Source organism: Benincasa hispida, chromosome 5 (assembly GCF_009727055.1).
Source record: "Benincasa hispida cultivar B227 chromosome 5, ASM972705v1, whole genome shotgun sequence".
NCBI lineage: Eukaryota > Viridiplantae > Streptophyta > Magnoliopsida > Cucurbitales > Cucurbitaceae > Benincasa > Benincasa hispida.
Window position 1 is genome coordinate 6,791,284 of NC_052353.1, and position 67,490 is coordinate 6,858,773.

At 35.8% G+C, this 67,490-nt stretch overlaps 3 protein-coding genes and 1 long non-coding RNA gene across 6 annotated transcripts in view; 2 read left to right on the forward strand and 2 right to left on the reverse strand.

The window, feature by feature from the left end:
• LOC120077470 overlaps nt 1-2,487 on the forward strand; it is a 4,639-nt gene extending 2,152 nt beyond the window's left edge. The window contains exons 2-3 of the long non-coding RNA XR_005481754.1: nt 1-61; nt 2,278-2,487. The exon at nt 1-61 is cut by the window's left edge and continues 12 nt beyond it. This is a non-coding gene — a long non-coding RNA (uncharacterized LOC120077470). The remainder of the gene's footprint in view (nt 62-2,277) is intronic.
• LOC120077469 ((-)-kolavenyl diphosphate synthase TPS28, chloroplastic) overlaps nt 1-7,269 on the reverse strand; it is a 7,277-nt gene extending 8 nt beyond the window's left edge. Inside the window, exons 1-14 of one of the 2 annotated variants that reach the window (XM_039031347.1) lie at nt 7,127-7,269; nt 6,487-6,576; nt 6,271-6,359; nt 4,801-5,285; nt 4,289-4,512; nt 4,054-4,174; nt 3,855-3,967; nt 3,555-3,784; nt 3,208-3,323; nt 3,020-3,118; nt 2,685-2,933; nt 1,671-1,800; nt 1,099-1,293; nt 1-857 (exon numbers count right to left, since the gene is read on the reverse strand). The exon at nt 1-857 is cut by the window's left edge and continues 8 nt beyond it. In XM_039031347.1, coding sequence (XP_038887275.1) covers nt 618-857; nt 1,099-1,293; nt 1,671-1,800; nt 2,685-2,933; nt 3,020-3,118; nt 3,208-3,323; nt 3,555-3,784; nt 3,855-3,967; nt 4,054-4,174; nt 4,289-4,512; nt 4,801-5,285; nt 6,271-6,359; nt 6,487-6,576; nt 7,127-7,217 — 2,472 coding nt within the window. In that variant the 5' untranslated portion in view covers nt 7,218-7,269 and the 3' untranslated portion in view covers nt 1-617. The remainder of the gene's footprint in view (nt 858-1,098; nt 1,294-1,670; nt 1,801-2,684; nt 2,934-3,019; nt 3,119-3,207; nt 3,324-3,554; nt 3,785-3,854; nt 3,968-4,053; nt 4,175-4,288; nt 4,513-4,800; nt 5,286-6,270; nt 6,360-6,486; nt 6,577-7,126) is intronic. The other variant, XM_039031348.1, reaches the window with a different exon arrangement.
• Nucleotides 7,270-15,917: 8,648 nt separating this feature from the next.
• Nucleotides 15,918-20,964, reverse strand: LOC120078085 (ribosome-recycling factor, chloroplastic). Of its 2 annotated transcripts, none has more exons than XM_039032296.1 (11): nt 20,748-20,964; nt 20,497-20,647; nt 20,191-20,257; nt 19,993-20,088; nt 19,742-19,839; nt 19,043-19,154; nt 17,355-17,396; nt 17,123-17,179; nt 16,922-16,972; nt 16,529-16,585; nt 15,918-16,275 (listed from the first exon to the last, which is right to left on the reverse strand). In XM_039032296.1, exons 1-11 carry the CDS (start codon nt 20,839-20,841, stop codon nt 16,258-16,260), a joined length of 843 nt encoding a protein of 280 aa, XP_038888224.1. In that variant the 5' UTR covers nt 20,842-20,964; the 3' UTR covers nt 15,918-16,257. The 2 variants fall into 2 exon arrangements, with proteins under 2 accessions (XP_038888224.1, XP_038888223.1); XM_039032295.1 differs by having other exon boundaries at nt 20,191-20,260; nt 20,748-20,963.
• Nucleotides 20,965-41,922: 20,958 nt separating this feature from the next.
• LOC120077518 (mavicyanin-like) lies at nt 41,923-42,880 on the forward strand. The gene is made up of 2 exons (XM_039031429.1): nt 41,923-42,268; nt 42,356-42,880. Exons 1-2 carry the CDS (start codon nt 42,106-42,108, stop codon nt 42,730-42,732), a joined length of 540 nt encoding a protein of 179 aa, XP_038887357.1. The 5' UTR covers nt 41,923-42,105; the 3' UTR covers nt 42,733-42,880.
• Nucleotides 42,881-67,490: the final 24,610 nt, after the last annotated feature.

The following is a 67,490-nucleotide window of genomic DNA, read 5'->3' on the forward strand; positions in this document are numbered from 1 at the left end:
ATCAGAAAACGCACATCGAAGCTCAACCACAAACCTAGTCAACCTAACTGTGTATTGCGAGGTACCAATTCCATTGTACTTAATAGGAGGGAATACCAAGTATTTGTTGATGCTCTTTTCCACATCCGGAAGCCTAATCTTAGGGAATATATGTAAATGTTTATATGTATTTATAGGTTTTGAGAAATTCCACTTATCCCAAACACTTCACGTGTTTGTATGTGACACATTGTCTGCCATTGTTTCATAAGGCAGCCTGTAAACAGGAAAAACTATTACAACAGAAAAATTCGAAACAACTTCCCTTCCAAACATTTCTATGTGGTTTGCAAAATACATCTCCACTATCTTATATTACTGCAACCTACAATCTACCTTATCCCATTAACTACTAGACCAATTGTTTAGAAGCAATTCAAATCGATATCGATTGATCGAGTTGTCTCACATTAAATCGCTGTCAAAGCAGCAATGATTTGGATTTTAAAGATGATGTTTTCTTTTATTGACAGACGAAACATTGACCAAAGTTTTTGTGTTCCATGAGGTGAAAGGATATACAAAAATTGACAATACAACATGGCTGTGGCTGTGCTGTGTGGCTAGGCTAGCTAGGATTAGAAGACTCTTTCAAATAGGACCTTGGCAATGTGGTAGTTGATAGTCCAAGGATCGAAATAGGCTGCATAGTACAAACTTTTTGCTACCGTTAGAAATATGTGCTTGATTTGCGAGTCAATGTCATTGCCATCTAAGGAGTTTTGGATCACCAGCTGCACAAGTTTCCTCATGTCTTCTTCTATCTCTGGGGGCATTTTGTTGTCTGTTTTCTCCTTATAGATACCACCGTTGGTTACCTGATGGAATAAAACAAAGCTCAATTATTATTATTATTTTCTTTTTTTTGGTTGTGCTTTGGCCTACCGTAAAAGAACCTAAGTTTCAGTGTTATACGAGGCCAAGGATTAAGCTGGGCGAAAAAAGGAAGGTCAATGTGTGGCAATGTGATGAATGAATTAAGGGGGAAAAAGGGATGGGGAATATAATCTTTTATTATGTGGGGTTGCAATGGGTTGTGCCTCTGTATAAAACACTCACCTTGTGCTTTTTAAAGTGACCAAGTTGATGGCACACTTTGTTTGTAAGGTAGGAAAGTTTCTGATATTGAGGATTGGACAACAGATCCTCCAAAGTTGAACAGCCCGAGTTGAGAATTATTGTTTGGACCAATAACTCTGCCTCTTCCTTGTGCACATCTCCATCCTCTTGCCACTTAAACAGCCATTTTTTCCACTATATTTTAATCAATGAAAACATTAATAATTAATTTATCAAGTACCAAATACAAAATTAAAATACTCGAAGTTAAACTATCTGCATTCTCTTGGCCCTATGCCAATGGACAGAATTTCTCTCTGTTGATGATTGTGATGGGAATTTCTCCCCTTTGCTTTTGTATCTACTTCATGTCTACTCAGTATGTGTAGTTTGTGATAGGGTATGATGTGATATGTATTTTTCAATTTCGAAAATAGAAAAGAGATATGAAGGAATTGACTACTATTCAAAAAAGTTGTTGAGAGACTTGAATGTAAGTAAAGTGTTGAATGGCATTATGGAGTTAGATGGTGATGTAAACAAAACAAAACAAAAGCAAAACGAAATCTCACAGCTTGATGCAAATGGTGCGTGATGTCGAGACCGTGTGACACCAGTATATCCAAAGAGATATTGGTTAGGGTTCGAAGCAAAATCCCAACTAGTCCTTGTCCTCCCTTTTGCTGCACATTGCTTGATCTCCTGTTAAAACAAATCCCAAAATCAACGACTTTTCAAACACCCATATCTTTATTCTTAGACACATCACTTGACTTCTTTTTTCCACCAATAATTGTCCCACACAAACCCACACCCAACTTCTTCTTCTTCTCCCCATTCATTCTTACAAACACAAAACAATTGAGATTTTCTTCAATCATGTTCATTCATTATCAATAATAACCCATCTTCCTTTTGCTTCTTACTCTCTTTCCAAACTAGATTCCCAGTCTCTCAACTAACCAGTTAATGATTACTAACCAAGACCAATGAGATTTTTCTTTCTTTTTACTTTTTGCAAGGTTTAGAAAATAGAAAAATTAAAGCAATAGAAGACAAACATGTAGGAATGTTATGGAATAAGGTCTAGTAATACTATAATTAAAGGAGTTGGTAGATATGATAAAGGCTAGACGTTTTTATTGCTAATTTATATGCCTGTTTTCTTTTTTATGTCAGATTGGAGCTATACTTGGATCCAGATGTGTGTGTGTGTGTTTTTTTTTTCTTTGGTAATTTCAAGGCAAGGAATTAGGCATTTGTTTTAGAACTGTTCAAGATAGTATATTAATGTGTTGTAGTGTGTTATTTTACAGTGTGACAAAGCATAAAACAAAATCCCCACTATTGTTGTACAAGAATATAGATTGATACACAAGCATCCACAAAGATATTGACACAAATAGAGACATAGGATGCTACAAACTTTCCCACATAATGGTAAGCAAGAAATATATAAAGTATAAGATTTGTGGAAAAAGACAGCAAAATAAATCCCAAAGTCGAAATTATAATAATCAATAATAATTAAAAAAAAATCATTTGAAAAATAATAATTTGTTATTGTTAAAGAAAAAAAGATGTACCATGCATTGTTATCGTAAGATTGAGAGGCATCCAAGGTTGTAAATTGTTGGACAAAGGCTCGTCGTTGGTCGGCATCGGCGTCCTTGAAATGGGCCTCGATGGTGTCGACCAATGCAGCCGTTTTGGTCCATGCAAGCCTCTCATTAGCCCGTTCTGGCTCGAAAATGCTACACACTGCACCAAAATATGAGAACAAAAGGCTCGTTCTTCTCATTCCATAATCTCGAAGCTTGTTCTCTGTGTACCATCTATTCAACAAACCGTAATTAACTATTAATCAATCAATTTCTTAATCATGATGAAATTGATGATAATATTAGTAATGTTAACTTACTTTTGAATATCAACCCACTCAATCTGATGCAATAGTTGGCAGTTGTTGTAGTCCAATTTTGCAAGCTCCAAGTATGTGTCATTGTTTACCTTAAACATCCTAAAATTATAACGATACATCGATTCATTAAGAAGCTCACCTTTTTATATGTAAATTATTAAAATTGGATTCATAAAGTGGGTAGAGACCTGTATAGAGTTTTGCCAATCCAAACATCATTTTTGCCACCATACTGTTCTATGTAAAGACGAGTCTCGACCCGAGGCAAGCTCGCAAACCATGGAACTTCGAGAGCGTAACCAACCTGCAATAAAGGTTTAAAATATCCATTTTGACATCAGTATTAAGATTTAATAAAATATTTCTCCTATTAAGATTTTTTTTTTTTTTTTTTTTTTTTTATATATTTATAATTGTTAAAAATTGTAGTTATATACCTAATTATTAATAGTAAAAGTGGTAGTCATCAACACTACAGTTATCATGTGTATGTAATATAAATAAAAAATAATGAAGTGAGTTAAAAGAGTATGACCTCGCCGGGTAAGTCCTTAGTGATGATCCACTTGTCCAAAAGCTCATTAGCGGCCTGTTTCTGTCTGAGGAATTTGGAGGAAAATTGTTTTGCGTCCTCAAGAATTTTCTCTCCGGGGAACATTACCTGATCGGAAGCCCGGTACAGGTTGAACATTCCGGTCACCGCCTGCGTTGACTGCCCCGCGATGCACACGAACTCTCCATCTTTCTCGAAATGCTTAAACACATCTGTAAATTGTAATTAATTAATTCCTTAATTATTCCAAATCATTAATTACCATATATTTTATAATTTTACCCGCAGAAACATCGTGGCCGTACAATCTGAGGAGTCTGAATCCCATGGCTGTGTCGTCTATATCGTGAAATTGCGTATTTCTTGCCCAACATATTCCTTTATCACTCCAATGTCTTGCAAAAAATAGACGATAATTAATCTCATAAATCAACTGATTAGAGTATTTTAATTGAATTGAATAGAATAGAATGATTAATACCTCCGCACATAATTAACACACTCAACAATTTGTGGGTGAAAGTATCTAGAAATTCCAAGTCGTTGCAGTCTGTCCACAGCCCAAATATGTTCGAACAAGTCCACAGGGTACACATTTGGAACTGAAAAGCAAGCGGGACCCGTACGTGTTAAAGTGTTAAAGATAAGATAATAGATTCAAGACATTAATTAAATTAAAAAAAGAAAGAAAATATTTGATTTAAAATTAAATTTACCTCCACCATTAAAGTGGTTGACAATGGATTGCAAATATTTGAAGCAATTAGGGTGGTCGGTTTGCATGAGTGCAAAGGCAGTGGAGGCAGGAGAACTCAAGAAAGAGCCATCTTGACATTGCAATTTGAGAAGCTTTTCCCAATCCAAACCCTCCATACCTTCCATTCCTTCTAAGCTGTGTAATAGTGTTGTTCGCACTTTATGCATTATTTCTTTTGGTATCCTGTTTTGGACAAACATTTCTTAGTGCCTTCCCATCCCATTTTCTTATTATTTACCATCCACACCCAACCCCACCCCATCCCCTTCAAATCCCTTTTTTTTTTCAATTCTAATTATTACTACACATCAATGTCTTTCTAAAAAAATTTCCTACACTAACCTTTCTATATAATTGCTATATGATTGAAATGAGTAGTAAAAAATATGGGTGTAACTCAAAATGCATTGAAGTATGACTATACTACAAATGTATATTATTTGGAATTATCATTAGTAGTAATTGTAATACCTGGTCAATTTGATGTTCCTTCGATGGTTGATCTCTTGCAAGATGGGGGAGTGAGTGGGTATTTGGAGGTTAAGTTTTTGAGCAAATTGAAGCAATGAAGGGAAAGCAATCTCAAAGCCAATAGGCATGTGCTCGGCATTTTCATGTTGAAGTTTGGAGATGTTTTGGTTAAGGAAATCCATTCCTTTGAGAGACTTTTGGGGATGGAGATTCCAATACTTCAAAGCTACAACACAAGCCAATGTGTTGAGAATACGATCATGAGCTGAGAAAATTTGGCCGTCACCCCAAGACCCATCTGGGAGCTGATTGTTGGCAATCCATTCAAGCGAAGATGGGAACTGAGGAGCATTTTGTTTGCTGGTTGGTATTAGAGCTACCCAAGCTGTGTCATAAGCTGAGATGCTTATGTCACCATCGTCCATTGAACTCAGCATTGACTTTATCCACTTCACTCTTTCTTCTATCTCTTTTGAAATCAACACCTGTCATTTTAGTATTCTTATTTACTATTAGTGTTATATATTGCAAATTTTAATGCATACATTTACGCCATGTTTATTCAAGTGAAAGTGGTTAATTGAAAAAGTGACTCCACTTCAAACTCATCGACAAGCGAAGGACGACCAATTGATTTATGTTTTTGTTAATATACTGCTACAGTATAAGAAGTATGAAGTTGCCACATTTATTGTAATTATTATCATTTAGAGCTAAATGGTACGTGGGAGATTTATAATTCTAAATAAACATAATAAAAAACAATCGATGAACACTAATTTTCATTATGAGTTGATAAACGAGACCTTAGTTCTTAAGTTTTGCGTTTAGTTTCAATTTGGTTTCTCCGATTTTTTACTAAATATTCATTTTTCGTCTCTAGTGTTGATATTTGTCCATTAATTTTTAAAATAATTGTTTTTCATCTCGACGAAATTGAAACAAACTCAAAACTCGGAGATAAATTTGTAACATTTTGAAACTTAGGAATGAAGTTGAAATCACTTAGAAAACTAAATGGGTAAGATTTTAAAATTTGGAGACTAAATGAATACTAGACTCGAGACGTAGTGAGACAAAAAAAAAAATAATAATAATAATTATTGTATTCATTGAAAAGGAAAATGGAAAAAGAAAAAAAGTTTTATGAGTTGAGCCAATCCGATGACATGCAAGGAGAGTTGAAAATATGTATGGAGAGTATAAAATGCGGTGCATGATGGACAAGTAAGCCAACGTTAATTAGGGAGTTTCGGTTATATGCTTTATACGTAACAATACGCCAAAAACATAAATTCCAGATAACTCTGACATTATTATATTACTTCCATTTTTACATGCATGCCATGCCATGCCAACAACAAAAATTACCAAACTAATTTTAATCCCAGGTAAAATGGTAATTTTCTTTTCCTTAATGCGTAAGAGAATTAATTTAGCTTAAAAAAAAGGGAAATTAAAGAAATGTACTTGAGGAGTAGTTTCTGATTGTATGTCATCCTCCACAAATTGATGCCACTTTATAACTGGCACACCACTTTGAAGCACATCGCTGTACTCTGCGGGTTGGTGACAACAATATATATATATGATTATATATATATATATATATATATATATATATGTAATTTTCTTAATAATTAAATGAAAAAAATGGGAAGGAAGAGGGAAAAAATGGTGTATTACCTTGAGTGGGAGGCTTTAGAAATGGCATTGATTTGATGATATTGAATCTTCTGCTTGATTTGTCTTTAACCTTGAATAATGAACACCCACCTACATATACATATATATATATTATATATATATATATATATATATATATATTATATAATATATATATGTATGTATGTATATTATATGTACCATTTAAATGTGTTAGATTTTGTCTATAATTAATAATTAAAATTGGCTTATTTTCCCTCGGTGGCCACACTTTAGTACTTGGAAAATTAAATATATCATTAACATATGTCTTTTTTTTTAGTGTCCCTGCATTTTTTTTCTTTTTCTTAAAAAAAAAAAAGAAAAGTATTCCTGATATTTCTTTTATGGAAATATCAAACATCATACCAACTATTGTTGAAGTAAACTCCCTTTGATTATTCCTTATATTCTTTCGAGGACCATAAGGACCATAGGATACATAATCTCATTATTTGTGTAAAAAAAAGATTGTCTTCATTTTTTTTCTTTTTGAGAAATAAGAAAAAGGGGCAGTGAGTAAAAAAAAATAAAACATAAAAAAAAAAACCCATATGAAAAAAGCTGATAAAATGGGAAGTGAAGAAAAAAGAGAAAAATAATAAGAAGAAGAGGAACATACCAGGTGGAGGGAATGAAACATATTGGGAAGAAGAAGAAGAAGAAGAAGAAGAAGAAAGAAAAGGGGAAGAAGAAAGAGAGAGAGAGGACATGGTTTGGGTTGTGATGTTATGGTTTTTATTTTTTTATTTTTTTTGTGTGTGTGAATGAAATGTTTTAAATATATATACATATATAAATATATAAATTGGGCGTTATAGTAATATTGTGTGTGTTTGTTGTTTGGACATTTATTTTTTTAAAAAAAAAAGGTAAAAAGGAAGGGAAGAGGACAGAAACAACTTCCCATGAGATTCCCGCTCTTAGGAATACAGCATCATCCAAAACCATGGAATTGAGGGCACACCTGTCCTTTTCCACCCTCTCCCTTTTTCTTACCATATATATATATATATATATTATATTTTCCCCCTTCAATTTTGGGTCTCGATTAGGGGTATTCAAAAAACTGATCAACCCAATCCAATTCGTACCATTTAGATTGAGTTATCAACTCATTTGGATTGGGTTGAGTTCAAATAAATGAAAATTTTATAGGTTAGGTTAGTTCATGAGTTTTCCTAATATAACCAAAACCAATCCGAATCTATTATTAACTTTAAAATATATTTTTTTATTACTTATAACACAATTAATTATACATACATTGATTTTAATTTTATTTAATTCTAATATTTTTTTTTAATAATTTATGTTTCAACAATTCTTAAAAGTAGTTTATTTGTACTTTAAAAATAAAATTTTCACTATATAAATTGAAATTGAGTTGTTAATCTTAATTCAGTATATGAAAACAATTAAATTAGATTTTTATATATTTAAGGTTTTCTTTTTTTTAGAAGAAAATTTTAAATAAATGACCTGATTAACCCGAACCAACCCAACCCAAATATTTCATGGTTGGGTTGGGTTGGGTTCATTTTTTAATAAGGGTCATTCGGGTTGGGTCTAAAAAGTCTTTGAACACAACCCAATCCAACTTATAAACACTCCTAGTCTCAATTCTATGTAGTCATGATTAAGTGTAGTTCATACCATACTTAACTCATGAATCTTTTTTTTGTAAGATGGATGCAGTTTAACGATTACATTTTTAGTTTTTTAAGTTTAGAGTTGGATTTCAATTAAGTTTTTAGGGTTTTAAAATATTGCAATTTACTGCCCTCGAATTTTGTTTAAATTTGGTTCTTAAATTTCAAGAATTTATACTTTTAACCTTCAACTTTTTGTTAAAGGATTACTTTTAGTCATTGATGTTAATATATATTAATTAATTTTAAATAATTTAATAATTAGAAGTAATATTAAGTTTCACTAAATATTCGTTACTATTAAAATTAATAGACATTAACGCTGAAGACTGTAGTGGGTATATAGTAACAAATCAAAGTGAAAAATATAAATCTTAAAGTCTATAGATCAAAGTGAAACAAAATTTAAATCTCAAGGTAAAATTAAAAAAAAAAAATGAGGACTAAATATAACATTTTGAAATATATAGATTAAAATAAAACTAAACCCAAAATCTAATGACCAAAAATGTTTTTTTTTCTTTTTGGAAAAAAAATACTTTTTTGTCCTTAGATTTTGGGTCTAATTTCTATTTAGTCCACAAGTTTCAAATTTAGTTTTTAAGTTTTGAGTTTATTAGTTTCAATTTAGTTCTTAGGTTGACATTTGAGTTTTATTTCTATTTGGTTCTTAGATTTCAAGATTTACACTTTTAACCTCAAATTTTCACTAAATACTAATTCTCCATTTTTAGCATTTATGTATATTAATAAATTAAAAAAGATTGATATAATTATAAATACTTAATTTTCACTATTTTTCGTCACTTTTGAAATTAAATCTAAATTTTCACTCCTAATTATTCTAAACAAGTTGAGACATTTTGACGTCAGTGAGTGAAAGTGAGTATTTAATAAAAAATTGAGATTAAAAATGTAAAACCTTTAAACCTAGGCATCACGTTAAAATAAAACTCAAATCTCAATATTAAAATTATAACATTTTAAGACTTATAAACTAAATTGAAACCAACCTCAAAACTTACTAAATATGTAATATTTTGAAATCTAGAGATTAAATAGAAACTCGACCTAAAATCTATGGATCAAAATGTAATTTTTTTTTTCATTTAGTCCAATTAATTAATTATATTGCAAAATCCCTCCCCCATCTTAATTTCCCTTTTCCTTATTTTGCCATAAATTCATTGCATTCTGTACAACTTAATTAATTTCCTTTCCTCACTCATGGCAAGGTTCATGGATGTCAATCAATCCCAACATTACCATCTTAATGTACATTGCATTTATGTTCTTTTTAGCATTTATCACTCTTTTCCATTTCTAGTATATGTTTTTTCAAATTCAAGTTGGTTTCATCAATTTAAATACAAATTTGTATATATTTCTTTTTACCAATTCTCAAAAAAACATTGGCTATCAATGTTCAATCCTCTACCTTTTTTTAATTAAAAAAAAAAAACGATAGATTTCTTAGACCAAATCTCTACGAATTAGAAAATGAATGATATCTTAATTCAAATTATAAGTTTCCTTTTAATTTAGTAATATGTAGAGAGGAAAGATTCGATATTATCATTCACTCCTTGAACTTATCAAATTACATATATACAATAGTTCATCTAATGTGTTATCTTATAATATGACATTAAGAAACAAATATTATTAGTTATTATTGAAAAAGTGTTGTCCCCTCTAGGTGTGATTGAGCAATTTTTTGTCCCAAATTTTAGGATTTGATTAGTTTTAAAAGCATATGGGTTTATATATATATGTACATAAACTAGACCCACTAAATAGTGGATCATAATATCCTTTTTGGCCATGCTAAGGATGAAAGAGTGAATCTAACCAATTTTTAATTTATACATTGCATTATGTTCTTTTTAGCCTTCATTGCTTTTTCATTTTGTGGTATATATGATTTTCATATTTTATGTTGTTTCACATCATCAATCAATCTAAACTCAATTTGATATAAGTTTTTATAACCTGTCACATTATAAATCTTCAAAAATGAATCATTATAATGCTCTTATTTTAATCAATAGTCAGTAGATATTGAAATTTTGATAAGAAAAGAAAAAGTTCACTTTCTTTTTTTTTTTTCTTTTTTAACATTGACATATATTAATCAAGAAATAAGCTTTGTCCACATTAGGTGTGATTGAACAACTATTGTCCAAAGAGAGTTATTTTCATTAACATTAGGATTTGATTATTTTCAGAAAAATAGACCCACAAGAGTAGATAGTGGATTTCATTATCCTTTTTGGTCATGCTATGGATGAAGGAGAACCTAGCAAAATTTCAGAGTTGGAGTGACTGTGTGTTGTAAGGTCCTAGGAGAAGCAAATTTTGGCCCAATTGCAATCTGCCACCTGGCACATCATCTAATTACTTTATTTCAGTTTTTGCTCATGTTACATTAAGGATATGTAGAACATGATCTAATAGAATAATATCTTACATATGATTCAATTTTATTTATTATATGCTATTTTCTCATTACATTATTTTTTGTTTTTTTAAAAAAAAAAATAATTAAAAGAACGGTTTTTTTATTCTTAAAGTACGTAAACAATTGTTATATAATTATTGATGTTGTAGGCTAGTATTGTTTATTTTACTTCGAATATATCTTATATAGGTGATTTTTGGACTATATGGTATTATCAACATCGAACAAAAAAAGAAGTAACAGAGTCGAGAAAATAGTAAATTTTGAGTTGAAGATAGCACCCTAGAACCAAATTGGACTTAGGAGAGAGAGATAACTTGAGACTTTGACCCAATCCAACGTGCTCGACCTCAACAAAGCCTGAGGCTAAGCTTAACAGAGAATCTAATGGGGGATGACTCATGCATGCCTCGATCCAAAGCATTACCTTAGGACTAAAGTAGGCCTAGAAAAAGATGTTTCTCACTTTCAAATTCTAAGGTTTCCACACTATTTCACTCTCTGACTTTAGTATGAGAGTGTATGTGACAAGCACTACATCGATTATAGTTGTTTCTTTTTTTTTGTAGGTCATATTATTCTTCCTCTAAATAAACTTATCATTGTTGTTACGAAAAGATCATACTGTTTATTTCATCTGAATTTTGAGATCGATAATTGGCGCGATTTATAAGGAAGAGACAACATTTTAATCATACCACATCATAAGAAATTCAAGACAAAGTTGCATTAAATGCATTTTAAGCTTCCATTTATGACAAGTCAAGCATCAATTAAGGAAACTAGAGAAACTTCATTTATTCAGGAAGGATTATAAACATCTCGAAGACGTTTCAATATGTTAATTTTCAAATATATGGCCATCCACAATGCAATTTTTCTATTTTATTTTAAGTTTTTTCAATGTTTTTTTAGGTTAATTTTGCTAGTGGGGCATTAAGACATTGAATTGTAGGAGTTGCACACTTTAAAACACCTTTGTGACTGGATCTAGGGTTATATTTTGAAGGCTATATGAAATCATCTTTGTTATAACACAATTCAAATTTGGTTTTCAATGAACTTTCATTGAAATAAAGTTGAATATATTTTTCTTTTTATGTCATGAGCTTGTTTCTTTCTATATACTGCGTCTAGATTTGCATGCTAGTTTGATCATTCAAGTAACATTGATCAAGTCAATGCTAGTTAATTCTTAAATATTATTATATAAGAAATTACATATTATTCACGATCCACAACTATGCATGAATTGAATTGCCAATGCTAGTTAATTCTTAAACTTTAAATTATGTATATCTTTCCGACATCTTCAAAATTCTCCCTCATAATGGTGTTTAGCTCTTTGGATTTGAGTTAATTTTTTCTTTTTTTTAATGAAATACCCGTTTGGACTTCATGGACATTGATAGCATATTAGATAAATATGAAGTTTTATCTTAAAACTAATTGACACAATGGAAAGAGTAATTCATCCTGTCTTCATCTTTTTGGTGTGAAATCCTCTTACATATCACATTATATTAATTCTAATCAGTAATATGATATAATATAAGCACCAGGTAAGTGGTCATAGTAAGTAATATGATATAATATAAGCACCAGGTAAGTGGTCATAGTAAGTAAAATAGTATATATTAGATTAGTGTGAAAGGACACAAATACGATGCATATTTGGAACACTAAAGATTCTAGGCAAAAGAATGTTTGGAATTTTCGTGGAGAAGTTTATGAATATAATTTATGATAGTTAAAATAAAGAAAAAACCGCACATTTCCTGCTCCAACAGAACATGTCGAAAGGACAATAGTGATGTATCACTAGAGTTTAAGGTTAAAAGGACAATGTAAATAAGCCAAATGTGAGCAGTAGATTAGATTTTAAAACACAGCAATATTCATCATATCTGATTCTTTTGTTTTACTCAAAATCTATGCCTTCTACACCCTTTTCTTTTATACTTTTACCATTCCTTAAATCCTTCATCCCCTAATTACAAAATGAAGAGGGGTCTTGGTTTTTGCATTAGCTACATTTGTTTTAGGATAAATTATTGTATTTTGTTTAAAAAATACGTTAACTTTTGATTTTCAAAATTTAAAATTATTAATTGAAATTGATAGTGCCTTATTTCAAAGCCATTCAAACTTTTAAAAGTTACATTGATACACTTAACTTAAAATAAGTCTATTACTATTAGAATATGCCTCTCTACTTTGCTTCATTATATGGGTCTACCACTTCTCTATTTTCCTTTTTTTCTCTCTCTCTCTCTTCTTCACATTTCTCAATCTCTTAGATGCCCTTTCATTCAAGGTATATATGAAAGAGTATATCAGTATGCAGTGGAAGTAATAAGGATCAATAAGTACTCTATTTCATTAATTTTGACAGAAACTAAAGCATGCTCATCGATTACAAGAGGGTTTGAAATCATATCTTTCTCTTCAAGATCTTGATTCTCAATCGTTGTCTTCTCCGAAACTTGTTGTGAACCACCTCAAGATCTTCCCCACTATACTCTTGGAGTTTAGAATGAGTTGTGGGACTCAAGAACAACTTGAACAAAAGGAAACTTGGAAAGAAGCTCACTATTACACCCACTTGAAGAACTATTTCTTCAGCCCGAATTTTTTGAAAAAAAAACTCTTTGAATGCATGCCTCAAGTCCACTCCAATCTTCTTTATTTATTGCAAGCTATCATGCAAAAAAGATGGCTGCATGAGATGCAACTCATGCTTAGAGTTATTGAAACTAATATGAATGGGTTTTGTGGGAGCTAGTTGAAGATGATAATGGAAAAACTCATTTTTCCATTTTGTGTAAATTTTCTAATTTTTCAATTTTTCATCAAATGATTTAAAAAATCAATTTGATTTTAAACATTGAAAATATTATTAATTTTGTCATAAATTAATTTTATAATAAAATTAATAAATAATTATTTAAGTAATTATTTAAATAATTCAATTAATTTTTATACAAATCCACTTTCATATATTTAAATCATATTTAAATATAAATTCTCCTATTCCGTTTAATTCTAACTTGAACGTTTCAAATTAACTTATCATGCTACTCTAAAGCTAATCCATTTACGAGCTAGTATGGGACCTCGCGGACCAACAGATCATGGACTCCAACAATCTGAGATTAATTAGCTAAACTCATTATACCGAATTAACCCTCATTCGTTAACTAATGGGTCACTCAACTAAGGTCCATAGTTGAATTCCTCTCACTATAGATATATTATGTCCACTTGATATAACCATGATCAGTAAGTCGATCCTTCATAATACTTATGAATCAAGTCCTTTCTCTATCAAGAGAAGGCAGGCCTCGATTGTTCAAGACCTAGAATCAGTACTTAAGAGAACTAACCTATATGCTAACCCTAAATCGGGTAGGAGTGAATTCCATCTTACAGGGCTATGTCCCTAGCTATTCATCCTGTTGGACTACTCTCACCCATGCAGATCAAAGGATAATCCCAAACAAACAGGAGTTCATAGCTAGCTCAGGATTAAGATCAAGTTAATCTACATTAATTAAAATGAAATAGTCAGTTTTGAACGGTCGTTATAAAGAAAAGTGACTATTTTGTGGTCCAGTCTATATGTAAACTCATTGCATAGGATGCCCCCACTCACATGTCTCTACATGAATGGTCTGTGGATCACATCATTTGTATTACCTATAAAATGGGTTGCATCCAATAGTGTTACCAAGATGAGATACCCAATTTCATCCATATACTTATTAGACCATTTAGACTATATACTATTAACTTGATTTTGTTTATGTCACCACATAAAGTTAAAGTATTCACACTATAGTCATGGATATGTTTATTGGATTTTCATAATAGAATGCAAAATCAACAATTTTATTGAATAAATTACTCAATAATATTTTATTGATAAATAAAATGTTTAACACAAACTGCGAGTTTTAAGATATTCCTAATAATATAGACCTATAACAAGAAGAAAAGAAAAATAATGAAGCCACGAAGGGAACCTAAGGACTTAAGGACATATGGCACAATCTAAAAATATTTGCAAATATGATGAAATCTTAACTTCTATCCATACGTATTATTAACTATAGTATATCGTTGATAGACTATCTAATAGTTGAAGTTTATCAATTGTCTATAATTATTGATTGTATACTCCAACTTTAATGTATTTTTTTACTAGTACATCATATCGATTGATTATAAATACGGTATATGAAAGGAGATATCATTTTTCTTCATTTATTATTAGGTGTTTTCTTGCTTATTCCTTTTCTTCAAAGTTTAATATAGATGTACATTATCGATAAAAATTAAAATATTATATCAATGATATTTGACATTTTTTTATATTTGATTGTTTGGATACTTCTTTATTATTAAGTCTACCACTGGTATATCAGTATCAATAGAATTAAAAATGATATATCAGTGATATTTGAAATTGTTTCCAATCCATGATTATATGCATGCTCATGTGTTATAGAGTCTATCATTGATTTATCATGTCAATAAATTAGAAAAGACTAGAAATAGTCAATTTGTGAACTTAATTTTAATAACAATTCTATAGATAACAAAGAATGATAAATTGCTAAAAGTAATGTATTGCTAATATACCATTTTTCAAATATATATGAGCGATAAATATGCATCAATAATAGGCATCTATCATAGAAGTAAAAATGATCTATCAATGAAAAAAAGAATAAATGAATGAATAATTATTTTAAATGATAAAAATGCTGAAAATATCTATATATATAGCAAAATACCAGTCTATCAATAATAGACACTGATAGACATTGACCAAAATATTATTGTCTATTAGTGATAGATGATGATAATCTATCAATGTCTATCACTAATAGACTGATATTTAACTATATTCATAAATATTTTGATTCATTTAACTATTTTGAAAACAACCAAAATGAATTGAACTAAGGTAAGAGTACCTTTTTTTTTTTCCTTCTGAAAAAATGGGTAAGAGCATTTTTTTTTTTTTAAAAAAAAAATGTTTTGTTAAATTCAAAGGTATTAATGAAACATTTAAAAGATCAAATTTAAGTTTAAGGACAGTTGGTATTATTTAGCCTTTTTAATTAAAAGAAAAAAGAAACGAAACTTTCTTAATTAAAAGAAAAAAGAGACAAAAACTTTCTTTAATGTGATTATAATCAAATTTCAAGAACTAAAAGATAAACTAAATTTTCGATACTATTTTGTAATGGAAAAGAAAATACATATTACTAGACAAAAAAAAAGGGTAACGATTGGGTAATTCAATAGGTGTTTGAATTAAAAGTTCATCAATCAAAGGTCGAGTCCAAATATGAGTAAATGATAATGTCAGTTCCAATGTACAGAGTAAGAAGTTTGAGATGTGCCAATTTTACAACAGCAAAACCAAGGCCATAAATGCTATTGCTAGCTCATCTTTTCGCACAAGGCGCTGAATCTCATTTCAACCAAGAAAAAAAAGAAAGAAAGAAAGAAGGAACGAGGTTTGATTCTAACAATCGACATCAAACAAATCTCTATTCAGAGGAAAAAAGAACAATGATTTCATATTTCACAGGAACCAAAAGGGAAAGCTCTACCATTTGCTTTTGGTCACACCTTCAACAACTCCTGAAATACAATACAAATAGATGTTGGTTGTCATGATGTTACTAGCCAAGAAACGAGTGGAAAACTATTGTGGCTAACAAAATAGGATCAGTGAGTGGTCTTGCAGATACTTGTGAAATGAAGATCCTAAATCAAATCCTACCAATGCTTGGGCGTTCGGATTCATGATTAAATCAGTGGAGTGGAAAAGAGTGTTGAGTGCTTTAATAATAGTTCTGAAACCCAAAGAGAGTTCAGTCAAGATGAACCACACCTTTTCTTTTTGCTTGTATATGACATCAATCTTCTTCATATAGTCGTCAGTAAGTTTCTGCACAAGGAAATCATCTTAAATTGGGATGCTCAAAATAAGGGGCAAAGGCCCTAACATATAAATTCAACATTGGCAATCTTGACAATCTTGCAATATAAGCCTGGTAATATGCTGAATGACTTGAAATCCATTGTATGCAATGAATACATCAGGTTTCACAAGTTGTGACTTTGAATTTAGTACAACTTTTCCAAGGTTTGATGCCTTCAGCAGGGAATTACATCCTCCGTTCCTTTCTGGCCCGTTGTGTGAAATTACTAGACTTTTAATTGGAAATAACTGATGTAGGATCAAAAGCTCTAAATAATAGAGTTAACAGAAGCGACAACAAACCTGCAAATCACTTGACAAGTCCTTAACATTATCTTCCGAAAGTTTTTTTTCCTGACACAAAAGATAAAAACATTTAAGGAAACCAGAGTAGGAGCAACTATACAAAAGAGAAAGGAACTTGCTCTCGGGAAGGCAGATCCAATAAAACGTAGAAGCAGAAGAACCATAAGATTAAGATATGAAGATGTATGCGTTGCCAACCTTCTCCAATTTTTCATACGCTTTCAAAGCATCTCTTCTTATATTCCTTACTGCCACCTGTAAACAGGCAGATCCAAGATATCATCCAAGAGTTCATGAACAGTGGCTGTTTAAGCACAGATCCCAAAAAGTCTTGAAGCAGAAACTCATAGCATTCTACATCAGGACATAAATCTCAGACTATTTCCCACCCCATCCCCTTTCCCATAATGCCAAAAAAATGAAACCATACCTTCCCTTCCTCTGCCTGCTTTGCAACAACTTTTGACAACTCCTGCAATGTTGAATATGCAATTATATCACCGACCACAAGGGTGGAGCCAAAAAGGAGGGATAATCTAGACTAAAAAGAGATTTTAAAATTTTCTTCCTAATTTTGCCCCCAAATTTTCAAAATTTGAAGACGGTATTAAAAGTTGGAATGTAAAATTTTACCTCTCCCAATGAAATTTTGAGGCACTGCCCTCATCATCCACATTCAAATGCTAATAATGTATAATTTTCCATTCATGTCATATTGACATATTGAGCTTGAAGCCTTAAACATTAAGATTTTGCAGTGAATCTAGAAATTAAAATCTCATAAGAAATATACGAGTCATCTAAGAAGCATAGATACGGTCCAATACAACATGGACACAGTGACAAATCATTTTTTTACAAATCCAGGACAAAGGCATGGCAATGACATGTTTATTACAATATTTTGGGCAAATATTGATTTATATNATATTGATTTATATCCTAAACTTTTTTTATATATATATATATATATTATTTATTTATTAAAAAAACTAATAATTGTACAAATTTAAACCATTAACTATCATGAGCGAATCAATTTAGACCTTTTTTTTTCAACTATTTTCACTTGATTCTATTTATAATCAACTCAAAATCACCTAAATAAAAAGCTACTCTTCTTAAAAAATCCCACCAAAGTAGCAAGAAAAATTATCAGGTAATTCTCTCAAAATAAGTAGAGAAAAATAGAGGAAGACAAACGGATGAAAAACCACTCAAATTTAGTGAAAAACCTATCTCGCATTTATCTCTATTTTACATCAATCCTTACATTTAAAGAAGTTTTATATAAAGTACGAAAGTTATGCATTCACCTTGAAAACGAGAATGAAGGATCTAAGTTGATTCACTTATGAAAGTTTAGGATTCAAATTAATATAATTATTAGTAATTGATACAGCCACAAACATTTACAAGTTTGTGGATGTTTATAAGCGTAAATATGGGTTTGACGTATTTCATGCTCAACATTTATTATTGTTGTCCTATACTCCTATATCATTATGTGGTTATTTGGTATGCTTTTTTCTTTTCTTTTCTTTTCTTTTCTTTTTTTTTTTTTTTTAATAAGAAACGACGTGTATATTTAGTATGCTTAACAAGTGATCAATATGTGTTTAACAAATGTTGGACTCATAATGACTTTGTACAACTAGTATCTAACATATATTTAATGTGCTAAGAAGTGCCATTTACGTGTCCAACATAGACAAGTAAACAAAAATTAAGTGTCCGTGCTTCCTAGGTGAAGTGAAACATATATATAACATTCACCATCTACTCTAATCTCAACCAGGTGGATGATGGATGTTTTAAAGAATAGAAGTGAGTATGTCCATGCATGGGTAAGCAATGGCATGAGTTTTACAGAAATGTTCTGCAAGCCGTAATTGCAGAGTGCTTCTTTCACCATAATATCAGTAGACCAGACAAGGAACAGTAGGACCGCATCTTAAGATGAACGTGCAAACGATAATGCAGAAAAATAATTCTTCTCTACTGGTTTTACGTACATATTAATGAATTTATGACAATTGGCAATGAACAATGCAAAAATAGAAAAGGCTTTACAGTACATCTACATGGAAAATTGATAGCAAATAGAAAGGAAAGTACCTTCCTTCTTTCGGATGTGAGTTGAGGGAGAGTCAACCGTATGACTTCTCCATCATTGTTTGGAGTCAATCCCAAGTCAGAGTTGACTATGGCCTTCTCTATTGACTTTAAGCTGAAGATGATGACTCGTTAAGAGTTAATGCTGATTGCCAAGAGACATTATAGAAATGCATTACACTGTTCAGCTGGATGACATCATTCTATAGCTAATAATAAGAGGACGTTTATGTCCATAGCAGTCTCAACCAGTAAGTCAAAGATTCAAGATTAGAGAGATTGAAAAGCTCCAAAGAAAATGTCTGCACATGTGAAACCTTTTATTCATAAAAACAGGAATTGTGATGACAAAGTTTTGAAGCCCTTGACTGGGTTCCTAAAAGAAAAGCAAGATACCAACAGTAGAATCTGCAAATTTGATATGGATAAAGACCATGGAAGATCCTCAATATTCAAGGATTCGCGGTAAAAGGCCATCGTAACATTCACCACCTATTGTTTTATACCCGTTCACAATTCTAAAATAACAGGAATTAAGAAATGATTGAAGAAAACTTTTCCTATTGTTTTATAGCCGTTCACGATTCTAAAATAACGGGAATTTGGAAAAACTGAAGCCGTGTAGTGCCTGAGGGTGCACAATCCAACATATCCAAAAAGGTTTAAAAAATATTCAACTCAGCCACCTGGCACATCGAATACCTGGATTTATCATATGGCTGGACCAAAAGTGAGCTTGCATCAGGTGTACTAATTTGGGCAATGCTCTTCAAGCTAACTGGACTGCCGTAATACTCTACCTGAAAATTCATGAAAGCGACAAAGATGGTTTTGTGTATAGAACACATATTATTGGCATGTTACTCGTCTGAGATTTGGGAAAAAAAATGTTCCGAGTAGACATAATGAAACAACCATCCACTAACCAGATAAATCTAAGAATTGCCATATACCTCAATCTTATCAAGCATGGCAGGGTTTGATCTCCCAGTCCTAATTGAATTGAAATTAGATCGAACAGTATCGATAGTCTTTTCCATCCTCGCTTTCTGGAGAATAATTGGACGGTTATTCGGACGATAATTCCTAACGTAAGATTGCTTAATTATAAGATACAGAAAGTCTCTGCATCAATGAACATATGAACTTACTACATCTTTCTCAATTAATGTTTTCTCCGCTTCAATTTCTTCGATCGTTGCAGCCCTCACGACTCCTCTTCTAAGACCAAAAATTCAGAGCCAAAATAAGCGACACAACTTAGAAACTACCACAATCAACTTCACGTAGCAATAAGGCAATGGCAAATGCAAATGCAAAATGCTCGTACGTTTGTAAAGTGCTTCCCCACGTTACAACTTCACTACAGAGGGTGTTCAATTTTCACCAATTCACATGGTACATACACCGCCGCAAGGCTTGTAAGAAAGTAAACGAAATAAAAGAGCAGGACATGCCTGTTTTTCAATAGATTCCCAGAAACAGAGAGTTGGGTTGAGAGCACTAGGGCTTGCCGGTGGAGCCTGACGTAGTTGGAAGCTGACTTCCATGAACAAAGATGAGTCGTACTTGAGCCGCATTTGACGCAATTTAACCCTGCATTATAATCTAGAAGGCGAGCCATTGGGGGAAGGAGAAGAAATCCTGAATGAACAAACCAACAGAAAGGTGAAAAGAGAAAGGAATAGCGGGTTGAAGAGTGACGTACCTCGCAGTGAGAGAAGGGCTTTGGGAGGGGGGTTCTGTGTAAGTTGAAAGACGGAACGGCGGACGGAGGTGGTGGAGGAGAAAGGCGTCGCCATGAAAACGGAAATGAATGAATTGAAGATGATAAGGGGGAAGGAAGGAAGGAAGGAAATAGTTTGAAGTTCAAAAGCAGGCCATTGCTTGCCCAAATTCAATCCTACACAGTTGTGGATAAGAATTGAAAGATATTAATTTTAAAAGGTTTAAGTAAATACTCTAGCGGACAGTCTTATTGAAATTTAAGTAAATATGTGTTCGACAGACAATATTTTTATGATTTAATTGAATCTGAATTCTGAATTTTGAATTTTCAAATGTAAATAATCTTAAATAAAGATTAAAAAATACTTGTCATATTATAAATTCAATTCATTTTTTAAAAAATAAAATATGTATTATATAAGATACAATAATAATTATACAAAAAAATTTAACATAAAACATGTTCATAAATAAATTAATAACAATTTATTATCAATCTAATATTTATAGGTAACATCAACGAATTTTATGATTTATAAATATATAATATCGATAATATTTTAAAAAATTATTTAAATTAAAATCATGTTCTAAATCTGTTACTAAACACATATTATGAAATTCAACTCTATTTTTATTTTCAAATTTCTGTTTTCAAATTTTCTACCAAATAGGTTTTAAACTTTCAATCTTATTCTATTTTGGTCTCTAATTTTTTTTCTTTTAAAAAAAAAGCTCATTCTAATCTTTAGACATGTTCATTTTGCTCCTTGCTATTGAGATTATGTTAACTCTTAAATATAATGTGAGATGACTAGTATTTTTTTTATGACTGAACTGCCAAAAAAGTTAGTCAACACTACAAAAATTAGGGTTTAAATTTTAAAATAGGTGGTAAAATGATTTTCTAGATGAGATCAAAAGTCATTTTTCATTCAAGATTTGGATCGTTTATTATTTTGGTGTATTGGTGGTTAACATTTTACTTTACGTTTATATTGCTCAACTCATGCTAGATGTAACAAATTTCATCCTTAAAGAATTAATAAAAAAAATCAAAATAAACACTTTTTTTAAAGTTCAAAAACTAAAATAGACATTCCTGTCAAAATAGGATTTTAATCAGTTTAAAATTTTGACATCGAGGAGGGGTGTTTGGATGCGAAGAATACAGTATTTTGCGAGTGGATAGGCCTCTCCTACGCCTCAAAATTAACATCACGCCAGTAGATAAAGATTTATGAAGGTTAAAATTGAAAAACGAAGAGACAAAATATTATTAAAAAATGAAAAGGCAAAAGATTAAATTATTAAAAGAACAGCACCGTGATATGAAGTTGATTAAAAGTTTCATCATGATCCTTAAAAGTTCTAAAGTTTTTTTTCGGAGACTTTTACCATTAAATTCACCTATTCACCGACAAAAATGTTTGTGTTCATTTAAGTATCGCTTAAATAAATAACATAGAAAAACAAATTTAGGATTTAGGATTAAGTGAAAAATCATAAACGAAAGAATAATAAATTGAGAATATAGAATTGAAAAGAGGAAAATAAACAAATATAAATGTATCATGTGTATTTGTTTGTTTTTCTTTTTAAGTATGTGTTTAGATTTACCATCATAAAGGTATAGGAACTATTATGACTATGAATTTCATGACAAAATCCTACCAAAGTTATTTTTTTAAAGAAACTTAGGAAATTTTTAAAAGATTGAGAGTTAATTGAAACTAACCTAAGGTTTATTTAAAGCATTGTCATTTCTTTTAAATATATCTCTATTCTTTTAAAAATTGGAATATTATATTTGATATTTACTAAGTATTTCAAACTTAACCTTAGAGTAGAAATGCTTTATGACGAAGGAAGAAAATTTAGGCATAGGATGATGTGATGCGGTGACCAAGATTTATGTTTTAGGTCACTGTCCCATCATCACAACTCAAACTTTTATATGAAGATTCAAAGGATTTATAATCTAATGGTAGTTTTAAAATGTCACTTCAAAATATTATTGTCAATTTTCATGTGTTTGGGACTCCAACTTGGAGTGAGTTGTGTGAGCTATTATAACTCACCAAATGTTGGAGTGTGTTTTAAAATAATAGATAATAAGAGTTATTTTAATCTCAATTTTGTTAAAGTAAAACTATTTACAACTCAATGGTTATAATCATAATTTTAAATTTTGATGGCCTCGAAATTTTGATTGGGAAAATTTTCATTTTTTTCCCAAATTTCAACGAAATTTCGAGAAAATTCGATTCCTCCATTTGGATGAAATTTCAAGATTTCTAGAAAACCCGAAATTTTGAGAAAATTTTGATTTTTTTAATTAACTACGTTAGCTGAGTTCAAGTTTTTCAATTTTATGGCCATGATTACATACAATTTTATAGTTTCACAAGTCAATGTCATTTTCAACAAAGGATTAATTATTTTTTATGTGTTACTTTTTTTACTTTCTCACTTTTCTCAATTTTTACCTTTATTTTTTTACCCAAAACTTTCATTTATAAAGAAATTGAATTTCAAAAAAACCACAAAAGATGAGAAAATTGCATAGAGGGCCTAAAATAAGAGGGCCAAATGAACACCTTTAAAAACAAATGAAAAGGGTCCTTTTGCTTACATCGTCCATCCGTGATATTACCACTTTAACCCCTATAGCCTTCTTCCTTCTCCTTCCTCGTTTTCCATACTTTTTTTTAAATTTTTTTTCATGTTTCTTCTGTCGGCTTCTTTTTCCTCCCATGCTTCTTCTTCTTCCTTCTTCCACCTGTCTCCTTTCTTCTGCCTTTTGATAGCTCTTTGCTTTTCACGTTTCCTAGCTTAACTTGAGCTCATTAGTAGATTTTTAATGTTAATTATCCTATTTTGTAGATATTGAGAAATCAAAAGGTAGAATTGAACGTTTGATGCCAAATGAGATTAATTTGAAGCAATTTGGAATCAATATTGAGCATCCGGACTTCAAATAAGTGAAAATGACCAACCTGCCTCTGTTAGCAGCATCACAATGTTGGAACAAGCCTAAGCCCAATGCTAGTGCAACGTTGAAAGGCAGTAGGCTAAGAAGTAGGGCAACGTCGAAACACTACCATCAATGTTGCAACTCTACGGGCATTCCACGGAGACTCAAGCCATCGTGCGCATGCCTTTGCGCATGCCATGGTCAAAGGCAGCGTTGCGCCTCTACCCTAACACTTGAGGGCTAGCCATGTATTAGTGTCACAATGCTATCCTAAGTGTTGCGACGCTATAAATGTTTCTATAAATACTTTCTTCGTTTTAGGTCAAATTTTTATACTGAAACTTATGGAGGCCAAGAAGAAGCCCGATTTTCTTCCTTTCTCTTTGTATTTTCAGTATCAATAGGTTAGATTTATGTTTTATTTTGGGTTATAATTGACAGATTGGATGATCTTTTTTTATTTATCTATGAATTAAGAGGTAATTCTTCTAATTTCTTTGAGTAAGAGGTTCTATGTTAATTTTCTTGAGATTTTTTTATTGGATTTAACGTTCTTAAATTCCATGCTTTATTTGAATCTTGATCTAATTTAGATTTGCATTGATATTTTAGATTGACGAACCTATCATGTTTGTGATGGAACCAGTGAAGGTCCTTGAGCGGAAGCGTGGAGACCAGTCCAAAATTTATTTTCACATAATCAAAATTACAGACAAATGTTGTGCATAATCATAAATTTACAACATGAAAACATAAACGACAAGAGAATTAGGGTGAGAGAATACTTACCCTTGAAGATATTCTTCACAAATTTCCCTTCTCCAGATCTGTCACGAACAAACTCGATCTAAATCATTACCACCACGAAAAGAGCCTCTTGTATTCTTTAATGGGATGAGAATCACTAAGGAGTTGTGAGCTCTTAGATTTTTTGGAAGAGATGAAGTGATTGAGAGGAAAAACAGTTTTCCCAGAGAAAAACTTCTGTCTTTTGGATTGTAATGATCTTCTATCGAGCACTACTCCCACACATGCACTAAACGGAGAGAAATAGGGGGAAAGGAGTTAAACCTCTTAATTTATTTAAATAAACCATTTAATATATATATATATATATATATATATAATATATATAATAATAACACTTATCATATAATATGAATAAACTATATGTTATATCTAATATAACACATAACCTATAGTTTAATATTGTATCAAATACAATATAACTTATAGATTTCATTCTCTCCATAATGCATAATATTTAATTTAAATCATATTTATATTATACTTAATTATATGAATCCAATCCACACAATTAACATTTGAATCAAATTCAAATATTCATTTCCTCTCAAATAATGTGTCAAATACATTATAATAATTATATTATATATAATTAAGTAAAATTTAATTATATCAAATATAATTAATTCCCTCAATTAATTCAAATTTGATTCTTATTAAATCCCTGTTGAGCTATAGAGGGGACCTCATGGACTTGTAGATTGAAGCTCCAGTGGTACTTGAATAATTAATTAAACTCTTTAATTAAATTATTCAACATCCATTAATTATCTGACACTTCACTAAAGACCGACAGTTGCACTATTCGTACTATAAATATATTTTTATGTCTATTGGATATAACCAGTCAACAGTATTCAAGCCCCGAAATCAGTCCTTAAGAAAGCAATTTATTTACTTACCCCGACATTGGGGAAGGAGTGAATTTTACTCCCCAATCAGATGAGCCCCCAAAATGTTAGGCTTATTGAGTCAGCGATCTAGCCACTCTCACCTATACAAATCAAAGGACTGCATTCATAGTCAGGAGTTCACAACTCACTCAGGATTCAGGTCATGTCACCTATAGTCATCATGTATGTTATATAATGAGATTAGTCATTTCGTGGTCCGGACTTATACAAAACCCTTTTTGTTTAGAATACCTCCGCTCACATGTCTCTACATGAATGATTAGGATCATATCATCTGTAGCACTTTACAACAATTATAGTATCTACAAAGCAGGTCGTATTTGTAGTGTCACCAGGATAAGTTATCTAGTCTTATCCATCTACTATAGACCATTTAGGTTATCACTTAAATATGATCCACTTGTATGTCTCTACATACATGTTTAAGGTACAGATGATAACCTTGGATGTTAGTTTATTGTTTATGGGTTACTAAATATCAAATAAAAAATTTCATATTTTATTAAATAAATAAATCGTTTGTACGTTACCATTACAAACTACAGGCCCTGCGAGATTTGTGACATCAATCCCAACAGTTTGCATATCTTTGCTAGTCAATTTCGAGCTTGCACGTTTCTCTAATGTTCGTTGATGCTTGAAAGCACCCGTGTAGCATAGGATTGAGTGTGAATGCTTAGGTTTATAGACTAGACTGGGAGCTTAACAATGCATGTTCAACCTAGGTTCAAAGAACACTTAGATTAGTTAATTAGGCTATCTATTAATTAATCAACACAATGGAATCCTCAATCTTCATGCATGTGATTTTTAATTCTATATGATCGTTGAGAACCCAGTAGAATTAAGAACATATAGTTTAGTTAAGGTAGGTTTTCTAATCTTAATTAATGCCTAGGATGCTTGATTGATTTGGTTTTAATTAGTTATCAACCTTTGTAGAGATTAGTTAAATCGAATTGATTTAGTGTTGTGCACGCATATAATGGAATGTTTGTTTAATTATTGAGCTCTATGATAGAAATTGCATAGAATTCTCACTCTTACTCTAGAAATTAGATAGACTCTAATCCTAGATTACATTTACCCCTTGTATTTTAATTTCTTGCATGTTTTCAATTTTACAAAAACCAAAAGCCCTGTTTTTACTTTTTTTTTCACAGTCAAATTTAGCTTAGGAGAGACTTAATTCTCGGCCTCTCTGTGGTTCGACCCTGTGCTTGTCGCTTGTGCTACCCAATAGTATAAGTATTAGTTCGGTGATTTTTATAAATATATTCTTTTGATTCGGGCTGGAATCGAGTTGACGACATCGATCTTCGGGACCGAACAACTTTCTTTTTCTTCTTCTTCTTCTTCTTTTTTTCTAGTTTTCTTTTATTCTTGTTCATGTGTTTTTTTTTTTTTTTTTTTGGTAGAGGAAGAGGGAAGCGAGATCGAGTTGGAGAAAGGATCGAGATCAAGAACAAAGAGAAATTGTATATTGAAGAGAGAGAAGCGAGATTTAAGAGAGGGGAAAGAAACGAGATCGAGATGGAGAGAGAAACTAGATAGAGATAGAGAGAAGATTGAGATCAAGAACAAAGAGTAATCGAGGAGAGAGAAGCGAGAGGAACTAACATGTAGTCTGACATGGATCAAGATTGGGGAAAGGGAATCAGAAATAGGGAACGGAATTGGGAAGCGTGGAGTTGGACCACTGATCAGAATAGGGGATCGGTAGAAGAGAACGGGAAACGAGATCAAGAATCAAGACTAGGACGTTGGGGGCCAATCAAATGAATCTTCAGGGGCATTTGGGTAATTTCACAAACGACTGATGTAAGAAAAAGACCAAATTTCAGTGATTTCTTTAACACAAGCCATTTTTCAGTTAGGCCTCCCCAAAATGGGTCATCCGTACAAAACCCCAAAAAATAACATATATTTATTTGTTGAAGGAACTATTATCAAAGAGTACCTCTAAGCGGAAGCAAGATCGTTCCAAACTCATTGTGACAGAATTACCGCATTCACAATCAAATAGACTAGTTATGTATTTAACAATAAATTACAGAATGCTTTGAACTTTAACAACAACAAGAGAATAAGATACATACCAGATGAAGAACTCTTCTTCACAGAAATCTTGCTCTCGTCCAGGAAGCCAATCTCACTCTCNAACTCTTCTTCACAGAAATCTTGCTCTCGTCCAGGAAGCCAATCTCACTCTCGCTGAGATCATCCAAACCAGTCGTCCACAAATCGCTGTCGTCTACCCACGAACGGACTCCTCACGAACTCGACAGCAAAGAAGAAACCACCACTCGGAACCCTCGATATTCTCGGAGTGAGAATCTAGGAGGTATGGGCTCTGCTAGATTTAGTAGAGGGAAGAAGGAAGAGATGACTGTTTACCACGACCAAGAAAGTGGGAGATATCGAGTGTCTATCGTATAGACGGATGCTTGATCGTTTAGGTAAAGATAGACGATTGTGTAGTAAAAGGGGCAAGATCGTATAGACGATCGTTTAGTAAAACGCTCAGGCGCGCGATCGTTTAGAAAGAGTTAGACACTCGTTTAGTAAAATCTAAGTGATCGTTTAGTAAACCACACACGTGTATACGATCGTTTAGAACCTTTGAGCTGTGTGTATGCTTTGGTTTGCAATGCGATAGGCAGTATACACAATCGGTGAGCGAAATGTCTGATCTTTTGCAAAATGAAAACAATTTTTATTTTATCCTTCAGTTACGAAAACTGAATGCAACCTTCTACTAACTCATTCAGTTACGGAGAAAAAACCAGCACAATTATCCCATAATTGTTAAATTAAAAAAATAAATATAATCTTATTATATTTATATCCTATGGTTTAATATTACATCATATGCAACATAAGAACCATATTTTTTTTTCCTCCACTAGATATAAATCATATTTATATCATTTCTCCAATTAATGTATCTCATATATCATGTCAAATATATCATATATAATTGACCAGTTCAATCATATCATATATAATTGAACTTCTTCTTGTCAATTTGAACACTTTAAACTGACCCAAAAACTGATTCTCAACTTGAATCCATTGAGTTACCAAGGGCACCTTATGAACCTATGGCTTGAAGCTCCAACGGTACGTGAATAGCTGACTAAACTCTTTAGCCACGAGATGCACCATCCATTAACTGCCAGACATTCCATTAAAGATCGACAACTGCACTCTTCGCACCACAGATATATTTTTGTGTCCATCGGATATAACCAATCAATAGTACGATAATCCTTCACAGATGCTCGTAAGTATAGTTGGGCCAATTTACCATTTTGCCCTTGTAGTTACATCTAACTCCTTAAGTACCATCCCTCTAATGAACAATACAACATAGTCTTACTATGTGTGGACACCTCTCAGGCCACGAAAAGATATGTGGCGCCACATCGTTCAAGCCCCGGAATCAACCTTTAAGGGAGCAATCTATCTACTTACCCTTGCTTTAGCGAAGGAGTGAATTCCATCTTGTGTAGTTGAGTTCCCAGCTCCCAAATCAGACGAATCCCCAAAGTGGAGGTTGTTGGGTTTTATGCCCTAAAACTTGTGGTACGTAAACAATGGAACTTATTCTGATAATTCAATAAAGGTATTATTGAATAGATCTATTGCTTGAATAAAAATCCAATAAACCTAAAAGTCCCTTGACTATTGGATGAGTACTTAAACTTTATGTGGAGACATAAAGATGAATCATGTTCGAATAAATAGTCAAAATGATCTATAGTATATGGATAAGGTTGGGTACCTTATTCTGGTAACACTATTGGATGCGGCCTACTCTGTAATTGTTACAAGGAGTTGTAAAGTGCTACAAATGAAGTGATACTAATTCGTTCATGTTGGTCATGAGAAGTGGGGGTGTCCTTTTGCAAAAGAGTTTATACAAGATTGGACCATGAAATGAGTCACTCTTACTTTATAACGTTGTTTACTGTTTAAGACGGTTTTCAAAGCGATGACCTAGGTAACTTGACCTTAATCCTGAGCTAACTATGAACTCATGTTTATTCGAGATTACCCTTAGATTTGCATAAGTGAGGGTTGGCTCAACAGTGCCGGCTCAATAAGACTCCTATTTCAGGAATAAGACTGAATAGATAGCTGGGGACATAGGGTGCAAGAGGGAATTCACTCCTACCCACTTTAGGGATAGTGGAGACATTGTTCCCTTAAGTGCTTATTCTGGGGCTTGAACAAGGGATCCCACCCTCTCATTTGGCATGTGAGGGACTTGGTTTTGTGATTGGATCACAAAATAATTATTCATTAGGGAATTAGTGGGGACTTAAGGAACAAGAGGTAATTTCGAGGGTAAAACAGAGATTTGACCCAGCCATTATTTCGAACAACCTATGAAGGGTTAACTTACTAATCATAGTTATATCGAGTGGACATAATATATCTATAGTGAGGGGAGTTCAACTATGGGCTTTAGTGGAGTAACCCATTAGTTAACGAATGGGGGTTAGATGGGTCTAATGAGTTCAGTCAATTAATCTTAGATCGTTGGAGCCCATGATCTGTAGGTCCATGAGGTCCCCCTACTAGCTCGGAAATGGATTAGCTCTAGAGTAGCGTGATAAGTGAATTTGAAAGGTTCAAATTAGAATCAAACAAAATTGGAGAAAATATATTTAAAAATGATTTAAATATATGAAGATGAATTTGTGTAAAAATTAATTTAATATTGGATATTAAATTAATTAGAATTATTTAAATTATTTAAATAATTATTTATTAATTTTATTAGAAAATTAATTTATGAAATTAATTTGTAAAATTAATAAATTTTTATTTAGAAATAAAATATGATTTTAAAATCAAAATTGGATTTGGGAAATAGAAAATTTACACAAAAAGGAAAAAGTGTTTTTCCATGTTCATCTTCAATAGTTGCTCATTAAGAACCCATCACCTCTTCCTACATTAAACTTCAAGCATGAGCTGTATCTCATGCAACACATCTCTTTGCATGATAATCTGCAATAAATTGAAGAGGTTGGAGTAAGGTTGAAGGTGATGAACCAATTGAATTTTTGTTGAAAAAATCGGATAAAGAAGGTATTCTTCAACGGGTTCATTCAGTGAGCTTTCTCCATATTCCCTTTGATTTCAGCTTATTTTGAGTCCTACAACTCAATCTAGAGTACCAAAAGGATAGTAGGGAAGATCTTGTGGTGGTCTACATAAGGATTTGGAGGATTTAACTGCTGAAAATAGAGATTTCAATGGTTCGGCTAAGGTATGTTTTTGAAACCCATTAAACTCTGTTTTAGCATTTTTGCCAAAATTAATCAATTAGAGTGCTTATGGATCCTAAACTCTTCCGCTGCATGTTGGTGCACGTTCCAGATCTTTACACAACTGAACTTGCTTAGTGGTCAAGGCGGCCGAATGAGCTACCTTTCGACTGAGGGCATCGGCTACCACATTCACCTTACCTGGGTGGTAGAGGACCTCGCAGTCATAATCCTTTACTAACTTGAGCCACCTGCGCTACCTCATGTTTAACTCTTTCTAGGTGAAGAAGTATTTCAGACTCTTGTGGTCGGTGAAAACTTGGATCTTTTCCCCATACAAGTAGTGCCTATAGATCTTCAGGGCAAACACTACTGCTGCCAATTCCAAGTCGTGGGTAGGATAGTTGCGTTCATGGTTTTTCAACTGGCGGGAGGCATAGGCGACCACCCTACCATGTTGCATAAGCATGTAACCTAAACCCTTCTTAGAAGCATCACTGTAGTTCACGAAGTTCTCGGAGCCATCTGGTACAGTGAGAAATGGGGCTGAAACCAACCTCTGCTTGAGGTCCTGAAAACTGTCCTCACAAGCTTTGCTCCAAACAAACGAAGCTTTCTTTCTGGTTAGTTGAGTCAACGGTGTGGCCATGCTAGAGAAATTCTCTACAAACCTATGATAGTACCCAACCAATCCCAGGAAGCTGTGCACCTCACTAACCGTTGTAGGGCGGGACCAATTGGTAACAACCTCAATCTTAGCTGGATCCACTGAAACATCGTCCTTCAACACCACGTGCCCGAGGAAGGACACCTTTTGTAGCCAAAACTCGCACTTAGAAAACTTTGCATATGGTTTGTTTTCCCTCAGCGTTCCTAGGACCTTCCTAAGATGTTCCTCATGTTCCGCGTCTGTTTTGGAGTAGACCAAAATGTCATCAATGAAAATGATTACAAAGGTATCCAGGATGTCCCTGAACACCCGGTTCATCAAATCCATGAATACTACTAGAACATTTGTTAGACCAAAAGACATTACAATGAACTTGTAATGGTCGTATCTGGATCGGAATGCAGTCTTTGGTGTCCCTGATCCTCAGCTAATGGTAACATGACTTAGGTCAATCTTGGAAAATACGGTAGCACCCTGTAGTTAGTCAAATAGGTCATCAATTCTAGGAGACGAGTACTTATTCTTGATGGTCACCTTATTCAACTCCCTGTAGTCTATGCATAAACGTAACGACCCATCCTTTTTCTTCACAAACAACACTAGTGTGCCCCATAGAGAAACACTGGGTCGTATGAACCCTTTATCAAGCAGTTCCTGCAATTGAACCTTTAGTTCTTTCAATTCTGCCGGAGCCATTCTGTACGACACTTTGAATATAGGAATAGTGCCTGGCTCCAATTCCATCGTAAAATTAATCTCCCTTGGTGAGGCAATCTTGGAAGTTCTTCTAGAAATACATCGGGATAATCTCTCACAACTGGCTCAAAGGTTAATGCAACCTCGGTTTCTCTTGTGTCACCTACGCTAGCCAAGATACTCTAGACACCTTGGTTAATCAATCTCTTGGCCTTTATCGCTGAAATCACTTTGGGTAAAACTACCGTCTTGGCCCCTTTGAACTTAAAGTTAGCTTCTCTAGGGAGGGTTAAAATTCATCTCCTTATGAGAACAGTCTATACTAGCATGGTTGGCAGCCAACCAATCTATGCCTAGAATTACATCGAAATCACGCATGTCTAACACTATTAGAGTCACATCAAGGGTGCGATTCGCTATTTCCAACTGACATGCTTTTATCTTTTCACTTGCTATCATAATTTCTCCTGATGGTAGACACTGATAAAACATAACCCAAAGGTTCTAAAACTAACATGGCATGCTTTACGAACAACAAAGAAATGAAAGAGTGGGATGATCCAGAGTCAAACAACGTCAAGGCAAAGATTGGGAGCGTACCTGCACACTGTTCACTGAAATGCTCAGCTAACCGACAAGCTGGGGGCATAAACCCACCCTGCTGCTGTTGTCGGTTTGAACTCCTTAAATGGAACCTCAAGAGTTGCCCCCCGCACTCCGGAACCACTACTAGGGCATTGGTCTGCCGTGTGCCCTATCTGTTTACATCTGAAATAAGTCTCTATGCCAATCAGACAGCGTCCCCAATGACACTTCCTGCATGACTTGCACACCGGACTTTCCCTTCAAACTCCTTCTATGCCAATCAGACAGCGTGCCCTATTGACCTGCTTGTACTCTGGACCTTTTGCATAGGTCCCCAAGCTTTCTGTTCAACTTTTTTCTGGCCGGGGGCCGGTTCCTCACAGATACTTCAGGAACTCTATCACTGAAGGAAAACCCACACGTAGTGCCGTTCAGAAGGCTGCGGCATAGGTGGAAGGCTTCAGAGTTTGCACAATGCCTCGCACCCCGTCTCGGAGTCCTTGCACAAACCTTTCAGCTCTCTTTGCTTCGGTAGACATTAGATTAGGGGCGAAGCAAGACAATTTGTCAAACTCTTCCTTATACTTTTCTACTGTCATGGTCCCTTGCTTCAAGTTCATGAACTCAGCCTGCTTGTTGTACCTCACATGAGCAGAGAAGTACTTCTCATAAAACCGCTCCCTAACCTAGTCCCACGTGGCTTGGCCTCCACTGGCTTCTATCATTCTCTCAGCCAAGTGCCACTAGCGCTTGGCATTGTCGATGAGAATGAAAGCGACACACTGTAGCTTCTGCTCCTCTGGATACCTCATGTACTGAAAGATCCCCTCAACAGTGGACAACTATAATTCTGCATTTGTGGGGTCTTTCAGGGACCTGTTAAACGTCGGGGGATCATCGTAGGTATTCAGCTTCTAAAGAAGAGCCTGCCATGGTCCGACTCGTGGCCCTTTCTTGATTCTAAACTGGTGGTAACGGGACTGACGAGGATGGCGCCTGTTGTGACTATGCGTGCTGGGCTATCTGCTCGGCCATCATGCCTCTTAGTTGTCCTACCATGACCTGCGTGACGACGTTTCCAATAGCTGCAGCCATAGTCGTATATTCTACTGGAATTTCTGAGGATGACGGTCCTGGGCTATCTACTCGGCCACCATGCCCCTTAGCTGTCCCACCACGACCTGCGTGACGACGTTTCCAATAGCTGCAGCCATAGTCGTATATTCTACTGGAATTTCTGAGGATGACGGTCCTGGCGGGGGCACAAACGAAGCTCGGGGCTCGCTTCTTGGTTTAACCTTCTGCCAAGTTGACCTAGAGGGGTCACGAGGTGGCGGGTCCCGCACCTCTTGGCTCTACACCTCGGGTTCTTGCCGATCAGGGTCCTGCTCCCCAACTACTTTCTTGCCTCGACTGCCCCTTCCTCTAGTTCGTGGCGTCATTCTTGGTGATCACACACAATACTTTAATACACACTAGCAGGGTAAACCATCAAATGACTGAACAACAGGTAAGATTTCATATATATATATATATATATATATATATTATATATTATATATATATATATATAATATTTCCCTAAGGAATTTAAACAACATATGGAACAGATTAGACTCACGATGTAAGTCAGTCTACAGAACCTAAAACTTAGGCTCTGATACCAACTGTAACGACCCTACTTTCCTACTTATTTCTAGGACACTACTTCATGCATGCATAGACTTAACCGTACATTTTCTTTTAAATCACCAAATAAAAGAGCCGAATTTTATTTAATAGTGCTCAAATGAGCAAGATAAGAAAACATAATTAAATAATAATAAATAAACTAAAACAAAAATAAAATAAAATTTACCGTTCAGGGTACCCCTAAACCCAACTTTAAATGAAAACAATTAAATAGTCAAATAGTAAAATTAATTAAATTTTGCATGAGAGTTTAAAACGCCTAACTCCTAAACCAGGCTAAAAAAAAACATGATATTAAGTGCGGAAACAGTCAGTCGTCCTAATGGCCAGGTCACTGATCTCTCTTGTCATGCGCCGGTCTATCATTACCCTTACCTGAATAGGGAAAGAAAAGGTGAGTATAAAAAGTATATTCAGTAAGCGCCCACTAATGGGCCCATTCAGTGATTTGTTAGTCTTTCCATTGGACCAAAAATGCACAAGGGGGCATAGGTATAAGGGACGAACCCGAAGGCCACACTTTCATAAGTAGTGACACAAAGGTCACAGGCATAAACACAAGTGGTGATCCCAAAAAGGACACCGTACATAAGCATAGGGTGTAGTCCCAAAGGCTCACACATGCGATGTGCATAGCCCAATGGTAACACTAACAGCCACTAAAATCTCATATGGAGATAAGCATACAATCATGAATCCTGGAGCTAACAATCATTAACATCTCAGATATAAGCATGCGATCAAGGCCATGAATCAGCATCAAATTTTATCACAGTCTACTCATACACCAAGGCTTATCACAGTCTACTCATACATCCAACTTTACCATAGTATTCTCATACGTCAACTTCAGCACAATTATCCATATCAAATTTTATCACAGTTTACTCATACATGACATAAGAATCTTTCAGCAAGTTTATCAAGATCTTAGGGCAAAACCGGCAGTAAACCACTTACGTCGGGATAACGAATTGCCCCAAAACAAACCCTTACTACGCTTGGAAACTTCCTTCACCGCCACACGTTCCTGAAACCAACCACAAATTCCATGGGTGAAGGTTAGCTTAGGCCCAAGAATCCCAAAAGACAATGGGCTGCTAAAAGGGAACCGAAACTTACACGATTCGGCAACAACCAGCACTGCCTGCGTCAGAACTGGTGAACAACGCTTGGGTTAGGTCGACGACTGGCGAACTCTACGTGCGACGTGGTTGGCTAGAGGTCTAACGCGCGGTGGACGAACAGTGGGAAGACGCAGCTACGTGTCGTCGGTGGTCGAGCTTTGCAGTGGCGCGAATAAAGGCTTCGGCTAGGAGGTGCGTGGTCGACGAACGGATCTGTATGTCTTCTGGTGTGCGATTGACGATGGCTTCAGCTAGGCGATGCACGGTCGACGAATGGAGGCAGCACGGGGAAGGACGACGAAAAGGAAGAAGAAGAAAATGAAGAAGAAGAAAACGCTAGCGGCAGCGGAGATTGCCCAGTGAAGGGAAACGTGCGGCTGGAGGAAGAAGAAGAGAAAAAGAAAAAAAAAAGATTTTTTCTCCTTTTTTTCCTTTTGCACGCAACTCGAGGTCCCCAAAATTCATTTATAACCCTAATTCCCTTCCTTTTTTCCTAAATTAACCATCAACTTTTTTTTTTTTTATTTCTTTCTTTAACCTTTTTTTTAAAGTACAAATCTTTAGGGCGTCCCAAGGAGATTAATAACCTACTCGATATATTATTCTTAGCTCTTGCGTCTCTAAGAGTTCACAGTCTAGATTTAAGCGAAACTTCGTGTCACCTTGGGAGTGACCTGCATTTGGAAAGTATTTTTAGCTTAAATTTAGACTCTGGTGAATAAGGGGAAGTTGTTCGAACAGAAGTCCAGTGTATGATTTCAACTGCCACGTTTCCACATAGTTCACACCGTGAGATTCATATGACGCTTTGTGTCACCCTAGAAGTGACCTCCCTTCGAAAAGCGGATGTATGAGTCAATATCAAGGTGAACCGGGAAAGTAGTTCATAGTAAGTAGGTGAAGGAAATATGTCAACATATCCTATGGTCTCCTCCATTAGTTTGAACCGTGAGATTTCTATGTTGCGTCTGTTGTCATTTTTCAGTCAATATTAGCTAGTCGTTAACCGCGGCAATCCCTACGGAGGGTTATAACATAGGATTCAGAACAACCCAGACTTTAGTAAAATGAATAGGGTTTTATAGTTCCGTCTTGGGTATTGTCTTCTATTTCAGAGTCATACTCATACCGTTCTATAAGATCCGAAAATTGAGGGTCTACACTTTCAAAATTATTAAGTGTTAATAATGTTTGACCAAAAGCGGTACCTAAATGACTATCGGAATATGAGTTATTCTGGAGGTAGTATTTAGTCAAGAATGTCTTGAAGTAGTATCGTTGCAAAAGAATAATCTTGGGTAAATTATTAAAATTACTAAAACTTGATTGGATTTAAATTTTAGAATGATAAGTTCAATAATACAAGTGTTGGCATCAGATAAATTCATTGGGGATAATTATATGAATTTGAAATCAAATTTGAACACAATATTTATGATAGACGATTTTCGGTTTTTCTTAATGGAGGATTATCTTCCCATTCTTAGCTCTAACACAAACCAAAATGTTCGAGATGTATATGATAGATGGGCCAGGGCTAATGATATAGCCAATATCTGATGTATTGACAAAAGAAGCATGAGGATATGAGTACTGCCAAAGAGATTATGGAATCTCGGCAGAGGGATGTTTTGATAACCATCCTTCACCCTGTGGCATGATGCCATTAAGTACATTTACAACAGTCGCATGAAAGTTGGGACCAATATTCGTGAATATGTCTTGGACATGATGGTCCACTTTAATCTGGCAGTAGTAAATGGTGTTATCATGGACGAGAGAAGTCAAGTTGGTTTTATTCTAGAATCTCTTCTGAAGAGTTTTCTACAATTCTGAATGCATTAATGAATACAATTTGACCATTCTACTCAATGAGCTATAGGCTTACCAGACATTATTGGGAACAAAGGGTCTAGTGTCAGAAGTAAATGTTACTATTGCCAAGAAGAGAGGAATGTCCTCCAAGCCTGATGTTGCCTCATCTTCAAAGAGTAAGAGTATTCTTGTGAAGAAGGGCAAAGGAAAAGGGAAGAAAAAAACCTGCTGGAAAGAAAGGCAACGATAACGCTATAGATAAAGGGAAGTGTTTCCACTGCAACGAAAAAGGGCACTGAAGGAGACACTGCCCTCAGTATCTTGTTAAGAAGAGAGCAGAGGAAGGTAGCCAGGCTAACTTGACCCTGGGACCATTTGCTCAACTCATCCAGTGGGAGAAGTTGCTGCTTGATGTCACTACTTTTGTAAATCTTGTTGAAAACAAATTGTATATATTAAAAAAAAATTATGTTTATTCTAGCAACCTCTGTTAGGAATCAAATTGTTAAAAGCCATTTGTAAATATTAAGATTTTTAAATGGCTACATCAAAGTATAGAAAGTTAAAAATATTTCTAGATCTGACTATTAACAAAGAGTTGTTGAGACAGGTCAGATGCATCTTGCTCAAAGAGTTGAGAGTGCCTCAAAGTAGTGGGAGAAAAGTGTGCTTCCTGGCCATTAATTGAGATTAAGATGCAATCCCCATATAATTTTATCAAAAGCCTATTGTATACCTAACAATGTTTACAATGATTCTCTCAGCTAAAGTGTTTGAGAATTACCTAGTAGGACTAGAAATACCAGATAACCTAGGACAAGTGTGAGAAATATCGGGTATGGAGATACCAAATGATAAAAGATGGGTATGGGATGCCCTAGTTTATTGTATTTCTCTATAAAACTCAGAAACTCGGTCTTATATATCGAATATATAAGTTACCACTGGAGTTTTAGTCCAAGTGGGAGTTTGTTGGGTTTTATGTCCTAAAACTCGTGGTATGTAAATAATAGAACTTATTCTGATAATTCAATAAAGGTGTTATTGAATAGATCTATTGCTTGAATAGAAATTCAATAAACCTAAAAGTCCCTTGACTATTGGATGAGTACTTGAACTTTATGTGGAGACATAAAGGTGGATCAGGTTCGAGTAAATAGTCAAAATGATCTATAGTATATGGATAAGGTTGGGTACCTTATTCTGGTAACACTATTAGATGCAGCCTACTCTATAGTTGTTACAAGGAGTTGTAAAGTGCTACAAACGAAGTGATCCTAATTCGTTCATGTTGGACATGAGGAATGAGGGTGTCCTTGTGCAAAAGAGTTTGTACAAGATCGGACCACGAAATGAGTCACTCTTACTTTATAACACTGTTTACTGTTTAAGACTGACTATTTCAAAGCGATGACCTAGGTAACTTGACCTTAATCCTGAGCTAACTATTAACTCCTGTTTATTCGGGATTCCCTTAGATTTGCATAGGTGAGAGTTGGCTCAAAAGCGTCGGCTCAATAAGACTCCAATTTCAGGGGTAAGACTGGATAGATAGCTGGGGACATAGGGTGCAAGAGGGAATTCACTCCTACCTGCTTTAGGGATAGTAGAAAGGTTGTTCCCTTAAGTGCTAATTCTGGGTCTTGAACAAGGAATCTCGCCCTCTCATTTGGCATGAGAGGGACTTGGTTTTGTGATTGGATCATAAAACAATTGTTCATTAGGGGATTAGTGGGGACTTAAGGAACAAGAGGTAATTTCGGGGGTAAAACAGAGATTTGACTCAGCCGTTATTACGAACAACCTGTGAAGGGTTAACTTACTAATCATGGTTATATCGAGTGGACATAATATATCTACAGTGAGGGGAGTTCAACTATGGGATTTTGTGGAGTAATCCATTAGTTAACGAATGGGGGTTAGATCGGTCTAATGAGTTTAGCTGATTAATCTCGGATCGTTGGAGCCTATGATTTGTAGGTCCATGAGGTTCCCTTACTAGCTCGAAAATGGATTAGCTTTAAAGTAGCGTGATAAGTTAATTTGAAACGTTCAAATTAGAATCAAACAGAATTGGAGAAAATATATTTAAAAATGATTTAAATATATGCAGATGAATTTATTTAATATTGAATATTAAACTAATTAGAATTATTTAAATTATTTAAATAATTATTTATTAATTTTATTAGAAAATTAATTTATGAAATTAATTTGTAAAATTAATAAATTTTGATTTTAGAAATAAAATATGATTTTAAAATCAAAATTGGATTTTGGAAATAGAAAATTTACACAAAAAGCAAAAAGTGTTTTTCCATGTTCATCTTCAATAGTTGCTCACTAGGAACCCATCACCTCTTCCTTCATTAAACTTCAAGCATGAGCTGCATCTCATACAACACATCTCTTTGCCTGATAGTAAGCAATATATTGAAGAGGTTGGAGTAAAGTTGAAGGTGATGAACCGATTGAATTTTTGTTGAAAAAATTGGATGAAGAAGAATGGGTTCATTCAGTGAGCTTTCTCCATATCCCATTTTATTCCAGCTTATTTTGAGTCCCACAACTCAATCTAGAGCATCAAGAGGATAGTAGGGAAGATCTTGTGGTGGTCTACACAAGGATTTGGAGGATTTAGTAGCTAGAAATAGAGATTTCAACGGTTCGGCCAAGGTATGTTCTTGAAACCTATTAAACTCTATTTTAGCATGTTTCTTTTCTGCCAAAATTAATTATTAGAGTGCTTATGGATCCTGAACTCTTCCGCTGCGTGCTGGTGTCGATCCAATAGAGGTTTGAGTTGGCGATTTGGCCACTTGCATCCATGTAAATCAATCGCACCAATGCAAATCAAAGGACCGCCCTTAAAGGTAGAAATTCTCAACTCATTCAAGATTGAGGTCATGTTACCTATGGTCATCCTAGTGAAGTGAAGTCTCTGTCATGAACGGCGTTATATAACGAGACTCTAACACGTCGTGGTCCGATCTTATACAAACTCCTTTGTATAGGACACCCCCGCTCGCATGTTTCCACATGAATGATCAGGATCAAACCATCTGTAGCAAGTCACAACATTTGTAACTATTCTACAAAGCGGGTCGTATTCGTAGCGTTACTAGGATAAGATATCCCTCATATATCCATATCCTACAGACCATTTTGGTTATCACTTAAGACATGATCCACCTGTATGTCTCCACATACATGCTTAAGTTACAAACGACAACTAGGGATCTTAGTTTATTAGTTTGTGGTAAAGTAAATAAAACATCCAATGTTCCATAGACAATAGTGAAGAAAATATCATATATTATTATATCATAAGCGTTTGCTCAAAATTATGTTTACGACCCACAAGACCTAACGAGAGTTTAGGCATCATCCCCAACATTTGTAACCTTATTCAAACTTTTTTCATTAAATTTGCACATCAATTTTTACCTCAAAATTGAATTGATGTAAATTTTTTTTCTTTAACCATCCAAAACTTTTATAATTTCCACACCATTTCACCTAAAAATATTCTTAAACTTTATATTTTCCATTTATTTTTAGAATTTTTGCTCGTGCATCAACATTCATAATAGACATTTAAATATTGTCTTACTTTATGGAAATTGTGATTAAAAATGGTCAATTATAGTCTAATTAAGTCATAATTAAAGTTTAATTAACCAATTATAACAATTTTGATTAATTTCTATAATATTCCTAAAATTTCCATCAATATCGATATTTCCATCGATATTTCATAAAACTAGAACCGTGATACTTTCATCGACATCGATATTTTGAACCTTGGTTATAATAACCGACTCTTCCTCCTTCTAATGTTTCCAGTAACTCCATTCACCGACGATCAACTCTGAGGACCACCTTTAGCAACCAACTCCAACAACCACATCTGGTGACCAACTTTGACAATCACTCTAGCGCCCAACTCTAGTGAAGACTACCTCTAACGAGAAGTTTTAGCGATTATCTTATACAAGTACCTTCAGCAGCCAACTTCAACGACCACCTCTAGTGGCCAATTCCAACAAAGATCACATTCGACATTGAATTTCAAAGCTTGTACTTTTTATAACTTGTACTCCAAACATAGACTATTAAAACTTTGACTATTCTACACCTGAAAACACAAATTATTATAACTCAAACTATTTTAATATGTATCCTAAACACATACTATTATAATCTACACTATTATAAGATACAAATTATAATTTTCACCTATTATAATAACCAATTCATCGTCTAAAATAACCTCCAAAATTATATAAATGTTTTTTAAACCGCGACTCAGGTGGTACTTTTTACAATTCAGCCCAAGGAGAATTAAGGGAATGATAATGAGGTTAATAAGAAAAGTTAAAAGAAGAGATAAAATAATGAGTGAGTTAGTAAGATTTATTATTTTTTTTTTTTAACACAACAAGGATGAAATGGAAGATTATTTTTTTTTAAAAAAAAAAACCATGTCAATATGATCGAATCAAAATCCGTATAAAACTAACAGGAGGAGAATTCAAATAGGGCTTAAAAAGAAAATACAATAGAGATGGGCAATAATTATTAGGGCATAACAATTCTCAACAACTAACTTTATTCTCGAAATGGGGTAGATTCCGAATTTTGTTTGACCCCTTCTTTCTAACTTCAATAATATAGAAAGGGAGTGTAGTTGTTGTTTGGTTTCTACTCTCACTCTCTATCACAGTTCACAGCCACAATTTCTTCTTCATCTCTCTCATAGGTTCTGAGAAGATGGGTTCGGCGCTGCTGTGGATCTCGACAATGGCGCTCTTTACAGTGTCGGTGGCTGCTACAGTCCACAAAGTCGGCGACTCTGCTGGTTGGACAACTCTCATCCCCGTCGATTATGCCAAATGGGCTTCTTCCAAGCAATTCCATGTCGGCGACTCTCTCCGTAAGCTCCTTTCCTCTTCTAATTTCTTTAATTTTTACTGCATTCCTCTATAATTTGGTCTTGTTTACGAAATTTTGAGTACTCCAGTGTTTAAATACAACACCGAGTTTCACAATGTACTGCAAGTGACTCAAGAGCAGTTTAAGTCCTGTAACTCATCTTCTCCGGTGGCGTCGTACAACTCCGGCGCAGATTCCATCGTTTTAAAGAGACCTGGAACCTTCTATTACCTGTGTGGCTTCCCAGGTCACTGTCAAGTGGGTCAGAAAGTCGAAGTTAAGGTCACTGCAGGTTCCTCCTCTGCATTAATTGGTCCTGCATCAGGCCCAGGCCCAAGCCCAAGCCCAAGCCCAATGGGCCCATCTGGTTCTGCTCCAGCGCCAAGCGCTGCTTCCACTATTTCCTTCTTCTTCTCTGTGATTTGCGTCCCTGTGGTTACTTTGTTGTACTGTGTGTGTGTTTGAATTTCAATGCTTCTTCCACTTGGGCTGTGCGTTCTGGCTTAAGTTATGTATTAGTACTCTGAATATTGGACCTAGTTCTAATGATGTTGTTGTTTCTTTGTTTGTACTAATCATATGAACATCCCCTTTCTCTTCTTTATATTTCTCACCTAATTTGTGTCTTTTGAATTACTTCTACAAGTTTGCTTATTACACTAAATCAATTGTCCTACACCACATATAGTGATATAGTATGTGTTATGATTGGAATACTTCCACTCACTATTGTATTTAAAAGAAAATACTTATAGAATAGCATAGTTTGTTCAATGATGTTAAGTAATTAAAAGGGGGTTTTCAATAAGAAAAAGATTTGGGTGCACCCATTTTTGGTTGGACACAACACCTCAATAAAAATTTGCATGTGGTTGATTTTCTTTCTTTTTCTATAAAGAACATGAGATGTATGAGATTATGTGTATTTTAGGTTACACCTGCCATTTCAAAAAACATTGGTTTTTATGAATAAAATATGTATTTTAGAAAACTAACGTTAATTTTAAAGCTATATTTGAAGGTTAAAAGCTATATCTCGAGGGGAAAAAAAACTTGTTTTACCATCGTTATTATAAGTTTGGAATTTAATTAAGCATGAATACGAATACTAAATTATTGAGAATTGAAAAGAAGGGAGGAAGTGATGTTTTGGTTGGTTAAAATCTCGCCTAGATTTTCAAGAATGTTTCATTCTAGTTTTTTTTAAATTTGCAAAAAGTTGATTTTAGTTCATCAATTTTTAAATCAACTTTATTATGGTCTATAAATCTTTTAATGTTGATTTTAGTTTCTAACTTTTTCGAACTATTTTGGACCTTTCATTTATTTTTAGTTCAACAAAGTAATAACCTAGCTTAAATTATATACTCTAACATGTTTGTATGACCATGTATTCACCACATAGTTAAAACTATTATATACATACATATGTACATATATATATTTGACCAATAACCAATATAATAAGGACTAAAATGTTCTTTTCTTTTTCCAAAAGGTTTAAGGACTAAAAAATACATTATGAAAATTGAAACATAATAGTTTGTTAAAAATGTATGGCCAGAATAAACATTTTGAAAGGTTTTTAAAACGAAATAAATATAAAAGTCTGGGAACTAAAATAAGATTTAAATTTTAGTTTTGATTTACTTTATCATCAAATTGGGTTGGGTTAATCCAACCCTAAAAAATAAAGACTCAAGCCCAATAGGCGCAAAGTAATATTTGGGCTTAGGTCGAGCCAACTCAAAATTCAATATGTAAGAGATCTATTGGTAAAAAATTAATGTTTTCTAATATATTCAAAGACATATATGACATAATCCACTTCTAAACCAATACGCTAAACAAAAAGGAGAGCTCCTTAGCCAATATCGAGTTCTCATTGAGGCAATTATTTTTGTTGCTAAATTTGTTAATCTCTCTTTTTTGTCACACCCCTAGAGAGGAGAACAAAACTGCTCATGCTATTGCAGCTTTGACATCCTCTCAAGGTTGTTCTCTATTCTGGAAAGATATCTTTCCTAGTTGTATTCTCCTTCTTATTCGTGATGAGGAAGTGAGAGAGTAGTTTGGTCTCATTTTTGGGTTTTTTTTTTTTTTTTTTTTTTTTTTTTTTTTTTTTTGTACGGATGGCCTCATTTGGGAGGCTCAAATGAAAAATGGCTGCCTATAGAAAAAGTAATGGAAAGTGGCCTTCTGCTGATGAAATTCACGTATGATTTCATCGCTTTGCCCCTAAGATGCACCCCGCGCGCCTGCCATTATCAAAGAACTCAATCCTCAATGGCTCATTACTCGTTCCTCGTTGGTTTGTCACATAATCCTCGATGTACCCGTCACTCGATATCCAAATGCATGGTCACTTGATACGTGTGCAATTGACATATGTATATTCGATCATAGCCACGTCATACTCAACACTCAATTAATTTATACTCGATCATTCTAAATTACCTGCGGCCGTCGGAGGACCTGCTCTGTAGTTAATGCTCATGTACGAACATACACAAATTGGGAAATTTTCTAACAATTCTCACTAATCTTTCAAATCAATTTCTTGAAATGTGAAGTAATTTTTTTTTTATTAACTAAGAACAAACATAACTGAAATACAAAAGAGAAAATCGAGCTCCCTTTCTCTCCAAAAAATCGACTTCATAAGACCTGTTTTTCTTGACAGAGATTAAGTTGTAAAGGCATTTAGATCATTTCACTATATTGTCTCATACCTGAAGTAAGTCAACGTGCTAGTTTTTTTCTCTCATTTTTTGCTCACGTTGTGTGAGACATAAGAATGTAGCAAAGAGAACGAGTGAATGTGAGTTTGTGCGTGTGCACTAAGACATACGAGTAGCTCCTAGTGGAGCGAGGATGAAAGGAGACAAAGTTATGAAACAGTAAGCACTGAGTTAAGAATATCGAGTATCGAGGGACGAGTATCGAGTCTTGAGTAGTGAAGAGCGAGTAGCGAGGATCGAATATATTGAGTATTTAACAAGTAACCAATTTTCCTAACTGCCCACTTTATATATTGTTTTTCTTAAAGGATGGTGAAATATATATTCTTATGTTATGGTGATACATGGGACGACATAGAAGAACACTATATTTGAGGTTGTTTGAAGGGTTTGCTAGTTCCGAGCATATTGACGTATAATGAGCTGGTAAATCTAGTATATGAGATCTTGCAAGATAGTTCAACAAAGTTCAAGATTATAATAAGGGTGACATATAAGATGAATATTGATTTTCCTTCAGTATGCTTAATAGACGATGTTGATGTTAATTTTTTTCTCTTAGAGTATGATCGTATTAGACCGCAGGTATTTGTAAGTCTTGAAAAAATTGAAGAAATTCATTGGGAGGCAACATTTGATTACCCATAGAGAGAAGACCAACCTACGTGTGGAGCGGATGTTAATGAGCATGATGTTTGTCCATCGGGTGTCTCACTGGAACACAACAACATCGATGTTAATATAGTGAACACATTGCATCAGAATGTGACAATAGAAGAGGTTGGGACATGTTTAAGTGAGAATGTGATGATAAAAGAGGAAGAGGCTACGAATGAAGAACCAACCCAGGTTATTTTAGGGAGTGGTCCTTCTATTATGAATGAAGAACAACAAACTCCGATTTTGTCAAATGATTTTGGCTTTTTTGGCTATTTAACAGGAGGAATATGACAGATCGTGTAGACGATCGAGTAAATGAGAGATGACAATAGTCTATCGTATAGACTTTGTACTTGATCGTTTAGAAAACAAGTGAGTATCGTATAGAAAACTCTTACACGATCGTATGTGCTCTCAAGCTATCGTATAGCCCTTTCTTTTGATCGCACGATTCACAATCGATTAGTGATCACCTTATATAAAAAATGAAAACAATTTTCATTTTAACCATCATTTACCATAACTGATCACAACTTCCCACTAAGTTGGTTATGGGAGAAAAAACCATAACCAATTATCCTATAATTGATTTAATTACAAATATAATCAATATATTCATAACCTATAGTTGTAATATCACATCTCATGCAATATAAAAACCATAATTCTTTTTCTCCCTTATAACATTTAATAATAATTCCTCAAATTAATGTATCTAATACATTAAGTCAATTATGTCTCATATAATTGATTCAATTTAATTATATCATATATAATCAAATTTTCTCTTGTTAATTTGAACACTTCAAACTAACCCAAAAAACTGATTCTCAACATGAATCCATTGAGCTACCAAGGGGACCTTATGGATCTATAGCTTGAAGCTCCAACGATATATAAATAACTGACTAAACTCTTTAATCACGATATCCACCATCCGTTAACTGTCAGACTAAAGGTCGACAGCTGCACTCTTTGCACTACAGATATATTTCTGTGTCCATTGGATATAACCAATCAACAGTATGATGAACCTTCACAAATCGCTCATAAGTACAGCTAGGTCAATTTATCATTTTACCCCTGTAATTACATCTAACTCCTTAAGTACCATGGATTCCTCTAATGAATAATACGTCATAGTCCTACTTGTTGGGGTTGATGCCCTAAACTCTCGTTGGGTTCTGTAGTTTGTAAACACTGTATTGAACAAATGCTTGTGATGTAATTGTTGGGGTTGATGCCCTAAAGTCTCGTATCCTGTAGTTTGTAAACACATTTTGTATAAACGCTTGTGATGTATAATATATGATATTTACTTCACTTCTTGATTTTGCACATTTAGATGTTTTATTTGTTTTACCATAAATCAATAAATTTAAAATCCTTGGTTGTCTTTATGTAACTTAAACATGTATGCAGTGACATACAAGTGGATTATGTCTTAAATGACAACCAAAATGGTCTGTAGTATATGAATATAGGAGGGAAACCTTTTCTTGGTAACACTACGGACACAACCCGCTTTGTAGAATAGTTACAAGTGTTGTGACTTGTCACAGATGATTTGATCCTGATCATTCGTGTAGTGGACATGCAAGCGGGGGCATCCTATACAAATAGTTTGTATAAGACTTGACCACGAAGTGTTAACGTCTCGTCATATAACTCCGTTCATGACAAAGACTTCACTTCACTAGGATGAACATAGGTAACATGACCTCAATCCTGAGTGAGTTGGGAACTTTTGCCATTGAGGGTGGCCCTTTGATTTGCACGAGTGCGAGTGGCCAGTGCGCCGACTTAAACCTGCCACTTTGGGGATTCGTCTGATTTAAGAGTTGGGAACTTAGCTTCACAAGATGGAGTTCACTCCTTCCCTGAAGCAGGGATAAGTAAGATAAATTGCTCCCTTAAGGCTGATCCGGGCTTGAACGATGTGGCGCCATACACCTTCTTATGGCCAGAGAGGTGTTCACACATAATAGGACTACATTGTATTTTTCATTAGAAGAATCAGTGGTACTTAAGAAGTAAGATGTAACTATAGGGGAAAAATGGTAAATTGGCCTAACTATACTTACGAGCATCTGTGAAGGGTCATCGTACTGATGATTGGTTATATCAATGGACATAGAAATATATCTATGGTAAGAAGAGTTTAGCTGTCGATTTTTAGTGGAATGCCTGGCAGTTAATGGATGGTGGATATCGTGGCTAAAGAGTTTAGTCAGTTATTCACGTACCGTTGGAGCTTCGAGTCATAGGTCCATAAGGTCCCCTTGGTAGCTTGGATACAAGTTGAGAATCAATTTTTGGGCCAGTTTGAAATGTTCAAATTGACAAGAGGGAGTTCGATTATATATGATATAATTAACTTATGTATGAGATACATTAATTTGGAGGAAATTGGATATAAATATGATTTATATATCAGTGGAGAAAAATACTATAGTTAATATATGATATTTAACCATAGGTTATGAATATAATGTGATTATATTTATTATCTATTAATAGGACAGTTACGGGATAATTGGCTGGCGTCTCTTCTATTTTCATAACGATGTAAGAGAAGAATCAATTTAAAACGATTAATAAGCTCACGGTGTGTTAAGCATTGGATGCACGAACATAGTGTTGAAGTGTGTCATCGCTTAGTAAAAATCAGAGCCTATACGATGGTGTTGAACAATCGCTTACCTATACGATAGTGTTGATCGATCGCTTAACGCCTTCTACTCCCGCGCGCTATTTACTAAACGATTGCTTACCTTTTATTAAACGATCATTTAGCGCCCGAGTTTTTCTAAACAATCATATAAACCAGCGCTTAGCTTTTCTTACACGATCGTTTAGACGATCGCGTACCTTTTCCTACACGGTCGTATACTTCGCCTAAACGATCAAGCATTTTGTCTATACGATAGACGAGCCTTTCTCCCACTTGCTTGATCGTTGTATACGATCTCCTTTCCTCCCCCCCTCTACGAAATCCGAACAAAGCCCACCCTTTGGATTCTCACTCCGAGAATACTGAGGGCTCCGAGTGGTGGTGTCGTCCCGGTTTCCTTCTGTTCGTGTGGAGACTATTCGAGGTAGATGATTGGGAATTACTGATCGATAACTTGCCGTTCCAGCAAAAGCGAGATTTTCTGTGAAGAAAAGTCTTCAAATGGTATGATATTTCAGTCTCTTATTTATTGTTCCTTTAAGCATGCTAGTAATTTAGCATTGAGAATGCATATCTGTATGTTTGAATGTATATGTAGGATTTCTGTCACAATGAATTGGAAAGATCTGCTTCCGCTCATAGGTACTCTTGAATAAGAGTTTCTTTAGTAATAATATATGATATTTTCTTCACTTTTGTCTATGAAACATTGGATGTTTTATTTGCTTTACCACAAACCAATAAACTAAGATCACTGGTTGTCGTTGTAACTTAAGCATGTATGTGGAGACATATAGGTGGATCATGCCTTAAGTGATAACCAAAATGGTCTGTAGTATATGGATATAGGAAGGAAACCTTATTCTAGTAACGCTACAGATGCGGCCTGCTTTATAGAATAGTTAATAGATGGTGGATCTCGTGGCTAAGGAGTTTAGTCAGCTATTCACGTACCGTTGGAGCTTCGAGCCACAGGTCCATAAGGTCCCCTTGGTAGCTCAATGAATTCAAGTTGAGAATCAGTTTTTGGGTCAATTTGAACATAAGAGAAAGTTTGATTATATATGATATGATTAAACTAGTCAATTATATATGATATATTTGATATGATGTATGAGATACATTAATTGGAGGAAAAGGATATAAATATAATTTATATCTAGTGGAGGAGAAAAGAACTATGGTTTATATGTTGCATATGATGTGATATTAAACTATAGGTTATAAATATAATATGATTATATTTTATTTTTTTAAAACAATGATGAGATAATTGTTGGCGGTTTTTTCTCCATAATCGAATGAGATAGTGGGAGGTTGCAATCAATTTTCGTAAGTGAAGGATAAAATGAAAATAGTTTTCATTTTGCAAGAAATCAGATAATCGCTCCACGATTTAGTACACTGCCCATCGTCTAGTAAAAGAGAGCATACACGATAGCTCAAGTTATCCTAAACGATCGTGTACACGGGCAGCTTTCCTAAACAATCGTCTAGCTTTTACTAAGCGATCGCGCACGTAAGCGATTTTACTAAACGATCGTCTAAACGATCAGCACCAATTTACTACACGATCGTGTACCTTTTGGTAAAGGATTAAGCACCCGTTTACATGATAGACATAAAGCCTCTCCCACTTGCTTAGTCATTGTAAACGATCGTTGTTTCCTCCTCCCCTCTACAAAATCCAACAGAGCCCACACCTCCTGAATTCTCACTCCGAGAATACCGAGGTTTTCAAGTGGTTGTGTCCTCCTTTCTACCTATTCGTGAGAAGTCCATTTGACGGTAGACGACAGCGAGATTTGGTGGACGATAGCCTCGACTATGTGAGTTGCCAATTCCTGATGAGAGCGAGAGTTTAAAGAGAAGAAGAGTTCTTCAACTGGTATGTCTCTCGTATCTTTGCATTTAAGATTTGATAAACATCCCATAATTTTTTGTTAAATGCATAACTTGTATGTTTGATTGTGAATACGGTATTTCTATCACAATGAATTTGAAACGATCTTGCTTTCGCTCATAGGTACTCTTTGATAAAAGTTTCTTCAATTGGTATCAAAGCCAGGTTATGATATTCAAAAATCATTGATGTATAGAATATCATTTACTTTCTCGGTGAGTAAAGCATGTATGCACTCTATTTAATTGTTAAATAGTTTTGTGGATGTGGATTAATGGAGTTTTGGGATGATGCATCTGGTTATTTAATTCTTTTACACTCAAAGTTGATTGTAAGGGCCTCTATGTTTTTGGGCGTATTAACTTGCTATCAAGTCTGTAAATTCAAAGTGTTTGAGTCTCCGTTGAGTCGCTCGTGATGAGGCTTCAAGGCAAGGAGTTGCTGTTCTTCAAGGATGAAGACGACCAAGCGTTGGTCGGGTCGTATAAATGATGGGGTAAGTGATCGTTGAGTATCGGATACTCGGGAGCATGTTGACGCGTGCGCACTTGACGATCATGTAGTTCAGCAAGCTTCATCGCTTAGTTCCTGACTACACGATCACGGAGTAAATTTGTTACTTATCGCTTGTTATATGATCGTCTAGACGATCGTGCTTCACAGTGATGTCGTCGTCTAAACAATTGTTTAGACTTGCGTGTTTAATGTCTGATGTGCTAAACGGTCGAGTGCCTCATGCTTCATCGCATTGTAAATGGTACTCGATTGTAGCTAAATGATCGTGGATACCCGTCCAGTTTGCTAAACGATTAGGGAGGCTTCGTCCAGGTGGTTCAAGACCCAATTTTTTTGTGAATCGGTTTGCTAGATGGAAAAATGTAATAGATATAATTTTATTTTCGGTTTTGAGGCGGTTCATCCCGGTCCATTAATCTTTTGTGAATGTACATAGGATGTATTTTTAATTACATGTCATATGGTATGCCATATAGTTAAAATCCCACCTTAGGTTATGTATTGGTCATACATCATCTCTTTATTGTAAGTGTTATGATTTAGAGATATATTATTTAAATTACATAAGAGCATGCTCTTGCATCAGAGTTATATTTATGCATGCATTAAGCATAGACATGCATCATCTATATATTATAAGTGTTATAATATAAGGATGTATGGAAGCATGTTTGCTTGGTTCATTACAAGTATATAAAAGTTATATATAATAATGAATGGACATTGCATGAAGCATGACACATAGGTTAAAATTTATAAGTGTTAATACCTAATTGTGTATGGCAATGTGGATGGGTTTTAGTTTTTTCTTTTATAAGGGTTATAAAGACATTAGAACTAAAATCTATAAGAAAGACATGCATGCGAACTTAGGCTTGAATCATGGTTTTAAAAGTGTTTTAAACTTGGTAAGATCATGGTTCTAATGAGATTAGTAACCTAAGGTATAATCTTTTAATCAATTTAATATGATTAAATTGACTAATAAAAGATTAAAAGTGTAGCAAATCTATCTATAAGGGTTTTGTCTAAGGCGGGTTCTGTCTAGGCTGGGGTATTTAAGCTGACGGAAATGGAACACCCCCACCTGGGAACCTACTTGGAAAGGTGAATTAGATAGATTTGATGCATGCATGCAAATTTAAGGATAGTCCGTTAAAGAGTTTAATGTGACTACTGGAACTTGTTTAATTTCAAAGACAATAATTTTTTTTTAGCAAATTAAACTGACTTAGATAAAATCAGTAGCTGGATGGTCTAAGTTAATGAACCTCTAGGAGAACATTCAGTGGGAAGTACTTAGGGTATATGATACTTCATTTAAACCTCTTCGCATTTCTCCCTTTATGTTCACACCGTGAGATCTATCCTCGGCCTCGTGGCACCCTGGGAGTGTCCCCCTAAAGGATGGTTTTTGGGTAGGTCAATATCAAGGTGGACGGAAAGAATATTTATAGTAAGTGGGAGTGGGACGTACGACAGCATATCCCCCGGTTTCTCTCGTTAGGTTGGATAAAGTTTCTGTGGATTGCCTCAAGGCACCCTGGGAGTGTCCCCCTATAAGATGACAGTTTTGCACGATTCTTTATCTGATCTTCTTTATAGGATAAAGTCGCTTTATTCGTCCTAATCTGCTTTTTCCCTACGGTGGGCGCATTAGGACGTCACTCTAGGGCTGATAACGAGGGGTTTACACTTATGTGAAATTGTTAAGGGTTAAAAGTTCTTTACCGAACGAATGGTGACTGTTAGGTGTAGTTACAAGAGTTGTTTCTGCCTAATAGTTGAGTGTGTCTCATCCCAGTGAAGGGGCATCTGATCACCCCACCGGTGACGTTTGTCCTGTCTCGCTGGGGCATCATTGCGAAATAGAAGTCTTTTTTAACTTAGAGTACTTGGAAACTATTTTGCTAAAACTAAAATTGGTGTTAAAATGGGGTATTGCATAAACTTATTAAGTTTGTTCGTTATTTCAGCAACGTAATTATGGCTCCGCCACATTAGCTCTACTTAGCATCGATAAACTAACTGGCAAAAACTACGCTAGTTGAAAACACACGATCGCAACCATATTAATCATCGATGATCAACGATTCATCCTTACAGAGGAGGGTCCTCTTATTCCACCTTCTAACGACACTCAAAAAGTTTGGGAGGCCTATGAGCATTGGACACAGGCAAACGAGAAGGCCCGAGCCCATATCTTGGCCAGTTTTAATGACATTTTTTCCAAGAAGCATGAGCTTATGGTCTCGGCGTGTGAGATCATGGAGTCCCTGCGGGGAATGTTCGGACAACCGTCTGGACAGCTCAAGCACAAGGCTCTTAAATGCATATTTAACTCCAAAATGGAGGAAGACACCTTTGTTCGAGAACATGTGCTTAATATGATGGTCTACTTCAATGTGACGGAGATGAATGGGTCTCGGATTGATGAGGGCAACCAGGTTAGCATAATTTTGCATTCGTTGCCGGATAGCTTCCTGCACTTTGTCAGTAGTGCGATTCTGAACATAGTGGACTGTACCCTTACAATTCTCCTCAACGAGTTGCTGACATTCCAATCCTTACTGAAAAGTAAGGAGAGAGAGAAGGGTGAGGCCTGTCTCTTATACACATCTAGATGTGTATAAGAGACAGGCATAATTTTGCATTCGTTGCCGGATAGCTTCCTGCACTTTGTCAGTAGTGCGATTCTGAACATAGTGGACTGTACCCTTACAATTCTCCTCAACGAGTTGCTGACATTCCAATCCTTACTGAAAAGTAAGGAGAAAGAGGTTGGTGAGGAAAATGTTGCCTCGTCATCAAAGAAGTTCCATCAAGTTTTGACCTCAGGGAATAAGTCTGTACCTTTTCCTTCTAACACTACTAAGTGGAAGAAGAAGAAGGGTGGTAAGGGGAAGGCATCTGCTAACCCACAACATGTCGCCCAGCGGGCAAGGTAACCAGTGTCCAGAGACAAAGGAAAGTGTTTCCATTGTAACCAAGATGGGCACTGGAAGAGGAATTGTCCTTGCTAGATCAAGGAGAAGAACAAGGCTAAGGCCAAGGCCAAGGAAAAACAACGTAAACATGATTTACTGGTGTTGGAAACTTGTTTAGTGGAGAATGATGATTCTGCCTGGATTATTTACTCTGGGGCTACTAATCATGTTTGTTCTTCTTTTTAGGGGATTAGATCCTGGTGGCAGCTAGAGGCTAGTGAGATGACGATGTGAGTAGGCACCGGGCACGTCATCTCAGCTATGGCTGTGGAAGGAGTCCAATTGACTGTACAGAAGAAGTTTATCATTTTCGATAATGTTATGTAGTTCTGAGTTGAAAAGGAACTTGATTTCTATAGTATGTCTGATACAGTGTAATTATACTCTTAATTTTCAATTGAATAAAGTGTTTATTCATAAAGATGAAGTTGAAATCTGTTTAACATATTTGGAAAATAACTTGTATGTGCTAAGGCCGTTAGCAACGAGTTCCCTCCATAACATAGAGATGTTTAAAACTGCCATAACTCAAAATAAACGACAAAAGGTTTCTCCAAAAGAAAATACCCAACTTTGGCACCTTCGATTAGGGCACATCATTCTCAATAGGATTGAGTGGTTGAGGAAGAATGGACTTTTAAACGAGTTAGAGGAAAATTCTTTACCGATGTGCAAATCTTACCTTGAGGGTAGATGACTAAATACCTTTTTCCTTGAAAAGGTTATCGAGCCAAAGAGCCATTAGATTTAGTGAATTCTGACCTTTGTGGTCCGATGAATGTGCGAGTTAGGGGAGGCAATGAGTATTTCATCACCTTTACTGATGATTACTCTAGGTATAGGTATGTTTATTTGATGCAATGGATCCTTTGAAAAGTTCAGAGAGTTTAAGGTTGAAGTTGAAAATGCATTGGATAGATGGATTAAAACACTTTGATCGGTTCGAGGTGGAGAGTTTTTGGATTTGGGGTTCTAGAACTATTTGATAGAACATAGAATCGTTTCCCAACTCTCAGCACCGGGTATACCTCAGCAGAATGATGTAGCGAAGAGGAAAAACAGAATCTTGTTGTGCCTCTTTGTAGGCTACCTCAAAGGTACACAAGGGGGTTACTTTTATGAGCCTATGGAAAACAAAGTGTTTGTGTTTACAAATGCTACCTTCCTGAAGGAGGATCATATTAGGGAGCACAGACCACGTAGTAAGATCGTGTTACGTGAGCTTTCCAACAAAACTACTTAAACTTCAACAAGAGTTGTTGAATGACCTACTTCATCAGTAAGAGTTGTTGATGATAGTTCATCTGGTAGGTCAATTCCACCTCATTTGTTGAGGGAACTTCGATGTGGTGGGAGGGTTGCAAACCCATCTGTTTGCTATCTGGGTTTCATGGAAATCCTGGCTATGGTACCCGATGGCGACGTTGAGGATCCATTGTCTTATCAGAAGGCAACGGAGGATGTTGACTGGGATGAATGGGTCAAAGCCATGGATCTCGAGATAGAGTCGATGTACTTCAACTCAGTGTGGGATCTTGTAGATCAGCCTGATGGGGTAAAATCTCTAGTTACAAATGGATCTACAAGAGGAAATGGGTACCGATAAGAAGGTGCAAATCTTTAAGGCTAAAATTGTGGCAAAAGGTTATACCCAGGTGGAAGGAGTCGACTATGAGAAGACTTTCTCGCCTATTGCCATGTTGAAGTCTATCTGCATCCTTCTCTCCATTTTCGCTTATTATAACTATGAGATATGGCAAATGGATGTCAAGACTACCTTCTGAAAGTCTTGAGGATACCATTTATATGCTGCAACATCGAAAGATCCCTCTTGGTACGCCAGTTCTTTCTTTCGAGCGAACTCCCAAACTACCGTCCTCATCCTTAGAAAGGGTTTTGCTGGAACTCAATCCTTTTGAAGATTTGACTTTGAGAAGATAGCTGCTACTTAGTATCGGCAATAGGTCTGAAAAAGTATCTCAAAATCTCAAATTGAGATATTTGTACCCTGTCGAAGTAAGGAACCATGGCATATATGTTTGGAATTCGGTCCAACAATGAGGAGTTGGTGCATTGCAGCAGGTTCGAGCCCTGAGGAAGCACTCTGCGGGGAAGGTCCAGGGGAACGAGGAAGACGGAAAGAGAGGACTGCGCGCTTTTCCTTTTCTCCCTATCTTCTTTTGGCCTGCGAGGAAGGTCGCCGTTTTCGAGTAATAATCTGACGCCAGCTAGGTTCAGGATGAGTTAGAATCGTCACTTACTGTTTATGATTCCCATTCTTTTGGCCTCCACGATTTGTATAAAGAATTTGTGAACAATACCTAAACCTGAGGATACTCCAAAATCTTTTCAATTGCTCGTTCGAGAATTACGATCTTCCCGTATTGCTAAATAAAGCGTCTACTCAGCATAGATTAGGCATCGAGGCCTTCCAACCTATTTTAGTGGAAGGACGTGCTATTTGTTTACATCCATTAGTTTGTAAGGGATTCAATGCAGACTTTGATGGGGATCANCTATTTTAGTGGAAGGACGTGCTATTTGTTTACATCCATTAGTTTGTAAGGGATTCAATGCAGACTTTGATGGGGATCAAATGGCTGTTCATGTACCTTTATCTTTGAAGGCTCAAGCAGAGGCGCCGGAGTTGACAAGGGAGAGGTTCGAAAACCCCACTGATTTTTTTTCGATCGGAGTAACTGGCTTCGACGAGATTTCGAAAGAGAAGTACCATTCGGAGTGTGCCCGGGATTTTTTTTTTTAGAAAAGTCAAAAGCTGGAATCCGAGAAAACAAGACCCGTAAGAGCGTCTTGTAAACAAATTATTCGATCTGGAGATCCCAGCAAGGCTGACGGAGACATCACTAAACCACCAGGGGATGTCACTTCGATTGAGTCCGTTCGAGTTTCAGCTTGACTAGGGCGCTGGAAGAGAAGTCATTAGAGCATCCTTCTTAGGTCGGCATTTGGCTTTAGCCTTGCTTGTTCGGTTTTGGCTCATTCTTTTGATTGCCATGTCTGCTGCGTCTGCTGGTATAACATAGATGTCTTCTCTGGCAATAGCCAATCAAGAAGCCAATGCAAGAGCCAAGCCAGCACACGAGGGATTCATAGCCCAAGGTCAAGAGCAAAAGGTTTGCAAGCTGAATCGGTTTACTTATGGGCTGAAACAGATGTCTCGATCTTGGAACATTTGGTTTGATATTGCGATCAATCGTACGGCTTTGACCAAAACGTTGATGAGCTTTGTGTCTATAAGAAAATCATCAACAGTTCAGTAGTTTTCCTAGTATTGTATGTAGACGATATCCTACTCATTGGGAATGATGTAGGACTACTGACTGTAGTTAAGAACTGGCTAGCGACCCAATTCCAAATGAAAGATTTGGGAGAGGCTCGGTTTGTTCTTGGTATACAGATCTTTTTGGGATTGAAAGAACAAAGTGCTAGCACTATCTCAGGCATCATACATTGACAATATATTGCTCAAGTACTCGATGCAGAACTCCAAAAGGGGCTTACTGCCTTGTAGGCATGGAGATACACTGTCTAAGGAAATGTGTCCTAAGACGCCTCAAGAGGTTGAGGAGATGAGATGAGTTATATATGCCTCTGTCATTGGCAGTTTTGATGTATGTGATACTCTGTACTAGACTAGACATCTGTTATGCTGTGGGAATAGTTAGTAGGTATTAGTCTAATCTAGGACAGGTCACTGGACCGCAGTCAAGAACATCCTCAAGTATCTTCGAAGAATGAGGGACTACATGCTCATGTATAGAACTAGCGATTTGATCCTTATTGGATACACGTATTCTGACTTTCAGACTGATAAAGATTCTCAAAAATCCACTTCAGGATCAGTTTTTCACTCTTAACGGAGGAGTAGTAATGTGGCAAAGCACTAAGTAGGGGTGCATCGCCAACTCCATGATGGAGGCCGAGTATGTAGCAGCTTGTGAAGCTGCTAAAGAGGTCATTTGGCTCAGGAAGTTCCTGATAGATTTGGAAGTTTTTCCAGACATGTCTAGGCCCATCACCCTCTATTGTGACAATAGTGGTGCTGTGGCGAACTCTAGGGAGCCCATGAGTCACAAGCGTGACAAACATATAAAGCGGAAGTATCATCTCATCCACGATATAGTGCATCGAGGGGACGTTATAGTCACGAACATTGATTCGGAGCATAATGTTGCTGACCTGTTTGTGAAGGCTCTCATGACTACAGTTTTTTAGATTTACCTTCAGAGCATGGGTCTACGGGACCGCTTGCGGCTGGACTAGGGCAAGTGGGAGATTTTTGTACTGGGCCTTAGTCCCCTAGTTTATTTTTTTGTACTAGTTGTTCGTACACCCCACTCGTTTAGGACAAGTGGGAGATTGTTGGGGTTGATGCTCTAAATTCTCGTTGGGTCCTGCAGTTTATAAACACTGTATTGAACAGATGCTTGTGATAATAATATATGGTATTTTCTTCACTATTGTCTATGAAACATTGGATGTTTTATTTGCTTTATCACAAACTAATAAACTAAGATCCCTAGTTGTCGTTATAACTTAAGCATGTGTGTGGAGACATACAGGTGGATCATGCCTTAAGTCATAACCAAAATGGTCCGTAGTATATGGATATAGGAGGGAAACCTGATCCTGGTAATGGTACGGATGCGACCCGCTTTGTAGAATAGTTACAAGTGTTATGACCTACTCAGATGGTCTGATCCTGATCATTCATGTGAAGACATGCAAGCAGGGGCATCCTATACAAAGGAGTTTGTATAAGACCGGACCACAATGTGTAATAGTTTCGTTATATAACGTTGTTCATAACAGAGACTTCACTTCACTAGGATGACCATAGGTAACATGACCTCAATCCTGAGTGAGTTAGGAACTTCTGCCTTTGAGGGCGGTCCTTTTATTTGCATGGGTGCAAGTGGTCAAATTGTCGACTAAAACCTACCACTTTGGGGATTTGTTTGATTTGGGAGCTAGGAACTCAGCTACACAAGATGGAATTCACTCCTTCCCCGAGAGGTGTCCACACATAGTAGGACTATGTTGTATTGTTCATTAGAGAGATCAGTGGTACTTAAGGAGTTAGATGTAACTATAGGGGCAAAATGGTAAATTGGCCCAACTGTACTTACGAGCATTTGTGAAGTGTTATCGTACCGTTGATTGGTTATATTCGATGGACACATAAATATATTTGTGGTGAGAAGAGTGCAACTGTTGGTCTTTAGTGGAATGCCTGGCAGCTAACAGATGGTGGATCTTGTGGCTAAAGTGTTTAGTCAGCTATTCACGTACTGTTGAAGCTTCGAGCCACAGATCCATTAGGTCCCCTTGGTAGCTTAATGGATTCAAGTTGAGAATCAGTTTTTGGGTCAGTTTGAAGTGTTCAAATTGACAAGAGGGAGTTTGATTATATATGATATGATTAAACTGGACAATTATATGATATATTTTACATGATGTATGGGATACATTAATTGGAGGAAAAGGATATAAATATGATTTATATCTAGTGGAGGAGAAAAGGACTATGGTTTGTATGTTTCATATGATGTGATATTAAACTATAGGTTACAAATATAATATGATTATATTTATTTTTTTAAAACAATTATGAGATAATTGTTGGTGGTTTTTTCTCCATAATCGAATGAGATAGTGGGAGGTTGCAATCAGTTTTCGTAACTAAAAGATAAAATGAAAATAGTTTTCATTTTGTAAGAAATCAGATAGTCACTCCACGATTTAGTACACTACCCATCGTCTAGTAAACGAGAGCATACACGATAGCTCAAGTTATCCTAAATGATCGTGTACACGGGTAGCCTTCCTAAACGATCGTCTAGTTTTTACTAAGCGATCCTACGCGCAAGCGATTTTACTAAATGATCGACCCCAATTTACTACACGATCATGTAAGTTTTGCTATAAGATCAAGCACCCGTCTACGCGATAGACATAAAACCTCTCCCTCTTGCTTGGTCGTTGTTTCCTCCTCCCCTCTACAAAATCCAACAGAGCCCATACCTTATGGATTCTCACTCCAATAATATCGAGGTTTTCAAGTGGTTGTGTTCTCCTTTCTACTTGTTCGTGAGAAGTCCATTCGGTGGTAAACGACAGCGAGATTTGGTGGATGATAGCCTTGGCGAGCGCAACGATTGCCAGAGTTGCCAATTCCTAACGAGAGCGAGAGAGTTTAAAGAGATCTCAACTGGTATGTCTCTTGTTCCTTTTGCATTTAAGATTTGAGAAGCATGTCGGAATTTGTTGTTAAATGCCTAACTTGTTTGTTTAATTGTGAATGTGGTATTTCTGTCACAATGAATTTGGAACGATCTTACTTCCGCTCATAGGTACTCTTTGATAAGAGTTCCTTCACTACTATGAGTAAATCCTTCTTGTGCTGCTGAGTTCCCAACTCCCGATCAGACGAATCCTCAAAGTGGTAGGTTTGAGATGACGATCTGGAAACTCGCACCCATGCAAATCAAAGGGTCGCTCTCATAGGCAGGATTTCCCAACTCACTCAGGATTAAGATCATGTTACCTATGATCATTCTACTGAAATGGAAGTCTCTATCATGAACGACATTATATAATGAGACTAAACATTTCGTGGTCCGGTCTTATACATACTCTTTTGTATAGAGCATCCCCACTCACATGTCTAATACATGAATGGTCAGGATCAGACAATTTGTAGCACTTTACAACACTTGTAATTTCTACAAAGTGGGTCATACTTGTAGCGTCAATAGGATAAGGTTTCCCTCCTATATCTATATACTACAGACCATTTAGGTTATCACTTAAAGCACGATCCACTTGTATGTCATCACATACATGCTTAAGTTACAACGATAAATAGTGATATTAGTTTATTGGTTTGTGGTTAATGCAACAAAATATCTCATATATCAAAGACTATAGTGAAGAAAATATCTCATATTATTACATCAAAAATGTTTATTCATTTACATGTTTACAAACTACTGGACCCTACAAGATTTAGGATTTCAATCCCAATAATCTCCCATTTGTCCTAAAACTAATGGGGTGTACAACAAAATTACAAGTACAAATCAATAAACTAGGGCACAAAGGCTCAATACAACAATACTCCCATTTGCCCTAGTCCAGCCTCAGACGGTCCCGTAGACCCATGCTCTGAAGGTGACCCTCAAACATTGTAGTTGTGAGAGCCTTCGTAAACGGATCAGCAGCATTGTGCTCCAAAGCTATCTTCATGAAAATAACGTCTCCTCAATGTACAATCTCTCTGATAAGATGGTATTTCCGTTCGATATGTTTGTCGTGCTTGTTACTCCTAGGCTATCTGAATTTCACCACAACACCACTATTATCACAATAAAGAGTGATGGGCCTAGACATGTCTGAAATAACTTCCATATTAGTCAGGAACTTCCTGAGCCAAACGACCTCCTTAGCAGCTTCACAAGCCGCTACATACTCGGCCACCATAGTGGAGTCGGTGATCCACCCCTGCTTTGTGCTTTACCATACTACAGCTCCTCCGTTATGGGTGAACACTGATCCTGAAGTGGATTTTTGAGAATCCTTATCAGTCTAGAAATCAGAGTCTATGTCTCCAATAAGGATCAAATCCTTAGATCCGTACACAAGCATGTAGTTCCTTGTTCACCAAAGATACTTGAGGATATTCTTGATGGCAGTCCAGTGACCCTATCCTGGATTGGACTGATATCTACTGACTATCCTCATAGCATAGCAGATGTCAGGTCGAGTACATAACATCGCATCAAACTACCAACGGTAAATGCATAGGGGACCCGTCTCATTTCCTCAACCTCTTGATCAACCCGTCTCATTGCTTCTTAGACAATGTAACTCCATGACAAAAAGGCAAAAGGCCCCTCTTGGCATCGAGTACTTGATCAACATCTTGTCAATGTACAATGCCTGAGACAGTGCTAGCACTTTGTTCTTTCGATCCCAAAAGATTTGAATTCCAAGAACAAATTGAGCCTCTCCCAAATCTTTCATTTAGAGTTGGGTCACTAGCCAGTTCTTAACTGAAGTCAGTAAACCTACATCATTCACAATTAGTAGGATATTGTCTACTTATAACACTAGGACAACTACTGAACTGTTGATGATTTTCTTATAGACACAAGGCTCATCAACGTTTTGGTCAAAGCCATAAGATTTGATCACAGTATCAAACCTTATGTTTTAAGATCGAGATGCCTTTTTTAGTCCATAAATGGATCGATTCAGTTTGTAAACCTTTTGTTCCTGACCTTGGGCTATGAATCCTTCGGTTGCACTATATAAGTGGTCCCCTCAATATTACCATTTAGAAAGGCAATCTTGACATCCATTTGCCATATCTCATAGTCATAATGTGAGGCAATGGACAGAAGGATGCAGACTTAAGTATGCAACAGGTGAGAAAGTCTTCTCGTTGTCAACTCTCTCCACTTGGGTATAAACCTTTGCCACAAGTCTAGTCTTGAAGGTTTGCATCTTCCCATCAGCACCCGGTTTCCTCTTGTAGATCCATTTGTAATCTATAGGTTTAGCCCCATCAGTTTGATCTACAAGATCCCATACTAAGTTAAAGTACATAGACTCCATCTCGAGATCTATGGCTTTGACCCATTCATCTCTGCCAACATCTTTCATTTCCTTCTTATAAGAAAATGGATCATCAACCTCGCCATCGGCTACCATAGCCAGGATTTCAGTTAAACCCATATAGCGAATAGGTGGGTTCGCATCCCTCCCACTATGTCGAGGTTCCCTCAACTCTTGAGGTGGATTTGACCTACTAGATGAATTTCCATCAACAACTCTTGTTGATGTAACAGGCCCTTCAACAACTCTTATTGAAGTTTTAGTAGTGTCTTTGGAAAGCTCACTTAATACTAGTTTACTTCGCGGACTGTGCTCCCTTATATGATCCTCCTCAAGGAAGGTAGCGAACATAAACATTTATTTTCCTTAGGATCATAAAAGTAACCCCCTCGTGTCTTTTTGGGGTAGCCTATAAATAGGCACAGCCTCGAACATGGTTCCAATTTCTTAGGATTAGCCTCATGCACATGTGCTGGGCAACCCCAAATGCGAAAGTGACGCAAACTAGCTTATGCCTATTCCACAACTTCAAAGGTGTTCTGGAAACACTCTTAGAAGGAACATAGTTGAGGATATAGGCTACAGTCTCTACTACAAAACCCCAAAACAAGTTCGGTAAGGAAACATAACTCATCATCGACCGAACCATGTCCAACAGGGTTCTGTTTCTCCTCTCGCATATACCATTCTGCTGAGGTGTACCAAATGCTGAGAGTTGGGAAACGATTCCATGTTCTATAAAATAGTTCTGGAACCCAGAATCCAAAAACTCTCCACCCCGATCTGATCGAAGTGTCTTAATCCGTTCATCTAATGCGTTGTCAACCTCAACCTTGAACTCTTTGAACTCTGACTTATGTTGCATCAAATTAACATACCCATACCTTGAGTAATCATCAGTAAAAGTGATGAAATACTCGTAACCTCCCCTGGCTCACACATTCATTGGACCACAAAAGTCTAAATGTACTAACTCTAGAGGCTCTTTGGCTCGATAACCTTTTCCAACAAAAGGTCTTTTAGTCATCTTGTCTTCAAGGCATGACTCACACACAGGTAAAAAATTTTCTTCTAACTCATTTAGAAGTCCATTCTTCACCAATCTCTCAATCCTATTGAGATTAATGTGCCCTAATTGAAGATGCCAAAGTTAGGCATTTTCTTTAGGAGAAAGTTTAAGTCTTTTATTTTGAGCTACGACAGATTTAAACATCTCTATGTTATGGAGGGAATTTATTGCTAACGGTCTTAGTACATACAAATTATTTTCCAGTAATACTGAACATATCTCAACACCATATTTTAGAATAAACACTTTATTCATTGAAAAGTTAAGGGTATATTTACATTCAAGCAGACACTTTACAGAAATTAAGTTCCTCTTCAATTCAGAAACAACATATACATCATGTAAAATGATAAACCTATTCTATAAAGTTAATTGGAGGCCTCCCATTACCACAGTTGAGACGAAGTGCCCGGTGCCTACTTGCATCGTCATCTGTCCACCCTCAAGTTGTCGCTAGGATCTAATCCCCTAAAAAGAAGAACAAACATGATTAGTGGCCCCAAAGTGTATGATCCAGACATAATCTGTTGGGGTTGATGCCCTAAAGTCTCATGTCCTGTAGTTTGTATACAATTTGTACGAACGCTTGTGTTATTAATATATGATATTTACTTCACATCTTGTATTTTGCTCATTGACTTGTTTTATTTGCTTTACCACAAACCAATAAATATAAAATCCTTGGTTATCTGTATGTAACTCAAGCATGTATGTGGTGATATACAAGTGGATCATGTCTTGAGTGGTAACTAAAATGATCTGTACTATATGGATAAAAGAGGGAAACCTTTTCCTGGTAACGCTACAGACGCGACTCGCTTTGAGGAATGGTCACAAGTGTTGTGACTTATCACAGATGGTTTGATCCTGAACATTCGTGTTGGGGACATGCGAGCGAGGGCATCCTATACAAAGAGTTTGTATAAGACCTGACCACAAAGTGTTAATGTCTCGTTATATAACACCGTTCATGACAGAGACTTCACTTCACTAGGATGACCATAGGTAACATGACCTTAATCTTGAGTGATTTGAGAACTCCTGCCATTGAGGGTGGTCCTTTGATTTGTATGGTGCGAGTGGCCAGGTCGCTGATTCAAACCTACCATTTTGGGGATTCGTCTGATTTGGGAGCTGGGAACTCAGCTACACAAGATGGAATTCACTCCTTCCCCGAGGCAGGGGTAAGTAGATAGATGGCTCCCTTAAGGGCTGATTCTGGGGCTTGAACGATGTGGTGCCACATACCTTCTCTTGGCCCGAGAGGTATTCACACATAGTTGGATATGTTGTATTGTTCATTAGAGGAATCAATGGTACTTAAGGAGTGAGATGTAAGTACAGGGGTAAAACAGTAAATTGGCCTAACTGTACTTACAAGCATCTGTGAAGGGTCATTGTACTCATGATTAGTTATATCCGATGGACATAGAAATATATCTGTGCTAAGAAGAGTTCAACTATTGGTTTTTAGTGGTATGCCTGATAGTTAACGGATGGTGAATCTCGTGGCTAAAGAGTTTAGTCAGCTATTCACGTACCATTGAAACTTCGAGCCACAGGTCCATTAGGTCCCCTGGGCAGCTTGGATAAAGTCGGGAGCTAGTATTTGGGTTAATTTAAAATGTTCAAATTGACAAGAGGAAGTTCGATTATATATGATATAATTGGACTAATTAATTATATATGATATAATTGGCCAAATGTATGAGACATATTATTATGGAAGAAATTAGATATAAATATGATTTATATTAAATAGAGGAGAAAATACTATAGTAGATATGTGATATCAAACTATAGGATATAAATATAATATGATTATATTTATTTATTTATTGATTGATTAATTATATGATAATTAATCCTTTTTTCACGTTCGGACGTGGGTTAGTGGGCAATATCAGTTATGGTAACCGATGAGTGAAAAATGAAAAAAGTTTTCATTTTGGATCGTTCAATCGATCGTCTGTCATTCACCCAAAAGATTTTGTGAAGCGCGTGTTAGTGAAAGAAAACGATCGCTTGAGAGCCTATGTGATAGTCACTTCTCTGCCTAAATGATCGTCCACCTCGTGCTAAACGATCGCACACTCTCACTTACACGATCGGATAGCTTCTCTAAACGATCGTATAGTGTGCGGATTTAACAAAACGATTGTATACCTTTTCCTAAACGATTGTTCAACAAATCCTACACGATTGGTAGCTCCTCTAGACGATAAGCATTTTTGTTATGCGATAGTGGCCTTCACCCTCCCACTTGCTTATCACTTACACGATTCGTGTGTCCTCCATCCTTTACCAAATTCACCAAAGCCTATCCTTTGGGTTTTCACTTCGAGAATACCCGGGGCTCATTAGTGGTGGTGTCGTCCCCACAACGTTCCTGTGCGGTTGTTCGTGCTGCTTTTGTGACACTGGTGCTGGGCGGTGGTAGATTGCTTGCTTGGAGTTTCCACTGCGTTGGAGTTTCGGAGTGTGAAGATAGTCTTCAACTGGTACGGAACTCTTTCCCTTATCTTTTTGTTGTTCATAACATGCCGTTAATTAGAGTTGATTTTGCATAACTGTATATGTTGAATGTATAATGTTGTATTTCGGTCACGGTGAGATCGGAGCGATCTGAATGCGCTCATGGAACACTTGGTATGAGTTCCTTCAGAATCACCATTCTCCACTTAACAAGTTTCCAGAACTAGTAATTCACATTTACCTTGTTCACTCTTGGCCTTAGTCTTCTTCCTCTCCTTTAGCCAACGTGGGCAGTTTCGCTTCCAGCGCCCATCCTGGTTACAATAGAAATACTTTCCTTTTTCAACCAGCGTTGGTTGCCTACCCTACTGTGCGACAGGTTTTGGGTTAGCTGGTGTCTTCCCCTTCCTCTTACTACCATTCTTCTTCTTCTTCCACTTGTTAGTGTTGGAAGAAGAATGTGCAAACTTAGTTCCTGAGGTCAAACCTTTGTGAAACTTTTTAGATGATGAAGCAACATTTGCCTCAGCAACTATCTCCTCCTTGCTTTTCAGCAAGGATTGGAATGTCTGCAACTCGTTAAGGAGAGTTGTAAGGGTGTAATCAACCCTGTTCAGAACAGTGTTGCTTACAAAGTGTAGGAAGCTTTCTGGCAACGTTTGCAAAATAATGTTAACCTGACTTCCTTCATTGATGCGGGTCTCATTCATCTCTGCCACATTAAAGTGGACCATCATGTTCAGAACGTGTTCTCAAACAGATGTACCCTCTTTCATTTTGAAGTTGAAGATGCTTTTGAGAGCTTCATGCTTGAGCTGCATGGACGGTCATCCAAACATTCCCTTCAGGGACTCCATGATCTCACGTGCAGTGACCATGAGCTCATGTGTCTTGGCTAAGATATTGCTTATACTGGCCAAGATGTACACTCGGGCCTTTTTGTTCGCCCGTGTCCATCATTCATATGCGTCTCGAACATTTCGAGTAGCAGTAAGAGCTGGAATAGGAGGACACTCCTCCGTAAGGACGAACCGAAGATCATTGATGATTAAAATAGTAAGTATTGAGTTTTTCCAACTAGCGTAATTGTCACCATTTAATTTGTCAGCGGCTAATAAAGCTAATGTCGTGGTTGCCATAATTAAAAGTTGCTGAAACAAACATGAACGAACTTAATAAGTCTATGCATTACCACTTTTTACACCAATTTTAGGTTTTAGCAAAATAGTTCTAATGTACCCTAAGTTAAAGACATCTATTTTGCAATGATACCTCAGCAAGGCAGGACAAAAGTCACCGGTGGGGTGATCAAGTGCCCTTCACTAGAATGAGACATTTTCAACCATTAGACAGAAACAACTCTAGTAACTGACTCTAACAGTCACTATTTTTCGATCTAGAATATGTTAACCTTGAACAATTCTCGTAAGTGTAACCCCTCAATTTAGGCCCTAGAGTCCCGCCCTAATGTGCCCACCATAGGGAAAAAGCAGATTAGGACAAAAGACTAAAGTGACCTTATCCTTTTCGAGAGATTAGATAAAGAGTTGTGCAAAAC

Coding starts and splice junctions, on each gene's coding strand:
- LOC120078085 (XM_039032295.1), bottom strand. CDS start 20,841: ATGGCGACGCCTTTCTCCTCCACCACCTCCGTCCGCCGTTCCGTCTTT. Junction 20,089..20,190: donor CATTAATTGAGAAAGATGTA/GTAAGTTCATAT, acceptor ATTATTCTCCAG/AAAGCGAGGATGGAAAAGAC. Junction 19,840..19,992: donor CCATGCTTGATAAGATTGAG/GTATATGGCAAT, acceptor ATGAATTTTCAG/GTAGAGTATTACGGCAGTCC.
- LOC120077518 (XM_039031429.1), top strand. CDS start 42,106: ATGGGTTCGGCGCTGCTGTGGATCTCGACAATGGCGCTCTTTACAGTG. Junction 42,269..42,355: donor CCATGTCGGCGACTCTCTCC/GTAAGCTCCTTT, acceptor TGAGTACTCCAG/TGTTTAAATACAACACCGAG.